This window comes from Podarcis bocagei (assembly GCF_964188305.1).
Source record: "Podarcis bocagei genome assembly, chromosome: W".
Lineage (NCBI taxonomy): Eukaryota > Metazoa > Chordata > Lepidosauria > Squamata > Lacertidae > Podarcis > Podarcis bocagei.
This window is the reverse complement of record NC_138131.1, coordinates 56672171-56743996: the sequence shown is the minus strand read 5'-3', so window position 1 is coordinate 56743996 and position 71826 is coordinate 56672171. Positions and strand designations below refer to the sequence as shown.

The 71826-nt window shown below is 47.2% G+C and overlaps 1 protein-coding gene across 1 annotated transcript; it reads left to right on the top strand.

Moving 5' to 3' along the window:
- Positions 1-18537: 18537 nt before the first annotated feature.
- Positions 18538-63732, top strand: LOC308578112 (inositol polyphosphate 5-phosphatase OCRL-like; the record flags this gene model as incomplete). The annotated part of the gene is made up of 12 exons (XM_081178381.1): positions 18538-18690; positions 28149-28256; positions 30745-30844; positions 30952-31202; positions 32605-32658; positions 35837-35940; positions 42104-42239; positions 42735-42845; positions 43240-43410; positions 47012-47215; positions 47601-47630; positions 63664-63732. 12 exons carry the CDS (start codon positions 18538-18540, stop codon positions 63730-63732), a joined length of 1491 nt encoding a protein of 496 aa, XP_081034507.1.
- Between the last annotated feature and the right edge of the window lie 8094 nt (positions 63733-71826).

Below are 71826 nucleotides of genomic sequence, written 5' to 3'. Positions count from 1 at the left end.
CAAAAGTTAAATTATGTTACCAACCTAGAGGTTGAAGGGAAAAACATTCAGAAACCGGGAGAAATTAGAAAGTGTTTCCAGAAGTACTTCAAAAAATTGTATACCCAAGGGCCCGAGGAAGTGTCTGAGATGGACCAGTTTTTAAAAGACAATGGCCTATCAGAATTGCCTCAGGAGAAGAGATCAATCTTGAATTACAAAATAACACAACAGGAAATCGAGGATGCCATTCAGAACATGCAGTTAGGCAAATCTCCAGGCCCCGATGGACTTACCTCCAAGTACTATAGGACGCTAAAAGATTATTTGATACAACCATTAATGGAGGTTTGCAACCAGATTATGGGGGGAGGGAGGGCACCAGAAACGTGGAAAGAGGCATTCATCACATTGATACCCAAAGTGGAAACTGAAAAGACTCAACTTAAGAACTACCGTCCCATCTCACTCCTAAACGTGGATTACAAAATATTTGCAGACATTTTGGCAAGTAGATTTAAAAAGGTACTAAATGAAGTAATTCACAAGGACCAAGCAGGCTTTCTCCCAGGCAGGCATTTGTTTGACAACACTAGGAATATTGTTGATATCCTGGAACTTTTGCAAACAAATATTAACACTAAAGCAGTGTTGATCTTTATTGATGCAGAGAAGGCCTTTGACAATATTTCTTGGAAGTTTATGAAGAAAAACTTGGAAGGGATGGGAGTGGGACGGGGGTTTGAAAATGGTATAGAAGCAATTTATTCAGAACAAAAAGCTAAGCTGATAGTGAACAATGTGGTGACAGAAGAGTTTCATATTGAAAAAGGAACACGGCAGGGGTGCTCCCTTTCCCCCTTACTATTTATCTCAGTCCTGGAGGTGTTGCTGAATATGATTAGGAAGGACCGGCAGGTTCAAGGAATACGGGTCGGAGCGAAACAATATAAACTGAAAGCTTTTGCAGATGACTTGGTTTTAACATTACAGGAGCCAGAATCTAGTACAAAAAGAGTTTTAGAACTGATTCAAGAATTTGGTCGGGTGGCGGGATTTAAGCTGAATAAACAAAAAACTAAGGTATTGGGAAAGAATTTGACATCTTCAGAAACAGATGGGTTTCAGAGGGAAACAGAATTAAATGTGGTTAAAAAAGTGAAATACCTGGGGGTCAACTTGTCTTCCAAAAATTTGAATTTATTTAAAGACAACTATGAAAAATGTTGGTCAGAAGTTAAAAAAGATCTAGAAATTTGGTCAAGACTGAAACTTTCCTTGTTAGGCCGAATCGCAGCTATAAAGATGAACGTATTGCCAAAAATGTTGTTTTTGTTTCAAACCTTACAGATCGTGGACAGAGTGGAATGTTTTGGAAAGTGGCAGAAGGATATTTCAAAATTTGTTTGGCAGGGCAAAAAGCCCCGAATAAAGTTTAAAATACTAACTGATGCAAAAGAAAGAGGGGGGTTTGCCCTGCCAGACTTAAGGTTATATTATGAAGCTGCAGCCTTCTGCTGGATGAAAGATTGGATTTTGCTAGAGAACACTGATGTCCTAGATCTGGAAGGTTTTAATAATTCGTTAGGATGGCATGCGTTTTTGTGGTATGACAAGGTAAAAACACACAAAATGTTTAAAAACCATATTGTCAGGAAAGCAATATTTATGGTCTGGACAAAGTATAAAGACTTACTTGAAAGTAAGACTCCGAGGTGGTTATCACCAGTGGAGGCCAAGGCCCGGAAAAAACCCAATTATTGGAAATAATTGGAGGTTGCAGAGCTATGAAAAATTAAAGGATAAGGTGCAAGACTGGTTTCATTATGCCCAAATTAATGAGGTTTTTAAGTTGGATAAAAAAACAGGATTCCAGGTGGAAAAATCGAAACTTGAGACAGAGCTGTTAGAACCAAAGACCAAGGTATTATCGAGAATGTATAACTTGCTGCTTAAATGGAACACTCAGGATGAGACAGTTAAATCAGCCATGATAAAGTGGGCTCAAGACATTGGTTACAACATTATGTTTGAAGACTGGGAAAGGTTATGGACCACCGGTATGAAATTTATGGCATGTAATGCCCTGAAAGAAAACATTATGAAAATGATATACAGGTGGTACATGACCCCAGTCAAGCTTGCTAAGATATACCATTTGTCTGATAATAAATGCTGGAAGTGTAAGGAGGCTGAAGGGACATTCTTTCACCTTTGGTGGACTTGTCCAAGAGTGAAGGCCTTCTGGGAAATGATCTACAATGAGTTTAAAAAGGTGTTTAAGTACACCTTTCCTAAGAAACCGGAGGCCTTCCTTTTGGGCATTGTGGGCCAAAAGGTGTTAAAGAAGGATAGAACGTTTTTTATGTATGCAACCACAGCAGCAAGAATTCTTATCGCTAAACACTGGAAAACTCAAGATTTGCCCACACTGGAAGAGTGGCAAACGCAACTGATGGACTACATGGAGTTGGCCGAGATGACTGCCAGGATTCGAGATTTGGGAGAAGAAGCAATGGAGGAGGACTGGAAAAAATGTAAGGACTATTTGCAAAAAATTTATAAGTTATATGAATTATAGGATTTCGCATGATTCGGAAGGTTAGCTCCAGCAATAAGAGTGGAATATATATGAAATTAGATAATATTAATGAAAGAACCAATGTTTAAATGTTTAAAAAGGATAATATATGTGTTTAAACGGATAATAAGTAATTTAAACTTAAAATGCAATTGAAAGTACAAAAGAAACAAATTTATTATTAAGATTGCATTGTGCGGGAGATGTGGGGAAGTTCGATGGAAGATTGAAACAAGCTTTGGAAATAATCAGTTTTTCTTTCTTTTCTTTTCTTGTTTTCTTTGTTTTTCTGTGCTGTTTATCTCTATCTGGAAAAAATGTAATAAAAATATTTTTTTAAAAAAATAAAATAAAAGCATGTAGGGCACATGCAGAAATTACAGGAAAATATTCCCGAGACAATTGACTCTGCAGGTCCATGGTGGCAAACTGTCCCTCACCAGCCAAATGGTCCTGCCGCATGTAAATTTGCTTGGTGTTCAGCAGCCTGCCGATATTCGCTAAACCAAATTACATATTGGCCTGGATTTAAGATCATTTTCATCAGGGCTTTCCAATCATATGGAATAAGTGCAAAGCCTGATGAGAGACCTTCTATGAGCCGTTTCACATAGGTGCTGGTGAAACCAAATTCATTTATGGCTTTCTTAATTTCTCTTATTGTTGAATATAGCAAACTGTCCCAATGACTAATTTGGATTCCCTGGGCATCTGGTGCCCATGTGACTGGACAGACCGCAGTGAGGTCGGCAAGTTCCTCTGCAGTTAAATGTGGTGATGCATTTGCCTCTTTAACCATTCGCTGGACAGCAGAGAGGGTTTTTCCCCCTGTCCTTTCTGACTCAGAGGGTCCCAGGGACTTAAAGGGATTATTACTGGAAATGTTTGGGCTTCCAGTGAAGGCGGTGAAGGTCCTGTGTGAGTGCCTGGAGGCGGTTGGAGGATGGATGGCGGCTAACAGATTGAGGTTGAATCCTGACAAGACAGTGTTACGATATTGAAGCAATGCAGCCGCGAGCTGCTAGCTTGAAAACAGCACATGATGGAATGTTAGGACTGTTCCGTGGGAAACAGAGGGACAGTCAATTCACAGTGCAGAGGGCACCGGAATTAGCTCAGAGTGTAATATGAGCTGTACAGCAAGTACAGGGGGAGTGTTTTTTTTCTCTCTCGACTGCTGGAGCTTGAAGAGAGCAGTCATGATTTTTGTAACGCTGCAAAGACAGAAATAAAGGCATGTAAATACGTTTCTGTCTATCTCTTTCCCCTGCCTGGGGGGGGGCAGGAAAGAGGGGGGGGTGTTCTTCTCACGCTGAGAAGGATTGCCTACCGCGACCTAGCCTGTGTCCTGCTGGGGAATGCAGACAGGGAGGTCAACAGGAGATCAAGCCAGGTGCCTGGAGAGTGGCCAGTTTCTCCTGATAAAGGCTTGATTTCCGACAGACAGAAGTACTGTTTTTGGGGGACAGGGGGCGGGCAGGTGTGGGGGATTCCCTGGTCCTGAATGGGGTAACTGTGCCCCTGAAGGACCAGGTGTGCAGCCTGGGAGTCATTTTGGACTCACAGCTGTCCATGGAGGCACAGGTCAGTTCTGTGTCCAGGGCTGTCTATCAGCTCCACCTGGTACACAGGCTAAGACCCTACCTGCCCGCAGACTGTCTCGCCAGAGTGGTGCATGCTCTAGTTATCTCCCGCTTGGACTACTGCAATGCGTGGGGCTACCTTTGAAGGTGACCCGGAAACTGCAATTAATCCAGAATGCGGCAGCTAGACTGGTGACTGGGAGTGGCCGCTGGGACCACATAACACCGGTCCTGAGAGATCTGCATTGGCTCCCAATATGTTTCCAAGCACAATTCAAAGTGTTGGTGCTGACCTTTAAAGCCCTAAACGGCCTCGGTCCTGTATACCTGAAGGAGCGTCTCCAACCCCATCATTCAGCCCGGACACTGAGATCCAGTGCCGAGGGCCTTCTGACGGTTCCCTCATTGCGAGAAGTCAGGTTACAGGGAACCAGACAGAGGTCCTTCTCGGTAGTGGCGCCCACCATGTGGAACACCCTCCCTTCAGATGTGAAGGAAATAATCAGCTATCCTATCTTTAAAAGACATCTGAAGGCAGCTCTGTTTAGGGAAGTTTTTAATATTTAATGCCGCACTGTTTTTAACACTTGATTGGGAGCCGCCCAGAGTGGCTGGGGAAACTCAGCCAGATGGGCGGGGTATAAATAAATTATTATTATTAATTATTATTATTATTATTATTATTATTATTATTATTATTATTATTATTATGGTTTGCCTGTGGAGGGAAATGGCAGCACAGAATGGATCGCCCGCTTAAGTAACGATTGTTACCGGGCGATTTGGACGTTAGGGGAGTGTGCCAGGGTTAGACACACCCTTTAAAAAGCTCCACGGATGAGCAGGGTCTCGAGGGGACCAGCTGAGCGAAAGGAAAACTTGCCGCGCTCATGGAGCCTCGCCACTGCATTGGCAGCGAGGGGATGGGGGTGAGAGAAGCGACTTGAGTTCACTCACGGCTATATCGCGGTTCAAAAAGCCAAAAGCACAATCCACCACCTGAAGCAGCAGACTTTCCAAGACACGGTATTTATTACCAAATTTTCTGACTTTATAATCAATCAATTTGGACTTTAATTTGGTGAGGACGGAATTTAAAAAGGAAGTCAACTTCAGTTTTCTGAAAGACAGATCCTGCAGCGTGGAACTGTGAATGAGATCAAAGAATATTTGGAAACACATCAGTCTTTTGTTACTTTTTATACTGCACCAAATACTAGCAAACCATCTCTTTATTGGATACAAAGAGTTGGACTCTAAACTGTTGCCCTTCTGAACTTTAAGTGGAGCCTTTATGAATGGAGTGGAGTTCTTTCTTTTTTTATGAATGGCAAGGCTACTTTTTATGAATGAAGGTGGTCTAAAGAATGGAAAATAAAATAAAAAGGACCCTGGATCTTTGCAATTCCTACCAAAGTTTGGCAGGAGAACACTTTGCTGTAACTGGGAGAAATCTCAGGGAGGCAAAGTGCCTGGAAGAGTGGGAGTAGGAACAGAAAAGGGAATCTTGAAGGAGCAGGGCCACATATTGGAATTACAATTGATGAAAATATCACATATTGGATTACAAATATTATATGGATTATAAATACAATTTGAATTGCAACTGCTTTCCTTTGTTTGGAGAATTTTGGATTATAAACTACATTCAGAACATTTAAAAAGACTGGGACAGAATTGGAGAATTGGAAAGTACTGTAAGGAAATAAAAAGTTGCAACACCTGAAGATAAAACCACCATGAAGAGAAGCCATGCAACCTCCTATTAATGACTGTGGTAATTTACCAAGGTTCTTAAAAATAAAAGGAACAAAAACTGTATTTAGAAACCTTTAGAAACCTTTATATTCTATTTGACTATAGTATTGCTAGCTTAAATAACCAAAGAAAGTTTGACTGCTGATACTTTGAAAGTTTTTGGATATTGTTTTTATATTTTCCTCTTTTTTATTGTCTTAGAGAGAATCTGTTTGTATGTATCTGTATATAACTGAGTGATAAAGACAGGGCCTGGAGTGGAATTTTCTACATACAAGCCACAAGAGAGAAAGAGAGATAAGACCGAACATTGACCTTGAGCTAGAAGTGTTTTGAAGTAATTGTTTTGAGAACAGACATGTCAGAAAAACCCAAACAGGAGTTAGCAAGGCAGAAAGCAGCTGAAAAGAGGAGAGCGTCACAGCACAAGATGATTAGGAAAGAATGGAAGAATCTATGAATAAACAATTTATGGAAGTGAGGTCGGACATAGAGAATAGTAAGGAGGTTTTATCACAGAAATTTGACAAAAGGGATGAAAAGGTAAATGCCCTAGAAGTGAAAGTTGCGAAACTGGAAAAAACAGCAGAGTTGGTTGAAGGTATAAGGGAGGATCATGGGGCTTTGGCTGGAGCAGTAGGAGGCCTGATGGAGAAACAAAATGAACTGGAAGAGCAGAATTTGCTTCTTCAACTACGGTTGAACGCAAACACAGTTCAATTAAGGATGTTGCCGGAAAAGGAACAAGAACAAGGGCTTGTTAGCTATGTGGGTGGGATATTGGTGGAATGGATGGGGGCCAAGGAGGGGATGGAATAATTTATTGAGAATGTTTACAGAGTCAGAACAACAACAACAACAACAATAATAATTTATTATTTGTACCCCGCCCATCTGGCTGGGTTTCCCCAGCCACTCTGGGCGGCTTCCACAGAAACCAAAAAACACTAAAATATCATACATTAAAAGCTTCCCTGAATAGGGCCGCCTTAAGATGTCTTCTGAATGTCAGGTAGTTGTCCATCACCTTGACATCCGATGGGAGGGCATTCCACAGGGCGGGCGCCACCACCGAAAAGGCCCTCTGCCTGGTTCCCTGTAGCTTCGCTTCTCGCAATGAGGGAACTGCCAGAAGGCCCTCGGCGCTGGACCTCAGTGTCCGGGCAGAACGATGGGGGTGGAGACGCTCCTTCAGGTATACTGGGCCGAAGCTGTTTAGGGCTTTAAAGGTCAACACCAGCACTTTGAATTGTGCTCGGAAACGTACTGGGAGCCAATGTAGGTCTTTCAAGACCGGTGTTATGTGGTCTCGGCGGCCGCCCCCAGTCACCAGTCTAGCTGCCGCATTCTGGATTAGCTGTAGTTTCCGAGTCACCTTCAAAGGTAGCCCCACGTAGAGCGCATTGCAGTAGTCCAAGCGGGAGATAACTAGAGCATGCACCACTCTGGCCAGACAGTCCGCGGGCAGGTAGGGTCTCAGCCTGCGTACCAGGTGGAGTTGGTAGACAGCTGCCCTGGATACAGAATTGACCTGCGCCTCCATGGACAGCTGTGAGTCCAAAATGACTCCCAGGCTATGCACCTGGTCCTTCAGGGGCACAGTTACCCTATTCAGGACCAGGGAGTCCTCCACACCAGCCCGCCCCCTGTCCCCCAAAAACAGTACTTCTGTCTTGTCAGGATTCAACTTCAATCCATTAGCCGCCATCCATCCTCCAACCACCTCCAGACACTCACACAGGACCTTCACCGCCTTCACTGGTTCTGATTTGAAAGAAAGGTAGAGCTGGGTATCATCTGCATATTGATGGACACCCAGTCCAAACCCCCTGATGATCTCTCCCAGCGGCTTCATATAGATGTTAAAAAGCATGGGGGAGAGGACAGAACCCTGAGGCACCCCACAAGTGAGGGCCCAAGGGTCTGAACACTCATCCCCCACCACCACTTTCTGAACACGGCCCAGGAGGAAGGAGCGAAACCACTGTATAACAGTGCCCCCAGCTCCCAACCCCTCTAGACGGTCCAGAAGGATGTTATGGTCAATTGTATCAAAGGCCGCTGAGAGATCCAGCAGAGCTAGGAAACAACTCTCACCTTTGTCCCTAGCTCGCCGGAGGTCATCAACCAGTGCGACCAAGGCAGTTTCAGTCCCATGATGAGGCCTGTGTTGGGATACTGCCAGGGAGATAACGTCCATCATGGCCCCCAAGCCGGAGTTCTGGACGATCATCGGCCTCCCGTAGTCACGCAGATCCAGCAATTAGCGACACGAAGCCTCTGGAAATTCCTAGCCACATTCCAGGGCTTGTGCACACTGTTTATCAGCAGATAAAAGCACAGCCAAAAGTTGCACCGCAGAAGAGCATAATTTACAGACTTTATTTAGCGTAGAATAGAACAAAAGAAAACACGTCCATTCTCAGTCAGCGTCTCTGACCAACTGGCAAAAACGAAAGGAACATCAGCAGAACATAAACATCCTGTGACTAGGACATGCGCAGACTCTGTGACTTACAAAGCCTGCTCCCTTTTAAGGTGGAACGGAAATATCCTAACAGCCTGAACCCTGATTGGAAGGGATCCAAATGGTCCGCATCCTCCAGGCGTGCCTGGAGTTGTTCAGCAACCACACGCTCAATCACCTTGCCCAAGAATGGAAGATTTGAGACTGGGCGATAGTTGGCCATACTGGCCGTGTCTAAAGATGGTTTTTTAAGAAGCGGTTTAATGACCGCCTCTTTCAGCGGATCTGGGAATGTTCCCTCATTCACCACCCCGCAGAGCCCATCGCCCAGCCCTTCCCGGCTTGCTTTTATTAGCCAGGATGGGCAAGGATCAAGAAGACAGGTGGTTGGTTTCACGCGTCCAAGCAGCCTGTCCACATCCTCGGGGGTAACGGATTGAAATTGATTCCATGCAACTTGACCAGACAGGGCTCTAGCACTCTCCCGCCCCGGCCCTGCTCCCACGGTGGTGTCTAGCTCCTTCCGAATATGAGTGATTTTATCTGCAAAAACTTTGCAAAATCGTTGCAGGAGATCTTGGGGTCTTTACAAGGCCCCGGTGCTAAAGGTGGTTCCGTTGAATTGCGGACCACCTGAAAGAGTCTCCTGCTACTATTTTCTGCAGATGCAATAGAGGCGGTGAAGAAACTTGGTAGGCTCGACGTTGAGCTCTAACCTGTGTCCGGTCAGATTCGGAGTGAGTTTTCTGCCACCGACGCTCTAGCCGTCTCAGCGATTGTTTCATCACCCTCAGCTCCGAAGAAAACCACGGGGCTGTCCGGGCTCCATGCAATCGGAGAGGGCGCTTCGGAGCCAGACAGTCGATAGCCCTGGTTAACTCCGCATTCCAGCGGGCCACCAGGGAATCAGCTGAAAGGCCATCAACATGGGATAAAGCATCCCCTACCACTCTCTGGAAACCATTTGGATCCATTAAGTGGCGGGGGCGGACCATCCGAATTGGTCCCACCTCCCTGCAGAGGGGAAGGGTCGCGGAGAAGTCCAGTTGCACCAGGAAGTGATCTGACCATGGCACTTCTTTGGTTTCACTTTTACTTAGTGTCAGATCACCCACGTCACTAGAGGTGAATACCAGGTCTAAGGCATGTCCATGACTATGAGTTGGGCCCAACTTATTCAGGGACAGCCCCATGGAGGCCATGCTTTCCACGAAGTCCCGAGCGGCCCCTTGTAAGGTCGTGTTGGCGTGGATGTTAAAATCCCCTAGGACAACCAAACTAGGTGTCTCCAGGAGAACATCCGCCATGACCTGAAGCAGCTCGGACAGGGAATCCTTGGTGCAGCGGGGAGGTCGGTACACCAAAAGGAATCCTGTACTGCCCCTATTGCCCAACTTCCAGAACATGCACTCAGAAAACTGGGTCTTCCCAGTAGGACGCCTGATGCAAACTAATGACTTCCTAAAAATCACTGCAACCCCCCTCCCCGCCCACATGACCTGGGTTGCTGTGCGTAAGAGAAACCTGGTGGGCAAGCGGCAGCAAGGACAGGCCCATCTGCCTCACTCAACCAGGTCTCTGTCACACAAGCCAGGTCAAATCCTCCATCCACAATCAGGTCGTGGATGGCAGTGGTTTTATTCATCATTGACCTGGCATTACACAGCAACACCTTCAGGTTATGTGGGTTTCCCCTGTTGATTCCAGTATCCATCTGGTCAAGGCCAGACACGGAGGCAGGGATAGTCTTCAAACAACGACTAAACCTGCCTCCTCAGTAATGACATGGTCTGGTCTTAGCGTAACTCCGCCTCCTGCCCATGATCACCGAGATTGGATGTCCCAGTGCTTCCCCCCCTGTGGAACTTGTCCCAGCCATCGTGTTGGCTGGGGCCTCACTCCCAGGCAGCCCTGATCCCGCCCCTTAAAACAAAACACAAACTATACAGAACCAATAAAACAACAGAAAACAAAAACAGAACAATTATACTAAAATTAATCCCCAACCAAATATCCATTACACCCACCCACCCCCAGCAAGAGAAAAAAGGAAAAAAAAGAAATACAAATTTAAATTGCCACCGACTGCTTGAGGACATTTTAAAACACATTGGAACAGGGAAGCAATTGCAGAACACTTCCCAGCTTCCCCAAAAGTTTGTTTCAAATAAGGGCCTGGGCCACGCCCCCTGGGCCAGTTGGAGAAGGCCCTGGAAGGGAGCAGGCCCTGCAGTCCTCACCCAGCCCATGGTCCGAGGCTTCCCTGCAGCAGGAGTCTCTTTATAGCTGGGAGAGAGGGCCTGGGCCACGCCCCCTGGGCCAGTTGGAGAAGGCCCTGGAAGGGAGCAGGCCCTGCAGTCCTCACCCAGCCGATGGTCCGAGGCTTCCCTGCAACCGGAGTCCCTTTATAGCTGGGAGAGAGGGCCTGGGCCACGCCCCCTGGGCCAGTTGGAAAAGGCCCTGGAAGGGAGCAGGCCCTGCAGTCCTCACCCAGCCGATGGTCCACCAAGAGAAAAAAGACAACCAACAGATGTACTTCTGACTTTTGTAACAAAAGAAGTCAAAGATGCAATAATGCAAAAAAGTTATGAGGTAGGTCTGGTAGTTGAAGGACAGAAAGTTGACATTTTTAAAGAAATTCCATTTAAATTGAGAATCAGAAGAAGGAAATATGGAAACTTGACAACAACTCTTAGAGGAGTGGGGGGGAAAAACTACAAATGGGAATTTCCAGAAGGAATCTCCTTTACTTACAGAAAGAAGAGATATAGATTAGTGACAGAGAGTCAGGCACAGGAGTTTTTGGAGAAACACAGTAAATACCCAGAGTTTCAAAATTTGGGAAGAGACTTTAGAACTCCCTATGAGATGCAAAGAGATGCACTGGAAAAAAACAAAAGGAGCAGCAGGAGGAAGGAAAGGTTTTTAAAGTAAAATAGACAATGGCAAATTATTAACTTGGAATGTGAATGGATTGAACAGCAAAATAAAAAGAAATATGGTGGAGCATGTAATCCTAAAACAAAATCTTGATATACGGTAATTTGTCTCCAAGAGACCCATGTTGCGAGAAAGCATGACAAAATTTTGATTAATAAGAGATTAGGGATGGAATTTATTGCAGCAGATATTGTTTAAAAATGGAGTGGTCTGCACTTGAACCACAATTAATTCAAAAAGATGAGAAAGGGAGAAAATTGGTGGTACAAATTAAAGTACAGGGAGAAAGAATAACTTTGGTGGGTATTTATGCACCAAATAAAAATAAATCAAAATTCTTCCAAGATTTAGAAACAGAACTGCTAAATTTCGCAGATGAGAAAGTAATAGTGATGGGGGACCTTAATGGAGTCCCATCACTAGAGATGGATAGAATGATTAGGAAAAAAAACATGAACGAAGGTAGGCTTCCCAAAACTTTTTTTGATGTGACAGAAACAGTAACATTGGTAGATATTTGGAGAGTAAAACATATGTTTGATAAACAGTTCACTTTTTTCTCTCATGTTCATGGAAGCAGTGCTAGGCTGGATGCAGTTTGGGTTTCTAAAGAATTGGAGTAAAGAATTAAAAAAAAAATGAAATAGATCCAAGAACATTGTCAGACCACAATTCTATAATTATGAAGATCATCAGAGAGCCTCCCCTTCGCCTCTCGCTCTGATGTCAGTTCCCTGACAATTCCAAAAGACAGTCCACTTTTAGCTGGAGACTGAAGAAATTTTGGATGATAAAGTATTTTTAGAAAAGACAAAAAAGAAAGTAAGAGAATATTTTTAACAAAATTTGAATAATGAGACCAAACTCCAAGCAGTCTGGGACACTAGCAAGGCGGTCATGAGAGGCCTGTTTATTCAACAAAATTCAATTAAAAAGAAGGCAAGAGAGAAAAGAAAGAAGGAAATTTTAAATAAAATAGCAGAGAAAGAAAATGAATTAATAAAAGCACCAAATAAAGAAACAACAAAACAGGCGATAAAATTAGTACAGTGGTACCTCGGGTTAATAACTTCATTCATTCTGGAGGTCCATTCTTAACCTGAAACTGTTCTTAACTCGAGGTACCACTTTAGCTAATGGGGCCTCCTGCCGCCGCCACACGATTTCTGTTCTCATTCTGAAGCAAAGTTCTCAACCTAAGGTACTATTTCTGGGTTAGAGGAGTCTGTAACCTGAAACATCTGTAACCTTAAGCGTCTGTAACCCGAGGTACCACTGTATTATTTGTTAATTAATGAGGAAATAGCATGGAAAATTAAGATGACAAAACAGATTTTTTTTGAAAATGCCAACAAGCCAGGAAAACTTTTGGCATGGCAATTGAGAAAATGTGAACAAAATAATTATGTAAATAGGATAAAACTTAACGGTAGAACAACTGAGAAAACAAAAGAAATAAGGGAAGCCTTTGTAAAATATTTTTCTGATCTCTACAAAAAGGGACCAGAGACGACGACACTGATAGAAGACTATGTTAAAAACAGCAATCTTCCAAAGATGACAGAGGTACAAATAATAGAAGCAATAAACCAAGCAAAGTCAGGGAAGTCCCCATGACCAGATGGAATAACAGCAAAACAGGTGAAGTTCCAGAAACATGGAAAGAGGCCTACATAACTTTGATACCAAAACAAGATTCAGATGCAACATTGGTAAAAAAAATTATAGGCCTATATCATTATTAAATAATGATTATAAATTGTTTGCATTTGTTTTGGCATATAGATTGAAAAAAATCTTAAAAGACTTTATTCATCATGATCAATCTGGATTCCTTCCAGGTAGACAAACTAAAGATAATATTATAAATGTATTGAATATTATAGAATACCTGGAAGTGAGAAATGAGAAAAAAGCAACACTGGTGTTTATAGATGCAGAGAAAACATTTGATAATGTTTCTTGAAACTTCATGAAGAGGGTGATAGAGGAGATGGGATTTGGAGTAAACTTCAATAGGGGAATGCAGGCTGTTTACTCTGAACAGAATGCGAAAATAATTGTAAATCATGTGATAATGAACAAATGTCATATACAAAAGGGAACAAGACAAGGATGCCCGTTTGTCACCGCTGTTGTTCATTCTGGTGCTGGAAGTATTGACAAGAAGAATAAGAGAAGATACAGAAGTATTAGGAATAAAAGTAAAGAAAAGTGAGCATTGGTTGAAAGCATTTGCAGATGATTTGGTAATCACTGTGGAAGATCCGAAAAACTCTCTCCCAAAAGTAATGAATATAATACAAGAGTTTGGACAAGTGGCAGGATTTAAATTAAATAAAAGTAAGACCAAACTGTTATTAAAAAACCTTAAAGAACCTGAAAGGAAGGAAATAATAGAAATGACAGGGATAGAAGCACATAAAAAGGTAAAATATTTGGGTGTATGGATTACAGCAAGAAATATAAATATCTATAAAGACAATTATGAAAAAATTGGCATGAAGTTAAAAGAAATTTGGAAATATGGAATAGGATGAACCTTTTTTTATTGGGAAGAATTGCAGCAATAAAAATGAATGTACTTCCAAGGATATTATTCATCTTCCAGACTATTCCAGTAATAACAAGGAATGCATGCTTCAAAGAATGGCAAAGAGAGATTTCAAGATTTATCTGGAATGGGAAAAGGCCAAGGATAAAAATCAAGATATGTAGACGTGAAAGAAAGAGGCGGATTCTCACTTCCAGATTGAAAATTGTATTATGAAGCTGCATCCCTAAATATGGATCCGGGATTGGATCAAGTTAGATAAGGAGGAAATAACAGAACTGGAAGGACAGGACAACAGGTTTGGATGGCATGCTTATTTATGCTATGGAAAGGCAAAAATACACAGAGGGTTTCATAAGCACATAATAAGGAGATCACTGATTAAAGTGTGGGAAAAATATAAAGAATTAGTAGACTCTAAGACACCTTGGTGGTTAGCATTGTCCCTTAAAACATTGGAAAAAAGGGAGAATGGCCAACATGTAGATAATTAATGGTAGAACAGGAGGGAAAACATTTAGGAGTGAGATGGGACGGTAGTTCTTAAGTTGAGTCTTTTCAGATTCCAATTTAGGTATCAATGTGATGAAAGCTTCTTTCCACGATTCCGGCGCCTTCTTCCCCTCCATAATCTGATTACAAACCTCCAATAATGGTTGTATCAAAAATTCTTTCAATATCTTATAATACTTGGAGGCAAGTCCATCTGGTCCTGGAGATTTGCCTAGTTGCATATTCTGAATGGCACCCTCAATTTCTTGTTGTGTTATTTTATAATTCAGGAATGTTCTCTTTTCCTGGGATAGTGTTGGTAATCCATTAATTTTTAAGAATTGATCTATCTCGGTCTCTTCCTGCGGCCCTTGCGTATAAAGTTTTTAAAAATATCTCTGGAAACACTTTCTAATTTCCTCGGGTTTCTGGATATTTCTCCCTTCAATTTCTAGGTTGGTGACCGTATTCAATTTTTGTCTCTTTTTCAACTGCCATGCTAGCAGTTTCCCACACTTGTTCGCTGATTCAAATGGTCTTTGTTTCATCTGTTTAATTTTCCACTCAACTTCTTGATTTATCAATTTAGCATATTGTGCTTGATAAAATTTAATTTCCCTCAGAACCTCCTGTGATTTTGGTTTTGATCTCAGTTTTTTCTCACCATCTCTTATCTTCTCTAAAATCGTGTCCTTTTTTCCATTCCAAAGTCTTTTCTTTATTGTGTTCTGTTGTATCAAAAACCCTCTCATGACTGCTTTACTTGTGTCCCAGATTGTTCTTTTTTTCCACCGTAGTGTTCAAATTTATTTCAAAATAATCTTTTAGAGTTTTTTGGGCCTTCTTCACAATCTCCTGATCTCTTAGTAGGGTGTCATTCATTTTCCATCTGAAGGAGCCGATTGGAGTAAGTCTCATTTCCACTTTCATAGCGTTATGGTCGGAGCAGGTTTTTGGGCAGATTTCCACTTTTCTAGTCTTAGGTGCCAGCCCTCTAGTTATCCATATTTGGTCGATTCTTGTCCATGACAGATGGGCTTCAGAAAAGAAAGTTCCTTCTTTACCTAAGGGGTTCTTTGTCCTCCATATATCAATCAAGTCCATATTGTCAGTTAGTTCGAAGAAAGTTTTAGGTAATCTGCCGTCTTTTGTTAGATTTTGATTTTGTGACTTATCCATATTTGTAGAGACCACCCCATTCATATCTCCCATCATAATGATGTTGGTATAGTCTAGATAGTCCAGCATTGTCTCATGCAGCTTCCTATAAAATTCTGATTTCCCCTCATTCGGCGCATAGATTCCTAATATTAAAAATTTTTCTCCTTGCGTCTGTATTTCGATTGCCAAAATTCTTCCTTGCTCATCTTTAAATAAAAATTTTGGTGACAGGCTCTCCTTTGCATAGATCACCACTCCTCTCTTCTTGACTCTGTCCGATGAGATAAATTCTTGGCCTAATCTTTTATTGATTAATACTTTCCTGTGGAGCCTAGTCACATGTGTTTCCTGCAAGCAAATAATGTCCAATTGTTCTTTTTTCAATATATGAAAGATTCTTCTTCTTTTTTCGGGGGATTCCCGCCATTAATGTTCCAACTAAGAAGCTGCAGAGACTTCCTGGGTCAATCTGTTAGTCCTGTGGTGGCGTCTCTTTCTTTTGATCCTCTAGTCCCGAGGGTGCGGGTGTCGGTACAGGTGCAGGCGGAGGTGGTGGCCAAGATCCTGCTGCTCCCTTCTGAAGGTCCTCTTCGTGGTCGTTCAAGAACTTTTGTTGATCTTCTGCTGTTCTAATTTTAACTTTCTTTCCTTTGAAGTTGAAAGATAATCCTTGAGGGAACTCCCACCTGTAAGGAATTGAGTTGCCTCTCAATAATCTTGCTAGTTCTGTATACGTAGCTCTAAGGTCCAAGAGTTGTTTCGGAATGTCCCTGTAAATTTCTGCTTTGTTGCCTTGGATATCAAGTGATTTTCCAAAGTGAAGGCCTAATATTTTGTCTCTCTCTTGCTTGGATCTCAAGATAATCAAACAGTCTCTGGATCTGTCCTTCCTCACCACTCTTCCCAGTCTGAAAGCACTTACAATTTTAAAATCCTTATCTTCTTCTATACCCCAGAACTTTGAAAATTCTGATGTCAAAAATCCAATCAAATCTCCCTGTTCAAGTTCTGGGATAGCTCTTAACCTGAGATTATTTTCCCTATTTCTCAGTTCAACCATAGACAGGTAGGCCTGCTGTTCAATGACCTGTTTATGCAAAGGCTTCACCTCCACTTTTATTGCCTCAGCCTTCTGATTGGCTTCCCCAGCTTTTTGAATAGATTCCTCAGCCAATTTGCGATTTTCTGTAGTTGCGTCCTGGAGATTTCCAATTGCCTGTGTATGTTGAGCAACTTGATCAGTCAATTTGCTAATCGTGGCTGTGGCTTGGTCAATTTTGGACGAATGGTCATCCGCCTTTTTATTTAAAATTGCCAGTTGTTCCAAAATTTGATTTAAGACTGTTTCAGATCCTCCTGCAGCCATATCCTCTGGTGGTGCCTGCTCAACTCCCCCTTCTTGTGTCCCTAAAACAGCTGGGACAGATGATCTGCGTGGCTGAGAAGTCAAAGTTGTTTGAACCAATTGTTTTGCTTTCGTTTTAGCCAGTCTTACTTTCCCAGTGCCACTCATTCCAATCCTGTCTACGTGCCAAGGTCAAGTTGTCTACAGTCCCGTGGGAAAGACAGTTCCAGAGAATAAACAACAAGGCAGCAAAGAATCAAAACAATGTACAGTTCCCAGACAATTGTAAATCCAAAGTCCTCTAGGGGGAGTACAACTGTGCTTCAGAAGAAAGAAAGGGATTTTTCCGCCATTAAAGTCCCCGCAGTCTGAAACAAATTAAAAAGGAACCTTCAACTTCCTTTTAGCATGTAGAGCTCTTCCCCAAGTTAAAGCAAAGTCTCAACAAAGGTGCAAGAAACAGTTTCCCTGTTTGTATCCAAACTGTAACGCTCGCATGTAGCACTTTCAATATTGAATACAGTTTCAGCAATTTGACAGTTCTTTTTTAGCCTGGCAGTCCGGGGCTTTAGGTTTCTTAATCATTTATAAATCCACAAGGGAGAGGAAAATTCCGACCAAAGTCCAATAAAATTAAAACAAAATTATCTCTTTTTGTTTCTTAAGGACAAGTTCAATTGTTACACGATAATCCACACTTTTTACAGTCCTTTTTAAAGCGCTTCCGGCTTGTCAAAATTTTTGCTTTGATCTCTTAAGCACGATCGGGAGACGGACTTCCTGGTTGCGTCTCCCGTTTTCAGCCGAATTTAATGACTTTAGTCCCGAAAATTTTAAAGTCCCTACTCACGGGTTTGTAGTTTAGAATCTGATGTTCCAAGAAGAAAGGTCAGCGCTCATCAGCAGCAGCCACGCGGCTTCGCTTCCACAGAAAGAGCGATGAACTCACAGCACCGCTCCCCCTTCCACGTTCCGGAGCCCCTTAAGGGGTTCCTTCTTCGTTTCTGGGGGGGCTTCAGGTGCCCGCCGAGTCCCACGGCCACAGGATCACTCTGCCTGTGGTTTTTCTTAGTGGGTCGCCGCTTTGCCGCAGCTGACGACCCTTTCCTGCGGAGCTCCTCTTCACAGCGTGAAGAGGACCGCCATTGCTGTTTCGCGCCGCCTCCGGAAGTGAAAAATAATAATATTGCAATTGTGGTGGACCAACTACATGTCATTTTGCTTTGCAAGTTGTTCTGTGATGCGTCCCCTGTGCTACTCTATTATTATCAACCAGAGGGGCCCTCTTGAGCTATAAAGTGCAACTTAAGTGGGACAAATCCCCCCCATAACATTTAGATGGATTTAGGGGAGTGCAACTGGTTTGGTCACACTGGCGTGAAGCATTGCGGAATTTGAGATGCCATGGTTCACCACTGAAGAACATTTGTGGTATGAAAAAGGTACCTGGTTTCAGCTGGAAGTTAGGGGGCACTGGTTGGAAGGGTCGGAGTATGTCTGTCCCGAAAGTTTTGCAGGCACGAACAGTACTGAATACAGTCTTGCTTATAACTGCCCTCCTACTGTCATGAATAGAAACAATCATGAATCGAAAAAAATGGGCATCTGGAAGGAACCACTATGCCAACAGGATGTCGGACTGAATGGGACTTGGCCTGACCCAGCAAGGCTCTTCAAATGCGCTTATGTTCCACTGACTTTGGGGATGCCTTGCAGGAGTCTCACCCGTCTCATGGCTATTCTTCTAGTGTGGACCAGTTCGACAAGCTCTCCCCCGAAAGCAGGTGCACCATCCAGAACATGCTGGCGCTGTACCTGAAGAAGAAAGCTGTCAGAGCTGCTTCCAGATCCTAGCTCACAGAGGATCACGCTAGCCAGCGTTCACTTTATAAAAGTCTTTATTGATTTACAGTTTCCATTTCCAAGCTGGCGCTTGCAGCCCTACGTCTTATAAGCTAGACCGGCGAAGCTCCGTCTGAGTCCCCGCCTCCTGTACACCAACTTAATACCCTCGCCTTACTCCACCTTTTCCGCCTTTCCCTCCTTCTCTGGGTCCCTCTGCCCCCCGTGGTCTCTTCCTTCCTGGACTCTTCTGACGCTGACCCCCCGGACCCTTCTGTCTCCTTGCGGCGGGCTTTAGGACCTGGCTCCCTTTCCGGGCTGCTTACTCTGCCGCCTTCCTGTGCATTTGAACTTGGCGCACGCGCCCAACCTCCCACTTTCCGCTTGACCGTTTCTTCGCTCCCCGATGGAGGTGTGGTCACTCCTGACTCATGCCCTCCCCCCTGCGGCGAGCCGCCGGATCCCGATACCTGGCGCCCTTCCTCCCCACTGCGCTCTGTTGGGGACGTTGGCCCCGATTTCCAACTGCTGCTCTCTGAACCCCCTTTTGTCCCTTTTTCCTGGGGTGTCCCCCTAATCTCCCCCCTTGCTCTGGCCACTGGCGCTCCTTTCTGTGAATCTTCCGATTCACTGGAAAGACTCGGAGATCTCGGGTCGTCGTCATCGCTCATCTTTCCTTCGGACTCCTCCCCCTCGCTCTCTGTTTCCTCCCTTGCCCTCGCCTCTGCTCCTGAACCCCTGACATCCATCCCCCCCTCGAAGCCCCCCCCTCCCCTCCTTCAGGTGTTGGTGCTGGTTGCTCCATCGTCATGGGGACGAATGCCGGATACAGTTCGCTTCCCATGGCTGGCATCCAACTGAAGACTTCCGGTTCTTCCTCCCTGCGCTCGTCACCGACGGTCACCTCCTCTTCCATCTCTGTGCCGCCGTGCTCGAACCCAAGGTCCTCCCCGAACACGTCCATGTCCGTTTCTCCCTCGGTTCCTTCTGGGGACGTTGCTCGTCCGGGACCATCCAGCCACTTCCTGCGCCACTGCTCCTCTGGTCGATCATCCCACCAATACGAGGGTTCTGAGGCAGATCCCGAGGGTGACCCCTCCTGGGAACGTGTGTTCAGTGTCGGTTCCTCGTCCGAGTCGAACCCCCGGAACGTGCTGGCTGAAAGCGTGGGCGTGAAAAGCCAGTCGTCGAAAAACTCGGCTGGCATGGGCCTGTGTGGAAAGAGGGCATGAAACTCGTCTTTTAGTAGCGGTTCCTCCAAAGCGTAGCCCGGCACCCAGCTGTTGGCACTGGCTGGAGTGCCCTCTCTGGCGAGAAGGTATTCTACTCCCTCTTCCCCCCATCTAGAGTCCAAAATCTCTGTGACCTCATTGATGGGCTCCTCCTGTGGCACTCCCCCCTGCTCGGTCCCCTCCCGGAGCGGACTCGGTGCCGTTCCTGGCTCCTGAAATCTGTGAGGTGCCTTGTAGGGAGTGAGCACCGATCTGTGGAACACCGGATGCATCCTGGATCCCTCCGGAAGTGTCAGCCGGAAGGCCACCGGGTTGACCTGTGCCTCGACTTGGTAGGGCCCCAGTTGCTTATGCCCTAGCTTCTTCGCTAACGATCTGGCCGGCACTGCGTGGGCTGCCAACCAGACCCAGTCGCCCACTTGGATCTCTTCGCCAACCCTCCTGTGTTTGTCCGCTTGTACCTTGTATGCGTGTTTAGCCAGCTCCAGGTGCCGCCGAAGCTGATGGTGGACCTCCTGCAACTCTGACGCGAACGCGTCCGCTGCTTGCGGCTCCCCCTCCCCCATTCTTTCCAGTCCCGGGAAGGTTCTGGGGTGCCTTCCATTGTTGGCGAAGAACGGCGTCACCCCTGTGGACACGCGCTTCGTGTTGTTGTAGGCGAACTCGGCGAGTGGCAGGTAATCCACCCACGTTGCAGGCTGTTGATTTGCATAACATCTCAGGTACTGCTGCATGAAGGCATTGACTCGCTCCGCTTGCCCGTTGGTCTGTGGGTGTCTCGCCGACGCCAGGTTGATCTTGACGTTCAGGAAGCCCATCAGCTTCTGCCAGAAGTTCGAGATGAACTGTCGCCCCCGGTCGGACAGTATAGACCGCGGCAGACCGTGAACCTTGAACACGTGATCTATGAACAGTTTGGCGGTTTGTTCCGCCGTGGCCACCTTCGCACACGGAATGAAATGGGCCATCTTGGTGAACAAGTCCACCACCACTAGCACTGCTGTCTTGCCCCTCGAGCTGGGTAGATCCGTGACAAAGTCCAGGGCCACTCTCTCCCATGGTTCGAACGGGGTTTGCAGCGGTTCCAGCAGTCCCGCCGGCGGTCTGTGCACTGGCTTGGCCCTCTGGCAGGTGTCGCACCTCGCCACGTAGTCTGCGACTTCCCCTCTCATTCTGGGCCACCAGAAGTCTCTAGCGACTAATTCCATCGTCTTCTCCGTGCCAAAGTGCCCGGCAGTGGGCGCGTCGTGCAACTGCTGCAGTACCTTGGCGCGAAGTTCGTCTCCCGGCACGTAGATGGCCCCTTTACGGATGAGCAACCCATCGCGTTCCTGGAACTCGCCAGTCGTCGCCGTGCCCCTGTGTACCTCTGCCAATTTTGCTTGCGCGAAGGAGTCGTCCTGCAACGCTCGCCGTACTGCATCCAGGTCAACTGTTGCCGAAGCGCACGCCCACGCTGTCGGTGCGAAGATGTGCATGGCCGTCGCTGGCGTCGCCTCCTCCAGGTATTGCGGTTTACGGGATAGGGCATCCGCCATGACGTTGGTGTCTCCTGGGACATACTCTATTCGGAAGTCGAAGTCCGCAAAGAACTCTGCCCAACGTATCTGCCTCTGGTTGAGGAACTGCGCTGTGCGCCAGTGCTCTAGATTCTTGTGGTCCGTGCAGACCTGCACTGTGTGCTTGGCGCCGATCAGGAAGTGTCTCCACGCCTTGAATGCTGCATGAATGGCGAGCAACTCCCTGTCCCAGATGGTGTAGTTCTGTTCCGACTTGCTGAGCTTCCTGGAGTAGAACGCTCCCGGCCTCCAAACCCCCTGCTGGTCTTGCTGCAATAGGACTGCTCCCACGGCTCTGTCTGAAGCGTCCGTCTCTACCCTCATCGGTCTGCTGGGGTCGACATGTAGTAGCTGCTCTTCCGACGCGAAGAGACGCTTGAGTGCCTGAAAGGACTGCTCCGCCTGCTCCGTCCAGATGAACTTCTTTTTCTTGGAGCTGAGCGTGTCTGTGATGGCCGCCGTCTGCATTGCAAATCCCTTGATAAACTTGCGATAGAAGTTCGCAAAGCCGATAAACCGCTGGACCTCCTTCCGGTTGCGTGGGCTTTTCCAATCCAACACGGTGCGAACCTTGGCGCTGTCCATGGCGAGCCCCTTGTCTGACAACTTGTAGCCCAGGAAATCCACCTCCGACACGTCGAACTGGCACTTTTCCAGCTTGGCGTACAGCCTATGCTGCTGTAGTCTGCTCAGCACTTCCTTGACGTCTCTGTCGTGGGCCTGCTGCGATTCCGAAAATATCAGGATGTCATCCAGGAAGCAGACACACTTCTTGTAGAGGAGCCCCGCTAACACGCGATGCATGAAAGCTTGAAAACAGTGGGAGCCATTTTGCAGTCCAAACGGCATAACTCTGTATTCGTAGGTGCCCAGGGGCGTGAACATGGCCGTCTTCCACTCATCGCCTTCCCGCACGCGAATGAGGTTGTACGCCCCGCGCAGGTCCAACTTGGTGAACACACGTCCTTTGCGCACCGTCGCGAGGAGGTCGTCGATCCTGGGCATGGGGAAATCCGATGGCTTGGTCATGCTGTTTAAGGTCCGATAGTCCACTACGAGCCTTTTTTGGGGCGTGTCTTTCTTCTTGACAAAGAATACAGGACTGCCCCCCACTGCCCTGGACTCCCGGATGAAACCGCGCTCCAAATTATGATCTATGAACTCTTTGAGTTCCTGTAGTTCGTCCTCAGACATACAATACAGTTTCCCTTTTGGCAGCGCCGCCCCTGGCAGGAGGTCAATCTTGCAGTCATATGGTCTGTGGGGGGGGTAGCTTGTCCGCCTCCTTCTCGCAGAAAACCTCCAAAAATCCTGCGTATTTGTGGGGGACTGCTTGCAGCGTCCCCAGCTGCAGCTGTGACTCCTCTTCCTCTCCCTCCTGCCTGGGCAGGATGCAATGTTCAGCACAATAGGAAGAGCCGAAGACCAGCTGCCGCTGGTACCAAGCCAGCGTCGGGCTGTGCCTGTCCAGCCAACTCATGCCCAATACAATAGGCGTGTCCGACAGTTGGGTGACATTAAAACTGATGATTTCCCTGTGATTTCCAAGTCGCATCACCATTGGCGGCATTTGCTTCACCACCTGCCCCCCGAGCAGCTCCCTGCCATCCACCGTGACAACCTGCAGGGGCAGCGTGGCAGGCAGCAACTGTATAGCGTGCTGATCGACGAAGTCTTGCCCTATAAAGTCCGCGTTGCTGCCAGAGTCAACGGTCATTGGCACGTCCATTGTGAGTCCATTGGGTAGCTGGAGCGATGTGGTGAGCTGCACTACTGGTTTGGGCGGGAGGGGGTCTGTGGGCTGCAAAATCTCTGGGGACTGCTTCACTAACTCGTCTGGCTGGGCCCCAGTGCCTCTGTCTCCAGCCAGACTCCGTCGTTTCCCTGCTGTGGTTCTCTGTGCTGAGTAGCTGCAGTTACCGTTGCAGAGGCTGCAGTGTGTTTGTGGATCCTCTGGGGACACTCTTTCGCCATGTGCTGAGGACTGTCGCAGATGTAGCACTTCCGGTTCCCTCTAGGAGGCTTCGCCTTGACTGCTCCTGGCGCTAGGGCTCTGGTAGCTGACTGAGCCCTGGCACCTCCAACCTCCATAGGTTCCGCTCCCCCTCCTGGCGGAGGTGTAGATTGCGCACGCGCTGCTTCCCTGGGGACGAAGGAAAAACCTCTCGCTGGTTCGCGCCCTCCGCGCCCTTCGTCCCTGCTCCACGGACGTTCTTCCAGACGCACCCCAACCGTCAGCGCCCTCTGAACGACCTCCTGCGTGCTCCGGGGTCTCTCCCCCCTCGCAATTTCGTCTTTAACAGCGCCGCTCAAGCCTTCCCAAAAAAGGTCTCTGACTGGAGCCGAATCTCTGTCCCATTCCAGGGCACTGACCAGTGCAAAAAAGCGGGCATGATACTGCCTTACACTGGCCCTCCCCTGCTTCAGTCCGTGTATCTCTTTCCGGGCAAGATCCACGTCTATGCTTGATAAAAAGCACCCATCCATTGCTTTAATGAAGGCATCTGCACTTTGGAGCGCCGGATCCTTATCTCTCCACAAATTGCGCAGCCATGCTTTAGCATCTCCATGCAAATGGGACAGGATAAACCCCACCTTCTCTTGCTCATCTCTAAAGTCCTTGTCCAGCAGTTGCAGCGCACACTGTACATCTGCTCGGAAGTTGGGGTACTGTAGTAAATTCCCATCGAAGTGAGATACTAGACCGCCTGCTCTTCTCCCCAACCCAATTCCCTCCGGTTTGGGTGTCAGTTGCCCTTGCTTAGTAAGCATATCCAACCTGACCTGGAGATCCTTGTAGGCGGCGGCTGCTTCCCCCTCTCTCTTCCTGGATGCGAGTATCTCGGCATTCAGTTGTGTCACTGCTTCTCGCAGATCCGCTATCTGCTGTTCGGCAGTCATCTTGTCTGCCGTTCGTGAGCTCGCGAGTAGGCACCAGTCTTCACCCCTCTCTGCGAGGCTTTAGGTGCCAAAACGTGTGACGGAGCTTACTGTCAGAGCTGCTTCCAGACCCTAGCTCACAAAGGATCACGCTAGCCAGCATTCACTTTATAAAAGTCTTTATTGATTTACAGTTTCCATTTCCAAGCTGGCGCTTGCAGCCCTACGTCTTATAAGCTAGACCGGCGAAGCTCCGTCTGAGTCCCCGCCTCCTGTACACCAACTTAATACCTTCGCCTTACTCCACCTTTTCCGCCTTTCCCTCCTTCTCTGGGTCCCTCTGCCCCCCGTGGTCTCTTCCTTCCTGGACTCTTCTGACGCTGACCCCCCGGACCCTTCTGTCTCCTTGCGGCGGGCTTTAGGACCTGGCTCCCTTTCCGGGCTGCTTACTCTGCCGCCTTCCTGTGCATTTGAACTTGGCGCGCGCGCCCAACCTCCCACTTTCCGCTTGACCGTTTCTTCGCTCCCCGATGGAGGTGTGGTCACTCCTGACTCATGCCCTCCCCCCTGCGGCGAGCCGCCGGATCCCGATACCTGGCGCCCTTCCTCCCCACTGCGCTCTGTTGGGGACGTTGGCCCCGATTTCCAACTGCTGCTCTCTGAACCCCCTTTTGTCCCTTTTTCCTGGGGTGTCCCCCTAATCTCCCCCCTTGCTCTGGCCACTGGCGCTCCTTTCTGTGAATCTTCCGATTCACTGGAAAGACTCGGAGATCTCGGGTCGTCGTCATCGCTCATCTTTCCTTCGGACTCCTCCCCCTCGCTCTCTGTTTCCTCCCTTGCCTTCGCCTCTGCTCCTGAACCCCTGACAAAAGCGAACACAGACCAGGAAGCAGGGACTTCTAGGGGAAGCGAGGCCTTCATGCGGGAAGCCTTGACTCCTCAGGTGCTCCCCGGGATCAGCTTCGACCCCACCACCCAGTCTTCTGCTGGTGTCACTCTTCCACCTGGCCCAGAACAGGAGGCTCCTTCCCAATATGCAGAAAGGCTTGCACGTGATCGATGGGCCTGTGGTCACTGTGACATAGGCAGGGCCGGATTTATGTATAGGCTAAGCAGGCTGAAGCCTAGGGCCTCTAGAGGTGTACTGTGCCCTCCCGCCTCCTTGCTTTTAAGGACTACTTGAGTTCCGTTCTCATCTCCCTGAGGCGTATCCGTGACAAGGAGAGCATGAGCAAGAAGCAACCCCAATGACCCACACTATGCGCCAGCTCTTTGTGCCTTCCACACATACACAGTCCGGACAGAGAGAGGGACTCATCCAGCACGTCCTCGCCAAGAGAGAGAAGGAATATGTCAACACCCAGAATTTCAGGTCAGATCATGCAAAAGTGCAAAGACCAGTGGAACCTGTATCAGAGTTGGGGCTGGAGAAAGCGACATCTACATGCCAGCTTTATTGCTGGGTGCCAGGCAAAGTCTGTCCTGTTCACTCAGGCCACATGGGTGGGTAATTGAAAGTATTAGTTGTGGTGGGCAATTTTCCTTGGTGCCACATACTGAACCGTGGCTTCATATTATGAGCAGGATGGCAGCCTCTCCTCCAGGTTTGCACACCTCTCCCCCACCCCAAGCCTATTGGGAAGCTTCCACTTGGATTTTAAATTAACCACAGTTTGGTGTGTCCAGATCCTATGGTGGTTCATTTTACCAGCTTTGTAAACCCACGTGTCAGGGGTTCAGGAGCAGAGGCAAGGGCAAGGGAGGAAACAGAGAGCGAGGGGGAGGAGGCAGAAGAAAAGATGAGTGATGACGACGACCCGAGATCTCCGAGTCTTTCCAGTGAATCAGAAGATTCACAGAAAGGAGCACCAGTGGCCAGGGCAAGGGGGGAGCCTAGGGGGACACCCCAGGAAGATAGAGCCAGAGGGGACTCAGAGGGGAGCAGTTGGAAATCGGGACCAGCGTCACCGCCAGAGAGCAGGGAAGAGGAAGGGCGCCAGGGATCAAGCGCTGGCAGCTCACAACAGGAGGGAGGGCACGAGTCAGGAGTGGCCACACCTCCATCGGGGAGCGAAGAAACGGTCAGACGGAAAGTGGAAGGTTGGGCGCGCGCGCCAAGTTCAAATGCACAGGAAAGTGACGCAGTAGGCAGCCCGGAGAGGGAGCCAGGTCCTAAAGCCCGGCGCAAGGAGACAGGAGGGTCCGGGGGGTCGGCGTCAGAGGAATCCCGGAGGGAAGAGACCCCGGGGGCAGAGGGACCCAGAAGAGAACAGTCAGGCGGAAAAGGTGGAGCAGGGCTAGGATATTAAGTTGGTGCACAAGGGGCGGAGACTCAGACGGAGCTTCGCCGATCTAACCATAAGACGTAGAGTTGCACGCAGCAGCTTGAGAATGGAAACTGTAACTCAATAAAGACTTTTACTTAATGATCGCTGGCTAGCGTGATCCTCTGTGAGCTAGGATCGGGGAGCAGCTCTGACACCACGATTGGAAGTTGGCTTGTTTCAATGAGCCATGGTTCAAATGAAGCAGTTTGTGCAGCTTCAGACATTGTGACAAGATGCAGTTAATCCAAAACTGAAGCAAAACCTTTGGAACTCCTCCTAAAAGCTGTGCTGGAGGACAGGGAGGTGTGACCCCCCCCCCAACACTTGGTGTGGGTCATCCTTATAATGCTAAGCTTACTACTTCAAACAAAGTTTTTGCTTTGGTTATTTCCTCGTACTGTTAGTAGTAAGGTAAATGTAAAGGGTCCCCTGACCATTAGGTCCAGTCGTGGCTGACTCTGGGGTTGCGGCGCTCATCTCACTTTACTGGCTGAGGGAGCCGGTGTACAGTTTCCGGGTCATGTGGCCAGCATGACTAAGCCGCTTCTGGCGAACCAGAGCAGCACACGGAAACGCCGTTTACCTTCCCACCAGAGCGGTACCTATTGATCTACTTGCGCTTGGACGTCCTTTCGAACTGCTAGGTTGGCAGGAGCAGGGACCGAGCAACGGGAGCTCACCCCGTCGTGGGGATTCGAACCGCCGACCTTGTGATCTGCAAGTCCTAGGCTCTGTGGTTTAACCCACCGCGCCACCCGTGTCCCACTGTTAGTAGTACCCAGTGGCCATTTGTTTTTCATGTCTGCTTTTATGATATGTTTATCAGTATGTGGTTAGCAGCTTCAGATCCTACTGTTTTACAGAGGCTGTTTAGCTTGCTCTTTTTACCCCTTTACTAGACAGGCTGTATTTCTGTGCTGTTTTCAGAGTCGGGAATGCCCATTCCTTCATGGCCAGCATGGAAACACAGAAGGCTAGCCATCTAGGAGGTTTGCAAAGAGGACAAGGGTGTTACGGGGTAATCTTCTAGCAAACAAGCTTGGCACAGCAGATCTGAGAGGTGGTTTTCTGCTCCCGGAAAGCCAGCCTGGAAACCAGGTTGCCAGGTGAAGGAAGAATGCAGAGATCAACCAACTCACTTGCCTTCAAAGAATTTCTGGTTGCCTGTAGCTACTGGGATAGTGCTTAGATATCAGGCTGGCTGACACATCTTAAAAAATAGAAGGAAAAAGCTTTTTTTCTTTCATTAGCAAAGCTCCTTTGGGGCCACAAATAGCTAAGCTGAGGAAGAAGTGGCTGGTCTTACTTGTTTGTTCTTGGTCCTGATCTTGCCTGCCCTTGCACACTCCTGTTGTCTTTGCATATTTAACCAGCACCTCTGTTCCGATTGGAGTCCTATTCCTGCAGTTCCACATCCTTCTCTTTGGCACTTGGGCATTCGGTTCCAGGAGCTGGACCTGAGCACAGAGGCTTTCTTCTACTTGGACTCGACAAAGGAGCAAGAGTGGCTCACAGCTGTGGAAAAGGCTTTGCGTTCCAAATCCAAGTACAAGAAAGTAAGCCCAACCCCACCCATTTCTTCAGCAGCCAGACAGCTGTCAGGAGGAGGAAGAGGAGGAGGAGGAGGTCAGCAAGAAAAAACACCTGGTGTCAGTGGTGTTTTATTCAAAAGAAGCCAACATTCTTTATTCAAAGAAACCCAAACCGTGCAGGCCTCGTGATCACAGAAACCTTTCCCAACAGCTCTTGCCCCAGTGAGGTAGTTGTGAAGGCTGAAGGTTGCTACCCTCCCACCACTCTCTGAAGTCTCCTCCTCCCCCTGGTCCTTCCCAAGCAACCTGAGACTCTGACACCTTGCCTGTCTTTGCTCCCTCCTCTTAATTTCTCTGTGTTCTGGGAGACCAGCAGGGAGGGGAGCTGATCGCAGCAGGATGGGGAGACCCCCTGGCTACTTCAGCAGCCTGCATGATCTCTGCCTCTTGACCCCCGCCTCCAGCCTCCAGCCTCCACCTCTGCCTCGGATTCTGGACTGCTGTTTGCCACATAATCTTCCTGCCCTCCTGCCTCTTCAGTTTCCAACACCTCCTCTTGCTCACAGTCTGCTCCCTCTTCTCCCTCGGACGACCCCCCACCAGTTCCCTGGCTCTGAGCCTTCTTCCCTTGGGGGATCCCCAGTTGGTGCCACCTGCCACTCCTATCTGCATCCAGCCGGCCCAGGACAGCAAGCAATGAACAGAGCTGGTAGACATCCCAGTACCTGGCATCTTCTAAGTGCAGCTCGTGCTCATCTTTGTCTTTTTTTTGAAAAGATATTTATTAAAGATTTTAAGCTATAACAATGAAAAAAAATAAAAAATAAAAAGAAACAAAATACAACATAAAAACAGTTAAAAAACAAATAATTTTCCATAACATATCTTCCATACGCTTATTTCCCCAGACCTCCTCATACCTCCCTTCTTTGTATTCCACTTCAATTTGTTAGTTCAGCAAATCCTTACCATTAAGCTTTTACCCATTTATAAACCTTTTTTTTTTTTTTTTGGTATCTCCTAAAGCATTACAGCTGGAAACCCCTTAGTTTCTATCCAATATCCTTCTAACATTCATTAATTTTACAATATTTCTGTAAATAGTCTTTAAATTTCTTCCAGTCTTCTTTCACCAACTCTTCTCCCTGGTCCCGGACTCTGCCAGTCATTTCTGCCAATTCCATGTAGTCGATCACCTTCATCTGCCATTCTTCCAGGGTGGGTAAATCTCGTGTCTTCCAATACTTTGCAATGAGTATTCTTGCTGCTGTTGTAGCATACATAAAAAAAGTTCTGTCCTTCTTTGGCACCAATTGGCCGACCATGCCCAGGAGAAAGGCCTCTGGTTTCTTCAGGAAGGTATATTTAAATACCTTTTTCAGTTCATTATATATTATTTCCCAGAAAGCCTTAATCTTTTGACACGTCCACCAAAGGTGAAAGAATGTACCTTCAGCTTCTTTACATTTCCAACATTTGTTATCGGGCAAATGATAGATTTTTGCAAGCTTGACTGGGGTCATGTACCACCTGTATATCATTTTCATAATATTCTCTCTTAAGGCATTACATGCCGTAAGCTTCATACCTGTGGTCCATAACTGTTCCCAGTCAGCAAACATAATATTATGTCCAACATCTTGTGCCCATTTAATCATAGCAGATTTCACCGTTTCAGCCTGAGTATTCCATTTCAACAGCAAGTTATACATTCTTTACAGATTCTTAGTTTTGGGTTCTAACAGTTCTGTTTCTAATTTTGACTTTTCCACCTGGAAGCCGATTTTCTTGTCCAAATTATATGCCTCCATTATCTGATAATAATGAAGCCAATCTCTCACTTTGTTTTTTAATTTTTCGAAACTCTGCAATTTCAATTTGTCTCCTTCTTGTTCCAAAATTTCCCAATATGTCGGCCATTTGGCCTCCATATTGAGCCTTTTCTGAGTTTTTGCTTCCATTGGTGACAACCACCTTGGGGTTTTATTTTCCAATAAGTCTTTATATCTTACCCAGACATTAAACAATGCTTTCCTGACAATATGGTTTTTGAATGCTTTATGTGCTTTGACCTTATCATACCATAAATATGCATGCCATCCAAATACATTGTTAAAACCTTCTAAGTCTAAAATGTCTGTGTTTTCAAGAAGTAGCCATTCTTTCAACCAGCAAAAGGCTGCTGATTCATAGTAAAGTTTAAGGTCTGGCAGGGCAAATCCACTCCTTTCCTTTGCATCTGTTAATATCTTAAATTTTATTCTGGGCTTCTTGCCCTGCCAGACAAATCTAGAGATATCTCTCTGCCACTTCTTGAAGCAATCCATTTTGTCCACAATTTGCAATGTCTGAAATAAAAACAACATTCTCGGCAATACATTCATTTTTATCACAGCAATTCGGCCCAACAGTGAAAGCTTCAAGTTTGACCACTCCTATCTGCATCCAGCCGGCCCAGGACAGTAAGCAATGAACAGAGCTGGTAGACATCCCAGTACCTTGCATCTTCTAGGTGCAGCTGGTGCTCATCTTTGTCAGGAAGGACCAGCTCAGCCACATCAAGGAAGTGATGAGGGAGACAGTGGGCACAGGCATCATGGGGAAGATGGGGAGTAGACCCTGACAGCGGAATTCCCTACGTCTATCTTTCTGTCTGTCTATCTGTTTTTCTAATCTCTGCCAACCAGTTTCCCCCTCTTTCCTGCTTGCTCACTAACAGCCATCTTTGCTCCGCCCCTGCAGGGTAACAAGGGGTGTGTGGCCGTGAGGCTTGTCTTCAACAATACCAGCTTCTGCATGGTCAATTCCCACCTTGCTGCCCACGTGGAAGACTTTGAGTGCCGAAACCAGGATTACAAGGATATCTGTGCCCAAATGAGCTTCCTGCCCCCTGACCAGGGTCTGCCGCAGCTGAGAATCATGAAACACGAGTGCGTTTTGAGGGCTTGGAGGGAGAGAGCCTTGGCTGATGTAACTTGTTGGTCTCCGCTATCTGGAGAAGCAAATTGAGTCACGTTTCTGTAACTTTCCTGCCTGTGTGTAGCTCAGGGTAGGCAGCATAGTGCCCTTCAAATGTTGATAGACCAAAATTCCCATAATTGCTAAGAACTGGCCTTGCTGACTGGGGTTCATGAGAGTTCCACTTCAGCAACACCAGGAGGGTGCAGTGTCAGCGATCCCTGCTGCTGCAGCTGCACCACTAAGGTTTCTACTAGAGGAGCCAGTAGAGAGCAACATAAACTGAGTGGCAGAGATGTATTAGATTAGATTATAGCAAATGTGGGCAACTTCTCCAGTGATCGGGGTGGGAGTTGCAGTTTGTTAAGGGCAGTAACGCGAAAGCAGAGTGGCCATTTTGCATGGAGAAGGTTCCAGGCTCAGTCACCAGTGTGTGCAGATCGGGCTGGGCATGATCTCTGCCTGAAAGCTGCTGCCAGATGACTGGCAGAATCCGTGATCAGGGAAAGGAGACGGCGGAAGAAGAATGGAAGAAATTTAAAATCTATCTTAAGGACTATTATAAACTTGATGAATGTTAGAATGTCGAGGTTTTGAGAAAGAAAGGGTTACAGCGATATGAGATTAGACTGAAGGAAAGATTAAGAGGACAGAGGCTTGACAGAAATATTTAGAAGTTGCTAAAAAATTTTGGACATTGGGATGCAGAAAGGGGAGGTATGGGGGAGTCTGAGAAACAAGGTTTATGAAAAAAAAGGTTATGAAACTATACGTGTTTGCATGTCTTTTTATATGTTTGTATTGTTTTAAAAATTTTGTAAAACCAATAAAAAAATTAATAAAAAAAAGAAAGCTGCTGCCAGTCCATGTAGTCCGTCCTGAGCTTGATGGGTCAATGGTCTGCCTCAATATAAGGTAGCTTCCTATGTTCCTGTGTACTACAGCAGGGTTTGGAGGGCCACAAGCGCCCTGCCCATGAATTCAAGAACCAGGGGAAATTCTAAAAGTCTTTGCTGAAAGGACATCAAAGCAGGGGCCAGGTGAACCTCTTTGGGAGATTATTCTGAAAGGTCGGGTGCCATGACTGAAAAGGCCCTGCCATACTTGAAAGAGCAGGAATTCCCTGGGAAAGGGATTCTAGTCAGTGGAGAGGCAGTGCAAACATAAGTGGGCCTTCTTCTGGTACCCTTTTCCCAAACCTTGAAACACTTGAAAGGCCAAATGGGATGCTCTGAATTGGGCCTGGAAGAAGTTCAAGAGCCAGTCTAGTTCACAGAGCACTAGCCTAATATGATCATACTGCCCAATCCTAGTTATCAGTCTTACTACATATTGCAGGAAGTGGCAGCAGGCTGCCCCCCGCCCCCTACCCCGTGAGCAAGCCTGTAGCTGTGGTTGCTTTGCTTTTTTCCAGCATTGTCATCTGCTCACTAAAAATGAGCTTCAGAGACTTCTGACCTACGACCAGGTGAGAGACATCTTTGTGTTATATGTGGTGGTTTAGGATATTGCCCTGTTTATTTCCTTTGTCTGGGATACCCCAGCCTAGGCTAGAGAAACCACTTTCAGGCAGTTAGGAGCAAAGAACATAGGATGACTGCGACTTTGTAACTGGCTGACTGACCGAACCCAAAGGGTGCTCATCAATGGTTCATCTTCATCCTGGAGAAGAGTGACTAGTGGGGTGCCACAGGGTTCTGTCTTGGGCCCGGTCTTATTCAACATCTTTATCAACGACTTGGATGATGGACTCAAGGGCATCCTGATCAAATTTGCAGATGACACCAAATTGGGAGGGGTGGCTAACACCCCAGAGGACAGGATCACACTTCAAAACGACCTTGACAGATTAGAGAACTGGGCAAAAACAAACAAGATGGATTTTAACAGGGAGAAATGTAAAGTATTGCACTTGGGCAAAAAAAAATGAGAGGCACAAATACAAGATGGGTGACACCTGGCTTGAGAGCAGTACATGTGAAAAGGATCTAGGAGTCTTGGTTGACCACAAACTTGACATGAGCCAACAGTGTGACGCGGCAGCTAAAAAAGCCAATGCAATTCTGGGCTGCATCAATAGGAGTATAGCATCTAGATCAAGGGAAGTAATAGTGCCACTGTATTCTGCTCTGGTCAGACCTCACCTGGAGTACTGTGTCCAGTTCTGGGCACCACAGTTCAAGAAGGACACTGACAAACTGGAACATGTCCAGAGGAGGGCAACCAAAATGGTCAAAGGCCTGCAACCGATGCCTTATGAGGAACGGCTAAGGGAGCTGGGCATGTTTAGCCTGGAGAAGAGGAGGTTAAGGGGTGATATGATAGCCATGTTCAAATATATAAAAGGATGTCACATAGAGGAGGGACAAAGGTTGTTTTCTGCTGCTCCAGAGAAGCGGACACGGAGCAATGGATCCAAACTACAAGAAAGAAGATTCCACCTAAACATTAGGAAGAACTTCCTGACAGTAAGAGCTGTTCGACAGTGGAATTTGCTGCCAAGGAGTGTGGTGGAGTCTCCTTCTTTGGAGGTCTTTAAGCAGAGGCTTGACAACCATATGTCAGGAGTGCTCTGATGGTGTTTCCTGCTTGGCAGGTGGTTGGACTCGATGGCCCTTGTGGTCACTTCCAACTCTATGATTCTATGATTCTATGATTCTACAATTCTACAAATGCTTTTTAAGGTTGCAGGTTTGTGCAACCTGAATTAGAAGCAAGTCCCAATTAAGTTGGAGGGTTGCCTTGGAATAAGTAGGACTGCTCTGCAATTTCCCAGTTTTCTTTCCTAGCTCAGCACACGCTCCAGATGTTGTTGGACTCCCATCAGCCCCAGCATAGCTGCTGTCCAGCAATATCTAAAGGTCTAAGGTTTCCTGCTCTAGGTTTTGCATCGATCTGGAAAATCTGCGTTGCTCACATGTTCTTATCAGCAGATACTTCCATTAAGTCCAATTAAATTGCTGATGCTTTTTGTTTTACATTTTTCTCTCCAAGGTTTGTGTGTTCATCATGTTGACGACCTTTCTCCCACTTGGCATAAGGATCATTGGTATTTTGTGTTGAAACAGAGGCCTGATTGCTGCACCTTATGGTGGATTTAAACTCTGTGAGCGTAGTCATGCCTTAGCCCTTTGAGAAGGATGCTGCAAGGAAGGCAAGGGGGGCAGCCTCAGACTTCCAACATATGCAAAACCATCAGAAAACATTAAAAACTTCCCTAAAGGCTGTATAGTTACTTATCTCCTTGACATCTGACGGGAGGGTGTCCCACAGGGCAGGTGCCACTACTCAGAAGGCCCTCTGCCTGGTTCCCTGTGACTTCGCTTCTCACAGTGAGGAAACAGCCAGAAGGCCCTCGGTGCTGGACCCTGATGCCTGGGCTGAACAATGGGGATGGAGATGTAGCACGTGAAAGGGTACACGGATGTTTGTAGGGCAAAGGTCGGTTCCTAACTTTGCTGTTCCAAGCAGTTTGCAGTTAGCTAAAGCACAGCTTCCCTTTGATTCAAAATGGATTATAAGTACTGTAATCCTTGATTCGTGTAAGCATATATGAATATATATTGAATATATTGATTACTGATAACTGATTATATGGATAGCATAGGGGTAGCACTTCCTCCTTGCCTCAGAGACACTCTTTCAGGGCTGAGGCCATTTAGGGCTTTAAAGGTTGGCACCAACACTCAGAATTGTGCTCAGAAACGTCCTGGGAGCCAACGTAGGATGCAAAAGGATGGTTTTGCAGTTGCTCATAGTGTCGGGGTGTATTCTGGTGGTTGTTAACAGTTTGTATGAATTATTGGTACATATAGCATTGCATATTGTAGGTATGGCTAACCTGTGTTCTGCCAGATGTTACTGAGCTGCAGTTCCTGTTGGCTCCAGCCTTCATGGCCAGTAATCAGAGATGATGGGAATTGTAGTTCTGCAGCATTGTGAGGGCCACGTGTCTGCTGCTCCTGAGTTAGAGGATTTTCCTCTCATGTGATGCAGCAAAGCAATTTAAGATGACATGGGGCAAAAATGCACAAGCATCCTGTACCTTTAATAATTGGGTATAAGATAGGATTTCAGCAGGTATACCCCTTTTTTTGCAAGGGTGAGCTCCCCTTGCTCTGTCCGTGCTCCTGCCAACCTAGCAGTTCGAAAGCACGTCCAAGTGCAAGTAGATCAATAGGTACCGCTCCGGCGGGAAGGTAAATGCCGTTTCTGTGTGCTGCTCTGGTTCCCCAGAAGCGGCTTAGTCATGCTGGCCACATGACCTGGAAGCTGTACGCCGGCTCCCTTGGCCAATAAAGCGAGATGAGCGCCGCAACCCCAGAGTCGGTCACAACTGGACCTAATGGTCAGGGGTCCCTTTGTTGTTGTTGTTGTTTAGTCGTGTCCGCTTCTTCGTGACCCCCTGGACCAGAGCACGCCAGGCCCTTCTGTCTTCCACTGCCTCCCACAGTTTGGTCAGACTCATGTTTGTAGCTTCGAGAACACTGTCCAACCAGGGGTCCCTTTACCTTTACCTTTACCTTTAACCTACTAGTACTTCACTTTGGTCTTCCAGCACAACAGTGGCTGTTAATAGACTCCATTGTCAGGCAACAGGTGGTCTTTTGCTTCTCTGCTGCTTAGCGATTTCTTTTTGGCTTTAGCTAAACATTCAGCGTACCCAAAAGACAGCTTTTGCTGATTTCACAGAGGGAGAGATCAAGTTCATCCCGACGTACAAATTCGACTCTAAAACAGATCCTGCTTGATAGTTGAGCCTTTGTAAGTAAGTCCTCTCAATCATTCTTCTGTTGTAATTGCAGAGTCCTGTGCACAACGGAATGATGAGCAGTACGTGCCACATGCTTAATGTTGCTTTATTTTCAGTTCAATGTTGAGAAATTACAAACATGCATCTTGCCTCTGCGGGAGCAGAGAAGCAACCGTCCTTCTCCTCGGAACGAAGAACACCGAGAGAGCAGTGAAAAACAGGAAACCAGTGTACGTCACATCCAGTCTCCCATTCCCGTGGGAAAACCCAACAGTACTCTGACTGTGGAATGTAAACATTGTCTCGTGACAAGCACTTCGCTGCACAGTGAAGAGAGCAGAAACCAACATCCTCCCCCTTTCTGTGAATATCACTGGGCAGCGTGTTCGTACAATATGAGTACAAACCCAACTTCTGTACATAGGTACAGTGTTGATCCCTTGATACAATCTTGGACAATACATCAGCAGGAATTTCATTACCTGGCATATAGGACACCGTTACGAGTCCCTTCTGAATATATTCCCTAGCATGTTGCAACTTCAATTGCAAGTGCTTTGTGCTTTGCTTACAACCTTCCGAATTCAGCAAAGCCAAACATGCTTTGTTGTCCTGGTAAACCTGGATTGGACATTTGACAGGAATTTTCATGTCTTTGCACAATTGTAACAACCATTCACAATCCTTAAGTGAATAAGACAGTGCATTCAGTTCAGCTTCACAAGTACTTAAGCTAATTGTTGTTTGCTTCTTGCATGGCCAATCAAATAGACCCTGATTGTACATGTAGCAAACTCCAGACGTACTTTTCCTGTCTGTTGTGTCACTTCCAAAACTTGCATCTGCAAAAATCTCAAGACCACCAGACTTCTGATTGTTAAATCTCAGTCTGTAATGCATAGTGCCTTTCAAATAGCATGCTATGCGTTTTAGAGCTTTCCAATCCTTAACAGTAGGATTGTTAACTTGTCTGCTTAGCAAATTACAGCTAACAGCAATGTCAGGTCTTGAACATCTGGCAATGAAGTTTAGCTTGCCTAGCACACTTCTGTACAGTGTAGTGTCAGAAAATGCTTCTTCAGTGTCTTCTACCTGATAACCTGTTGTCATCGGTGTGTCTACAGGGTTAGCATCCATCAGGTTCAGTTTGCTTAACACATCAGCAATTTTCCGTGACTGGTGTACTAGAATGTTACCACTTTGATCTTTCTCTATTTCCAGAGATAGGTAGTTGTTTACCTCACCAAGATCTTTCATGTCAAAGTGCTCTTTCAGTTGAGCTAGGGCGTTATTGTACATTGTGACATCTTTCCAAAAGAATAAAATATCATCAACATAAATCAAACAATACAGCTTCTTTTGCCCCTCCTCTTTGACAAGCACACATGGATCAGCTTTCCCTTGCTGAAAACCTAGAGAAAACAATGCTTCAGTGAGTTTTGTGTGCCAGCACCGTGCACTTTGTTTGAGACCATAAAGGGACTTTTTCAGAGCACAAACAAATCCCTGTTTTACCTGTACGCCATCAGGTGGAAGCATATAAAGTGATTCACCTAGAGATCCGTACAAAAATGCTGTATTCACATTGTGGTGACTAATGTGTAGATTCTCCTCTGCAGCTAGCTTGAGCATAAGCCTAATGCTCTCATACCTCACAGTGGGTGAGTAGGTCTCGTGATAGTCTTCACCTGGTACCTGTGCAAAACCTCTGGCTACCAATCTGGCTTTGTGTCTGACTATCTTGCCATTTTGATCTGTCTTCGCTTTGAAGACCCATTTGCTTCCAAGCAGTTTCATTCCTGGAACTACTGGAACTAGCTCCCAAGTTTTGTTCCTTTCTAAGGAATCAAGCTCAGCCTTCATAGCATTTAACCATGGCTCAGCATCCTTTGAATCCAAATCCTGGATTTCTTGGAAACTTGAAGGTTCAAATACCTTCTTGGAGCTTTTAACAGCTGCTACTGCTGTCTTAGCAAATTCATCAGCAAATCTCTTTGGAGGTCTGCCTTTTGTGGCTCTTTGTGACCTGCGAATCAGCCTTAAGTCTTCAACACTTTCCTCTTCCTTCTTAGGAGAAAAGTGGCCTATTGTGAACAATGGTTCTTCCAATTCTTGATCAGAGCTTTCAGAGGGTCGCATAGAGGCTTTCGCACTCTTGAAATCCTCTGAATTATCCGATTCAGTTTCAGACTCAGAATCAGAACCTTCATCTGTGGGTGTGGGTTGTTGCGGCTGCTTTTGCTGTTGCTTATCCTCAGTCTCATCACTGTCATCAGGATAACATTGGAAAATTCCCATATTCTCCCCCCACTTGGCATTGTACTCAACACTTCTTGTGAGCTTAATTGTCTTAGAGTCAGTCATCATTATTCTGTAAGAACCTTTCTGATAACCTAGAAAGATACCATGCAATCCACGTTTGCCTAACTTGGAGCTTTGTGGTGAGTGAACCCACATGTCAGAACCAAAAATTTTCATGTGTTTGATGTATGGTTTCTTGCCAAACATCTTTTCATAGGGGGTACAACCAATCGCTGAAGATAACCTGTGATTGTAACTGTAAACAAAACACGAGAGAGATTCGGCCCAATAACTCTCTGGAAGATTGGCATCATGCAGCAAGGTTTTTAACCCTTGAAGCAATGTCTGATTTGCCCTTTCGCAAAGTCCATTCTGCCATGGCGAGCGAGGACTGGACAAATCGTGTTGAATTCCTTTCTCAGTCAGAAAAGCTTCAAACTGCTGAGAAGTGAATTCTCCCCCGCGATCAGTGAAAAGAGTTTTTATCTTCTTACCATGCACATTTTCCAACCAAGCACAGAATTCCTTGAACCTTGGAAAAGCCTCTGATTTCTGCTTGAGATTGTACACATAAATATACCTGGAAAATGCATCAATGAGAACCATGAAGAACCTATTGCCACCCAAAGAGGGCGATAGTGGACCAACTAAATCAGCATGAACAATCTGGTATGGTTCTGTAGCTTGCCTACTAGACACCTTACCTTTCGCAGCCATTTTCACCTTGTTTGCTGCGCATGCCTTGCACTTCATGTGGTACCTGCAGGGTTTAATAGTCATACCTTCAACCAAGGCAGGCATTTTAGATACTGCCTCAAAATGCAAATGACCAAATTTCCTGTGAAAATCGTGAATACATCCTGCATGCAAACTTTTGTTAGAACCTGCAATGCAACAAGTCTCATTCTGCACAACATCATCATAATACAAAACAAACAAACGATCAACATTCTCAGCATGCAATTCATAATCGTCTTTCTTTGTGATGGTGCATTTCTTGTTCTTGAAGGAAATGTCAATGTTTCGTTCATTCAGCTGCATCACACTGAGTAGATTGTGTGTGGCATCTGGAACGTACAGTACATCCTGTATCGATAAGTCCAAACTGTGAAGTACAACAGTTCCGTAGCCTTGACTGGGGATCGTGTGGTCATCCGCCTGGTGAATCGCACCTTCCTGTGGTGTGAAAGACACGAACAGTCACTTATCGTTGCACATGTGGTGGGTAGCTGCTGAATCAACAACGAAGAAAGATCTAGACGTCTTCTGGACCTTTGCGACGTTTGGAGTGAAGCGTGAGACCATTGCCTTGTGCTGCGTTGTCCTGGACACTGGACCTTTGCCTTTGCTTTGGCCTTTTCCACGCAATGAGCTTCCGCTGCGCTGCTCTGTCTTGGCCCTGGGAGATCTGCATTCCCTCTTCATATGGCCTAGACGTCCACACGAGTAGCATTTCACTGCCTTCAAAGCTTTGGCGCCCTCTGGTGGTTCCACTGCACTCTGGGATGACGTCTGTGAAGACTCCCCCTTACCCATGCAGCTAGCACCCCGGCGATCTGCTTCATTCTGGATCACGGCAGTAACATAAGCTACTGTGAGCTGAGCAGTTGGCTGAACAGCAATCTGAGTGGCAACGGACTCCCAACTTGGACCCAAAGAATGTAGTATCATAAAGGAATACACAGCCTCTGGAAAGTTGAGTCCTCTCTGTTGCAGCTCGTGTCTCAGATTCTGCATCTCCATCAGATGTTTACGCACATCTCCACCTTCAGCAAGAGCCATACCATGCAGCTTGGCATAGTAGTACATTGAGGAACCAGCTTCTGTCCTCAAGTGAGCCTCTCTTTCTCTTAAAGTGTCCCAAATTTCTCTGGCTGTGGTCTTTCCACGCAACAGACAGAGCTCTTCTGGGGATACTATCAATGTAAGTGTTCCCCTTGCTTTGGAATCCTTAGTAGCCCATTCATCTGTAATTGGAGCTGGGGGGTTGTCTGTAATAACATTAAACAGACCCTCTTTCCGCAGAATTGCCTCTGCATAGAGTACCCAGTCCATGTAGTTTTTCTTATTGAGCTTAGGAATCCCAAAAGCATCAGCCAGCTTTGCATTAGCCATCATTGCTGCTTTAAACAAGCTGCGTCACTGCTGCTTTCAAACCTCATTCCAAAAGCACTTGTAAAAAGTACTTTCGCTTTCCCAGCCTCCAAGCCTGTGCCTTAGAGCCTTTGCCTGTACCTCGGCAGAACGGCTTTGAAAGTTCAAAGTCCAGCCATAAAGCCATAAACTAGAAGCTGGCAGGCTGCCCGGAGCATGAGCACATACCTCTCATCAATCAAACTCGACGTGCAGAGCAGATAACGCCGATCCGTTTCTCTGTTCCTCTGCCGGCATTCCATATTTCAGTTTGATTGCGTCTTTCTGGGCCCGGAACCAAAAATGTTGTAATTGCAGAGTCCTGTGCACAACGGAATGATGAGCAGTACGTGCCACATGCTTAATGTTGCTTTATTTTCAGTTCAATGTTGAGAAATTACAAACATGCATCTTGCCTCTGCGGGAGCAGAGAAGCAACCGTCCTTCTCCTCGGAACGAAGAACACCGAGAGAGCAGTGAAAAACAGGAAACCAGTGTACGTCACATCCAGTCTCCCATTCCCGTGGGAAAACCCAACAGTACTCTGACTGTGGAATGTAAACATTGTCTCGTGACAAGCACTTCGCTGCACAGTGAAGAGAGCAGAAACCAACATCTTCTGCACGGCTTGTTTGTTTTTCCTAGTCTGCCGAGATGCTAGTAGTGTCCTGCCTTTCCATCCTCCTGAGCAGGCTAGTAAAACATATATTTTAAACATGGCTTTCTGCTAAGCAAGCTGTTGGAGGAGGGCTAGAGTTGAGGGCTGGACGGACTTCCTTTCCTCTGCAGCCAGAATGGAGACCAAGCCACGGAGGAAGAGAGAGATCCAGCTCTCCTTCACCTGCTCACTTTGCTTGCATGGAATTCCGGGTTGCCAAAGGCTGCTAGGCGAGTTGTGAAATGCAAGGCTGTGGTATGTTGTCTTCCTCAAGCCATCCCTGCTCTGGAAATGTTTTGGCCAATAAAGCGAGATGAGATACTGCTTCTCTTGGTGGAGTATGTTCTGTGGCCATTATGGCTAGTAGCCATTGAGCCTCACCATCCAGGATTTGGCATATTCTTGTGGTTCTTGACAACTGTCAGAAGCCACCTAGGCCTGCTAGTTTCATTGCTCTTGCTGTGGTAATGGAGAAATCAAAAGGACAGACGGAACATGTAGTGACGAAGCCGGAAAACGGCAGGCTCCTTTGGGCAGCATTTCAGGTGCCAGAAAGGGTCTTTTGGATCACTGAAAAAATAGTGTCTGAACAAGAATAACGGGGCCCCTTGCTTTGGGGAAGGATCATCATTTGGTGGTGTGCCATATGCTTTGTATGCAGAGTCTCAAGTTGAAAGGCACCTCCACCTGAAAAAGGATTGGGCCACAGAGAGCTGCTGCCAGCCAGAGTAGACTTAAAAAATGAATTGTGGGGTTGGAAGGGATCACAAGGGTCATCTAGTCCAACCCCCTGCAATGTAGGAATCCAAACTGGGGGAGGTCAGAAATTCATTCTGACCTGGTAGAAGGCAGCTTTTGATTTCCTAACAACTCTCTCCATGAGGCAAAATGCCTGCACACCTGCAAGGTCCGCCCCTTCAGAAGTTGGACTCCCAAGCCCCATCATCTCCAGCTGTTGACCGTGGTCAAGATCACAGGCCGTGTGTGGGGCCAAAGTTTGACTGTGTGAGCCTTGTGTGTTGCCTCAGCCAGTCCAACAGTCCTGGTGTCTCTCCTGTCTCCTTGCAGTGGGAAGTGCCATGTGCCAGCATGGTGTGAGCCAATCCTCTGGAGAGGACACAGCATGAATCAGCTCAGCTACCGAAGCCACATGGAATTGAAAAGGAGCGACCACAAGCCTGTCAGCTCCCTCTTCCTCACAGGGGTAACACCTGCCCTGGCCAGGGCTATCGTCTATTCAGGGTTTTTAGTTGCCTGCTATGTGGCACCTCCTCGAATCTGGGCAGGCCCTGACCAACAACCAGGCCCCTTTCCACAGAGCTCCTCCTTGGCCAATGACTTCCGGTGCAAGGAGTGGGCAGGTTTTGGCTCTGTTAAATCCCTAGGCTTCCATTCTCCACTGTTCTGAGTACACGCTGCTGCTGCAGGCATGGCAGACCACATGGGCTGAACTGTGTACCTTAACCATTGGCTTCATTCATGCAATGGAGCTTCTGTGGTACTTGGCTTGGAGCATTTGGCTTCAGCCCATTGGCTCTGGAAGTCACAGCCGCTGCCATCCTGGGGAAGCTCTCAGAGTTACAGTACTTGCCTCTTTCAGGGCTGGGAACAGGGGGGTGCATCAGGCCTTTCTGCTCTTAACTCATGCCCCCCCTTTAGTCCATAGCCCCAACAAATGTGCTCTGCCCCCCCCCCATAGGTGAAGGTTGTGGCTGACCGACGGTACCGGAAAGTGTATGAGGATATTGTTCAGTTGATGGACAGGATGGAGAACGAATTCCTTCCCTCCCTGGAGGGAGGTAAAAACGAATAGGATCCTGTCCAACCCCTTAAAGAGTGTTTCCTGCAAAAAGACCAGGGGGAAAAGAAGCCCTTGGAGATGCTGGGGGTAGAACCTGGGACCTTTGCATGCAAGGCAGATGCCCTTCCACTGAGCGGCAGCCTCTTCCTCTTCCTCGCAGGCAAAGACTCCAGGGGTAGCCAGCGTGGTGCCCTCCAGATGCTGGACTACAACTCCCATCATCCCCAGCCAACATGGCCAGTGGCAAGTGCAGCAATATCTGGAGAGGCCCACGTGGACCTGTTGCATGTGCAGTCCCCTAAATGAGAGCCCGGGGCCAAGGACAAACTTCCCCCTGGAGCACGTTTCCTTGCCTCTGCTGAAGGCAAGCACTCTCTCTCCCCCCCCCCCTTTTGCTCTGCAGTTTCCGTTTGAGAATGTGAAGTTCCGGAAGCTGCAGAAGGAGAAGTTCCAGATCACAAACAACGGGCAGGTCACCCTCCACTTCTCCTTTATCCCCAAGCTCAGTGACAGCCAGTATTGGAAGCCATGGCTTCGCGCTGAGCCCTGCGAGGGATACTTGGAGCCCAGCGCGTCTCTCTCTGGAATCGTAGAACTGTAGAGTTGGAAAGGGACCCCAAGGCTCATCTAGGGAAGGCCTTGGTTTCCTTTTCACCCCCCCCCCATTACCCCTCCTCTTCCCAACCCTCCTCCCTCAAACCTTGGGAGTTTTTATGGTATGATAAGGTCAAAGCTCATAAAGCATTTAAAAATCATATTGTCAGGAAAGCTTTGTTTAATGTTTGGATAAGATATAAGGACTTGTTGGAAAATAAAACCCCAAGGTGGCTGTCACCAATGGAAGCAAAAGCTTTGAAAAAGCTCAATATGGAGGCCAAATGGCCAAAATATTGGGAAATTTTGGAACAAGACGGAGATAGATTGAAATTGCAGAGTTTTGAAAAATTAAAAAACAAAGTGAGAGACTGGCTTCATTATTATCAGATAATGGAGACATATAATTTGGATAAGAAAATTGGCTTCCAGGTGGAAAAGTCAAAATTAGAAACAGAACTGTTAGAACCCAAAACTAAGAATTTGTCAAGAATGTATAACTTGCTGTTGAAATGGAATACTCAGGATGAAACGGTGAAATCTGTTATGATTAAATGGGCACAGGATGTTGGACATAATATTATGTTTGCTGACTGGGAACAGTTATGGACCACAGGTATGAAGTTTACGGCATGTAATGCCTTAAGAGAGAATATTATGAAAATGATATACAGGTGGTACATGACCCCAGTCAAGCTTGCAAAAATCTATCATTTGCCCGATAATAAATGCTGGAAATGTAAAGAAACTGAAGGTACATTCTTTCACCTTTGGTGGACGTCCCCAAAGATAAAGGCCTTCTGGGAAATGATATATAATGAATTGAAAAAGGTACTTAAATGTACTTTTCCTAAGAAACCAGAGGCCTTTCTCCTGGGCATTGTCGGCCAATTGGTGCCAAAGAAGGACAGAACTTTTTAAATGTATGCAACAACAGCAGCAAGAATACTTATTGCAAAGTATTGGAAGACACAAGATCTACCCACCCTGGAAGAATGGCAGATGAAGGTGATTGACTACACGGAATTGGCAGAAATGACTGGCAGAATCCGAGACCAGGGAGAAGAGTTGGTGAAAGAAGACTGGAAGAAATTCAAAGACTACTTACAGAAACTATTTACAGAAAGAGCACACCGTCCCCACCAAGGAGGAGACAGGGGACTCCCCTGAGAAGGAGGCTAGTTCACCAACACAGGAGCCAGATATATGGAGAAACGTGACTCAAAGAAGTAGAAGGCCCAGGGTTCACTCTGATTGTTTAGAAATACACAATCGCTTTGAGGTCCTCTCCCCTAGCATGGAAGACGAAGAGCAGACTCCATTTGAGGATCTCTCCCTCATTACAGTCAATCAGGTATATGAAGACAAGCAGCAAAGTCAGTCCTCAGGGAATGTGCAGGTGACCTTGGAACGGACAGCTCACGGAAGAACCCCAACCAAACCCAAGAGGAGGCGTGTAGTGGTGATAGGGGATTCCCTACTGAGGGGAACAGAAGCAGTGATCTGTGGGCCTGACAAGATGTCTCGGGAAGTGTGCTGTCTCCCCGGGGCTAAGATCCAAGATGTAACTGAACGACTGCAAGGAATCATAAAACCCACTGACAAATACCCCTTCCTCTTGGTTCATGTGGGAACCAATGACACTGCAAGCAATAGCCTCCAGAAGATCAAAAGAGACTACGAGGCTCTCGGCAGGAAATTGAAGCAACTAAATGCACAAATTGTCATCTCGTCTGTCCTCCCAGTTGAACGACGTGGCCCAGGGAGAGAGGGGAAAATAGTGGAAGTGAACAGCTGGCTTCGCAAATGGTGTAAACAGGAACGGTTTGGATTCTTAGATCACGGACTGCAGTTTCTTGAAGATGGACTTCTGGCAAGTGATGGGCTGCACCTCACAACGGTTGGGAGAAAGGTTTTTGCCAAAAATCTCAGAAACCTCATCAGGAGGGCTTTAAACTGACTAATGTGGGGGACGGAGACAGTGCTCCTGAAGGTAGGAGTCTATCAATTAATGTATTCTGCTCTGGTCAGACCACACCTGGAGTACTGTGTCTAGTTCTGGGCACCACAATTCAAGAAGGACACTGACAAACTGGAACGTGTCCAGAGGAGGGCAACCAAAATGGTCAAAGGCCTGGAAACGATGCCTTATGAGGAACGGCTAAGGGAGCTGGGCATGTTTAGCCTGGAGAAGAGGAGGTTAAGGGGTGATATGATAGCCATGTTCAAATATATAAAAGGATGTCACATAGAGGAGGGAGAAAGGTTGTTTTCTGCTGCTCCAGAGAAGCGGACACGGAGCAATGGATCCAAACTACAAGAAAGAAGATTCCACCTAAACATTAGGAAGAACTTCCTGACAGTAAGAGCTGTTTGACAGTGGAATTTGCTGCCAAGGAGTGTGGTGGAGTCTCCTTCTTTGGAGGTCTTTAAGCAGAGGCTTGACAACCATATGTCAGGAGTGCTCTGATGGTGTTTCCTGCTTGGCAGGGGGTTGGACTCGATGGCCCTTGTGGTCTCTTCCAACTCTATGATTCTATGATTCTATGATTCTAAACATTGTAAAATTAATGAATGTTAGAAGGATGTTGGATAGAAACTAAGCGGTTTCCAGCTGTAATGCTTTAAGAGATATGAAAAAAAGAGGTTTCACAAATGGGTAAAAGTTTAATGGTAAGGATTTGCTGAACTAACAAATCAAACTGGAATACAAAGAAGGGAGGTATGAGGAGGTCCGAGGAAATAAGTGTATGGAAGTTATGTTATTGAAAATTAATGTGTGTTTTTAACTGTTTTTTATTTTGTATGTTTATTTTTCTTTTTTCTTGTTATATCTTAAAAACTTTTAATAAATATCTTTTTAAAAAAAAAACAAACCTTGGGAGTTTGGTAGAGCAGGGGAGGCTTAACATTTGTGGGCTGCATTGCCCCATGCTCAAGCCTCCAAGGGCCACACGTCAAAGCAGCTGAGCCCAAAGTGTAAAAGTGTGTGTGACCAGCTTTAAACACACACACACAAATGAATTGAAGCTAAACAATGCTGGAGGGTCCCAAAACACCTTTTGGCATTGCAGGGAACCAGTGAGAGCAGTCCGTCCAAAAATTACTTTTTTAAAAAAGAAAGCGTATTTTTATGTTGTGGAGGCACAAAAATATCTTGGGGATCATATAGAACTAGCCAAACTTTTAAAAACTCAATGAAATGTAAACTAAAAAAGAAAGTTACATTGGGGGCGCAAAAATCCCTTCCCTTTTTATATTCTTTTGTTAGGACCACTTTCTCTCACCCCCCAGTATCCTGTCACCATCTTCTGTGCAGCTGCTGCTTTGGAGGACTAGAGAGGAAAGTGGGGTGGGGGTGGGAACTGAGTCGCTTCTTCTCCTAATTCTTGAAGTTAAGGTTTCCCCCATAGACCTGTGAGAACAGGATGCTGCACTACATGGGCCATTGGCCTGATCCAGCAGCCTCCTAGTGTGTCCTTCTGTTCAATTCTTCACTGTCTTCACTTTTAATTTACAGACAAGCCAACTTGGCTGTGCCAAAGAGTGTATCTACCTGACCTCCTCCTGTTTTAGGTGAGACGGGGGACATTTCCCTGGATGTGTACGTCAGCAAGGAAGACCAGACTGAGGCTATCTTTCTCCTTCACCTTGACCGTGGCAAGGACTATTTCCTCACCATCAGTGGGAGCTACCTACCAAGCTGCTTTGGGACCTCCTTGGAAGCCTTGTGCTGGATGAGGCAGCCGCTTGGCGAAGTTCCCGTCACCAGACTTATTGACCTGGTAGGGAAAGGGGTTGATTTACCTGGCAGGTTCATGTGCTGGATGTCTACCCTTCCCACTCTGCTTGCCTGCTTGAAAAACAGCTGCTCTTCCACTCAGAAATGTGGGGGCTGGGGGTCCTCCGCTGCATTCAGCTTCAGCTTCAGCTTCTGTAGCTGTGCATCCGCTTCCTGTGTGCTGTTCATGCCCTTTGTTTGCCTTGACTGAGTCATCCCAGGTTCTGGTCCTCCCACCTGCCCTTTCGCAGGGCCACTGAACCGTGTGCATTTCCCTGCCATCTGCCCAGATACTGTTCAGCCAACGGGCTGTTTCTTTCTCTTCTCAGGGCCTGTGCCATTAACACCCTTGGTTGTCTTTTGCTCTTGCCTTCCTCCTCTGATCTCAGGGAGAAGACAGCTTCCTAGAAAAGGTCACAGTTGGTTTGCTATCCTCTAGGTGTTCTTGTAGCGGGCTCAAATCAGGTACAGGCAACGCCCCATTTACACGGGGGTTGCGTTCCGAGGTACCGTGCGTTTGAATGAAATTGCGTATATTGGGGACAGCATTGGAAAAGCCTGCAAACACCCTCTAAACTTCCGGAAGCCCTTTTGAAAGGCCTTTTGAAAACCAGCAGCCTCCCTGCAAAACTCCTTGCTCCAACTCTCCACAGGCCTGAGAGGTCGGTGCCAAAGCTCCTGGGAGGGAGTCGAGATGCTGTTTCCATGCCACTTTGCCGCTTTTGTGCTCTTGGGGGGGGGGGACATTTTTGCCCCTTCAAGTGCCCCTTCCAGCTTTGCGGCAGTGTGCGTGTGCCTCGAAGGCACGTAAATGGAGTTGCCCTTGTCAACGATCAGCAGCTGCTCCATGCAGTGGCAGCTGGTCCCTTAGGGCAAACCAGGCACTACCCCACCAACCTGACTTTCCTCTCAGGCAACCTGCACCTGCCTGCCTTCTGACTCAAATCCAGTCCAGGTGGTGGCTCTAGCTCTCTGCTTTGGTCTCTTCCCTAGTCTCAACGTGGCCCTTGTAGAACTCGGCAGAGGAGAACGGAGACGAAACCAGAATTTGCCAGCACTGCTTGTCACTGATTTTGCGCTGCTTGACTCTGGGTCCGCTTGCGATTGGCAGCACGGGAGGCAGAAAGCCCAGTCTCATGATGCAGGCGCCAGCCCCCTCTGGCCCCAAGAGCCAGTTTTCTCCTTGTCTCTGTGCGCAGCAACTGCTGCACAGGCTATGCCACTCTGGCTTACTCTTACCACCTGAGCACTGGCATTTGGGAAGCGGTAGTGGCTGCTTTGGGGTGGCTCAGGGAAATGTCACTCCTCTCAAAATCAGATCTACTTGGGTGTATTATCCTAGCCACAAGGAGACAGTGGTGACTGTCAATTTGGACAGCTGTAGACATTTAGAACCATGGAGGATATGTGCCGTGAGTTTGTGGGGAGGACCGCTCCCCCTTGAAGCCCTTTTTCCACCTTGGGCCTGGGGGCGGGCCCCATACTCACCTCCGCAGCTTATGGGGCTCCAGGGAGGCCTCGGGTGTGTGGGGTGGGGTAGGTATTTAGTTGGGTGGGGGAATTTGTTTAATTTAATTATGTTGTGTTTGTAACTTTGTGTTTTGTTTTTATAGTTTTATTGTTCTGTTAGTTTGTTTTTTGTATAGGCTTTAATTTGATTTTAACGGGAGGGGTCAGGGCTGCCTGGGAGTGGGTCCCAGCAAACAAAATGGCTGGGGCAGGTTCCACAGGGGGGGATGCACTCGGACAACCAATCTCAGTGATCATGGGTAGGAGGAGGAGTTAAGCTAAGACCAGACCATGTCATTACCGAGGAAGCAGGCTTAGTCGTTGTCTGAGGACTATCCCTGACCGGAAGGATACTGGAATCAACAAGGCAAACCCACATGACCTGAAAGTGTTGCTGTGCAATGCCAGGTCAATGATGAATAAAACCACTGCAATCCACGACCTGATTGTGGGTGGAGGATTTGACCTGGCATGTGTGACAGAGACCTGGTTGGATGAAGCAGATGGGCCTGTCCTTGCCGCTGCATGTCCACCAGGTTTCTCTTACTCACAGCAACCCAGGCCTTGTGGGCGGGGAGGGGGGGTTGCAGTGATTTTTAGGAAGTCATTAGTTTGCACAAGGCGTCCTTTTGGAAAGACCCAGTTCTCTGAGTGCATGTTCTGGAAGTTGGGCAATACAGTTGGGCAGTACAGGATTCCTATTGGTGTACCGACCTCCCCGCTGCACCAAGGATTCCCTGCCCGAGCTGCTTCAGGTCGTGGCGGATGTCCTCCTGGAGACACCTAGTTTGGTTGTCCTAGGGGATTTTAACATCCATGCCGACACGACCTTACAAGGGGCCGCTCAGGACTTCGTGGAAAGCATGGCCTCCATGGGGCTGTCCCTGAATAAGTCTGGCCCAACCCATAGCCGCGGAAATGCCTTAGACCTGGTTTCACCTCTATGGATGTTGGTGATCTGACACTAAGTAAAAGCGAAACCAAAGAAGTGCCATGGTCAGATCACTTCCTGGTGCAACTGGACTTCTCCACGACCCTTCCCCTCTGCAGGGAGGCGGGACCGATTCAGATGGTCCGCCCCCGCCACTTAATGGATCCAAATGGTTTCCAGAGAGTGGTAGGGGATGTTTTATCCCACGTTGATGGCCTTTCAGCTGATTCCCTGGTGGCCCGCTGGAATGCGGAGTTAACCAGGGCTATTGACTGTTTGGCTCCAAAGCGCCCTCTCCGATTGCATGGAGCCCGGACAGCCCCGTGGTTTTCCACGGATCTGAGGGCAATGAAACAATCGTTGAGACGGCTAGAGCGCCGGTGGCGGATAACCCATTCTGAATCTGACCGGACACAGGTTAGAGCTCAATGTCAAGCCTATCAAGTGGCGATAGCGACGGCGAAGAAGACTATCTTCACCGCCTCTATTGCATCTGCAGAAAACAGCAGCAGGAGACTCTTTCAGGCGGTTCGCAATTTAGCGGAACCACCTGCTCCATCAGGGCCCAGTAGGGGCAACATGATCTCCTGCAATGACTTTGCAAAGTTTTTTGCAGATAAAGTCGCTCAGATTCGAGAAGAGGTAGACTTCACCATGGGAGCAGGGCCGGGGCGGGAAAGTGCTAGAGTCCTGTCTAGTCAAGTTGTGTGGGATCAATTCCAATCTGTTACCCCCGAGGATGTGGACAGGCTGCTGGGACGAGTAAAACCAACCACTTGTCTCCTTGATCCTTGCGCATCCTGGCTTATAAAAGCTAGCCGGGAAGGACTGGGCGGTGGGCTTCGTGGGGTGGTGAATGCTTCCCTCCGTGAGGGAGCCTTCCCAGACTCGCTGAAAGAGGCAGTTATTAAACCGCTTCTTAAAAAAACATCTTTAGATGCGGCCACGATGGCCAACTATCGCCCAGTCTCAAATCTTCCATTCTTGGGTCAAGGTGATTGAGCGAGTGGTTGCTGAACAACTCCAGGCACGCCTGGAAGAAGCGGACCATTTGAATCCCTTCCAGTCGGGATTCAGGCCTCATCATGGGACTGAAACTGCCTTGGTCGCACTGGTTGATGATCTCCGGCGGGCTAGGGACAAAGGTGAGAGCTGTTTCCTAGTTCTGCTGGATCTCTCAGCGGCGTTTGATACCATCGACCATAACATCCTTCTGGACCGTCTTGAGGGGCTGGGAGCTGGGGGCACTGTTATACAGTGGTTCCGCTCCTTCCTCCTGGGCCGTGTTCAGAAAGTGGTGGTGGGAGATGAGTGTTCAGACCCCTGGGCTCTCACTTGTGGGGTGCCTCAGGGTTCTGTCCCCTCCCTCATGCTTTTCAACATCTACATGAAGCCACTGGGAGAGATCATCAGGGGATTTGGACTGGGTGTTCATCAGTATGCGGATGATACCCAGCTCTACCTCTCTTTCAAATCAGAACCAGTGAAGGCGGTGAAGGTCCTGCGTGAGTGTCTGGAGGCGGTTGGAAGATGGATGGCGGCTAACAGATTGATGTTGAATCCTGACAAGACAGAAGTACTGTTTTGGGGGGACAGGAGGCGGGCAGGTGTGGAGGATTCCCTGGTCCTGAATGGGGTAACTGTGCCCCTGAAGGACCAGGTGCGCAGCCTGGGAGTCATTTTGGACTCACAGCTGTCCATGGAGGCACAGGTCAAATCTGTGTCCAGGGCAGCTGTTTACCAGCTCCATCTGGTACGTAGGCTGAGACCCTATCTGCCTGTGGACTGTCTCGCCAGAGTGGTGCATGCTCTGGTTATCTCCCGCTTGGACTACTGCAATGCGCTCTACGTGGGGCTACCTTTGAAGGTGACTCGGAAACTACAACTAATCCAGAATGCGGCAGCTAGACTGGTGACTGGGGGCGGCCGCCGGGACCATATAACACCGGTCTTGAAAGACCTACATTGGCTCCCAGTACGTTTCCGAGCACAATTCAAAGTGTTGGTGCTGACCTTTAAAGCCCGAAACGGCCTCGGTCCAGTATACCTGAAGGAGCGTCTCCACCCCCATCATTCTGCCCGGACGCTGAGGTCCAGCGCCGAGGGCCTTCTGGCGGTTCCCTCATTGCGAGAAGCAAAGCTACAGGGAACCAGGCAGAGGGCCTTCTCGGTAGTGGCGCCCGCCCTGTGGAACGCCCTTCCAGCAGATGTCAAAGCGATAAACAACTACCTGACATTCAGAAGACAGCTTAAGGCAGCCCTGTTCAGGGAAGTTTTTAACATGTGATATTTTACTGTATTTTTGGTTTTTATGGAAGCCGCCCAGAGTGGCTGGGGAGGCCCAGCCAGATGGGCGGGGTATAAATAATAAATTATTATTATTATTATTATTATTATTATTATTATTATTATTATTATTATTATTATTATTATTATTATTTATTTATTTATTATTATTATTATTATTATTATTATTACTATTATTATTATTATTCTGTCGAAATGGCTAATTTAAAGGGGAATAGCATGGTGCCTTCCACAGAGTCAGACCATTGAGCCGCCTAACTCCTTAAGGGAGGACCAGAGCTCGCTGGTGATGCAGGTCCCAGAACAGTCTCCAGCATCTCCAGGTGAAACTGAAAACATCACCTGCCTGGAACCTTGTACAGCCACTGCCAATCAGTACAGACAGTGCTGAGTTAGGTAGCTAGGATCCATCCACCATCACCCTTTGCCCGAAGCAAAGGCACATCGCTGGTCCAAATCTTTGAAAGACTTTCCCTGCTCACCAAGCCACCTGCCCTCCTTTATGCATTGCCGATGGCTTATCAAAGGGATCCTCACTGCAAGTCTCATCAAGGCAGACAGCTTCATGAAATCTTGGTGCCCTTTCTTTCAAAATGCTAACAGGGACAATGGCACCAGTGGCCCTCTGAACTCACAGGGTGCAGCTTACTTGGGAGCCATCTATTGTACACATTTGGAATGGCCCTTGAGAAATGATGGTCTGCCTATATTCAGCAGCTTACCACCTTGTTGTTTGTTAAAAACTTGAATAAAAAGCATGCTTAAAATAAAACTGGAAAAATGAAATTTTGCTGGCTTCTTGAGAAAAGAAAAATGCCTCATTATTTGTATCTGCTTTTAAATGTTGTTTCTCTTCTCTTTGTAATGAGTTTTACTGGGTCTGTGGTCATTTTAAGTTGCTTACCTTCACTAAAATATATAAATCTACTCGACTGGAAACTTTTATTATCCAAATTCAAACCCACTTTGGATAGCAAAATTCCTGGAGTGGGGAGGAGGGTTCAATGTTCTAATAGATTAGATATGGACAGTCCTTCAGTACAGCAAAACTTGACACTTTGAAAGCTTTGAGTCCTTTCCAAAAGGACTTCACCCACTATTTAGGGGGGAAGTATGTACTGATTCCACATTCTTGTAAAATTAATGAATTTTAAAGGGACGTTGGATTGAAAATAAGCGGTATTGGTAAAAAGATTAACAAGAATATGTAAATACGGATTGACAATGGTTGGAAATATATAGCTATAAATAGGTTAAGATATTAAGTAAAGATAAATGATAGAGGGTAAGGATTTGCTGAATTAACTATTTGTTTTTGTTTTTTAATAATATTTTATTAGAATTTTAAAGACAATAAAAAGTTACAAAATTTAAACATACAAGATAAAAACAAAGAATAGCCATAGTAGAAAAAAGGTTACAAAAATTCCAAAAACAAAACACACAAAAAGTGAAAACCAGTTTTAAAAAAAAGAAAAATCAGTATTTCATATCTTATAGTTCATTTACTTGGTTCCTGACTTCCTCGCACCTCCCCTTTTGTATTCCCGTTTAAAATTCCTTTCAGCAAATCCTTACCCTCTATCATTTATCTTTACTCAATATCTTAACCTATTATAACTATGTATTTTCAACCGTTGTCAATCCATATTTACATATTCTTAATAATCTTTTTGCCAATACCACTTATTTTCCATTCCAACATCATTTTAACATTCATTAATTTTACAGTATTTCTGCAAGTAGTCTTTAAATTTCTTCCAATCCTCTTCCACCACTTCTTCTCCCTGATCTCGGATTCTGCCGGTCATTTCTGCCAGTTCCATGTAGTCCATCACCTTCAACTGCCATTCTTCCAGTGTGGGTAAATCTTGTGTCTTCCAATACTTTGCAATCAATATTCTTGCTGCTGTTGTTAAGATTAAGGTCCTTTTAAAATTCCTCGCCGGTATTTGGCTTAGATAGTCTTTGCTTTGTTCTTTCTACAAACCGGAAGGTGGACTTCCTCTTTGCACCTTTCCGCTTTCAGCCGAATTTAACTTTACTTTCTTTCAAATTCCAATCAAAAAGCTTGTCTTACTCACGGGCTGTTGTTTTTGACAGCCGAATTGTCTGAGGAAGAAAGGTCAGCGCTCTCCGGCAACAGCTGCGCGGCTTCACTCCACAGAAGTAGCGATTAACTCTCAGTGCCACACCACCCCCTTCCCGCTCCGGAACCCCTCACGGGGTCCCTTTACCAGTTGGGGGGGGCGCTTTTGGCACCCGCCGAGTCCCACGGCCGCAGGCTTTTTCCGCCTGCAGTTTTTGAAAGGGTCTCCGCTGCGCCGTAGCGGACAGACCCGATTCCTGCAGAGCTTCCCCTTCCGAGCTCAGAAGGAGACCGCCATTGCCGTTGGCGCCGCCTCCGGAAGTTGCTGAAGTAACTATTTGAACTGGAATACAAAAAGGGAGGTGTGAGGAGGTCGTGGAAATTAGTGAAGCAATGATAAGATATTGAAATTGGACTGTGTTTTAAATGGTTTTTGTTTTGTTTTGTTAGTTGTATGTGTTGGGATACTGCCAGGGAGATATAGTCCAGCATGGCCCCAAGCCAGCTGCCGGACGCTCCATCGATCCCTGTAGTCATGCAGCATGAGCTTTTAGCGACACAAGTTTTCTGGAATACCTTGCCACATTCCAGGGCTCGTGCACACTCTTTATCAGCAGAAGCACAGCCAGAAAGTTGCACAGCAGGAGAGCATTTTTTCAGACTTTATTTAGCGTTGATCAGAACAAAGAAAAAACATGAACGTTCTGAGTCAGAGTCTCCGACCAACTGAGAAATCGAAAGGAATAGCAAACATAAACATCCTGTGAACAGGACATGCGCAGACTCTGTGAATCACAAAGCCTGCTCCCTTTTAAGGTGGAACGGAAATATCCTAACAGTATGTTAGTGTTTTGCAGTTTTTTTTCTTTTTTCTTTTTCCTTTGTTGTATTGTATTGTATTGTATTATTGTATGTTTTTTTCTTTTTTGGCTTTTTGTAGTGTTGTGTTCAATTTGTTGGAAAACTAATAAATATTATTATAAAAAATATGAAATTAACAAAGGCGATTCCTTTTATCCACATGTATTACGGTACATGCTCAAAGCGCCCCTCAGGAGAAATTCTGTAAGCAAAGGTAGCAGATACAAAAGGACACATTGCTAAAAGAAACAAAGGGATTTGGAGGGACCATGAGTGAACAGGTAGTACCAGAATGTACAGAATTGTACCTAGAAAAAGGTTACAACTGGATTACCTTTTTGTAAACAACAACAACAACCCCCAAAATAAAACTCGGAAGCAGCAGGACTCCTTAGGAACTCTTCAAAAAACAAAACACAAAACTGCATATCCCTACCTAGTCACCAAATGTGAGGGGAAACGTAAACCAGCGTCTTACACTGCTTTAAATGATAGCTAGTGTCAGGGCTGCCACTCAGTCCCAGCTCACATAGGACCACGCTAGCCAGCGTTCAGGTTAAAAGAGTCTTTATTGGATTACAGGTTCCATTTCCAAACTGCAATGTGCAGCCCTACTTCTTCTAGGTCAGACCGGCGAAGACCCGTCTGAGTCTCCGCCTCTAGCACACCAGCTTAATACCCTAGCCTTGCTCCACCTCCTGCGCCTTTCCTTCCGTCTCTGGGTCCTTCTGCCCCCCGGGGTCTCTTCTTTCCTACTCTCTTCTGACGCGGACCCCCCTGACCCTTCCGCCTCCTTGCGGCGGGCTTTGGGACCTGGCTCACTCTCTGGGCTGCTTACTGCGCCAGCTTCCGCTACATTTGAACTTGGTGCGCGCGCCCAACTCTCCACCTTCCTCTTGATCGTTTCGTCGCTCCCCGAGGTGGGCGTGACTAATCCTGACTCATGCCCTCCCTCCTTCTGAAAGCCTCCGGAACCCGATATCTGGTCCCCTTCCTCCCCGCTGCTCCCGGCTGGGTACGTGGGTCCCGATCTCCAACTGCTGCTCTCTGATCCCTCTCTGGACCCTTCTTCCTGGGGTGTCCCCCTGTTTTCCCCCCTTGCTCTGACCGCTGGCGCTCCCTTCTGGGAATCCTCGGACTCACTGGATAAGCTCGGCGATCTCGGTTCGTCATCCCCACTCATCTTTCCTTCGTATTCCTCCCCCTCGCTCTCTGTCTCCTCCCTTCTCTGCGTCTCTGCTCCTGAACCGCTGACAGCTAGATTCTGCAATTTTTTACCACACCAGAAGTAAAAGCACGGGGCATTAATAAGTTTTTGAAAAATCATGCACTTCATTTGTAGGCAAGGGAAAGCTTTCTGAAATGTACAAAACCTTACTAAGACACACAATCTGTTGAAATGACCAAGCAGCGGACGTGATTCGGGGACAGTGGTGTGCCGCCTGGGGAAATGTTCCTTTCCATTCACCTTAAGCAAAGATGTGGTGACCTTGTGCATCCATAAATAACTTCCAGAAATGTATTTCATTACTTCCCAAAGCTTCTCAATGGGCTACCAAATGGCATTTCTTTCGATTTGGGATGAAACTGGGGGAGCAGCTTTAGAAGAAGGGGTTTCTGACATTCACTGGCCTGGAAAACACCTGATGCCAACATGATGGCAAATTGTGGGTGGTGCATTGATGGAGAAACTAAGGCAACAAATGGGGACATGACGCCACCGGTGTTCTAAAGATACATTTCATGTAAAGATTATGATGGGCTTCTTCAAATGCCCATAGCCTCTTACACGCAGAGGTTTTAGATCAATTTTCTGTAAACCTCTGTCATAAATAGTTGCTTATAGCTCAAATGCATGGATCATGCAGCTGCAAAGAGGTCTACCCAGCCGCTCCCACAGGCAACATGGAATTCTTCTGTGCAATTTACTGTGTTGTTGCTGTTGTTGTTAAAGATGTAAGACAAGCCTATATTGCACTTCATTTAAAATGCCAGGTCACTTCACAACAATGTACTGATGGACTCAGTAGAATCAGCAATCAGTACTGGGGCAGGGGCCTTGGCTGGCACCCTGAAATGCACGGCCCCTGCGCCAGTCCTGAGGAGGCTCAGCAACCTTTTTCAGCCGTGGGCTGGTCCACCGTCCCTCACAGCATGTGGGGGGCCGGACTATATTTTGGAGAGAGAAAATGAACGAATTCCTATGCCCCACCAAGAACCCAGAGATGCATTTTAAATGAAAGGACACATTCTACTCATGGAAAAACACATTGATTCCCGGACTCTCCGTGGGCCGGATTGAGAAGACGATTGGGCCGCATCCGGCCCCCGGGCCTTCGGTTGCCTACCCCTGCTCAAGGCAATCACTTCCTGCACTTCACGTTAACGCAGAAGACGGCCCAGTTGTGCTCAGATGCTCAAAATTCCCTTTTCACCTTTGAATCTTTGGAGGGTCTGTTTCAGTTGGCATCGGGACAGCTCACCTAGCAGTGCAGCTGCCTTTATTGAGAGGCAGGAAGTTCCCTTCCTTTCATATTCAGGATTTCTGTACTCACATAGAAATAACAAAATGGTTTCTGCTGTTTGTTAAAAGTCATGAATGAACTCTCACAACTCGTTGATAAGGTAGCTTGCTTGTGTTTCGAGAAATCGTATAAAAGGAGCATTCATAGGAAGTTGCACTTGACAGAGTCAGTCTAGCCCAGCACTGCCTACACTGACTGGCAGCAGCGCTGCAGGGTTTTCAAACAGGGGACAGTCCCAGCCCTGTCTGGTGGAGATCCTGGACTGAACCTGGGATCTCCTGCATGCAAAGCAAGGCCTCCCTCAACTCGGGAGGTGTGAGTTCTCTACTGTATTTCAGCAAATGCTTTCACTTTATCATTTCATTTTCATCTGTATATTTTGTGCACATATTTTCCTGTATATTTTAGACAGAGAGGAGTAGCAGTACGGTTAGAGGCAAGGTTCAGAGTTAGTGTTGTGTGAGCATTTTAAAGCAGTTGAGTTTAAACAGGAGGGGGTTTCACCTGAAGAGATGGCCAGCATCGTGAATCTGTAAGTAGGATTTTGTCTGCTTCTTTTTTGTAATCTTCTGGGGTGAGGGCTTGGGGTCCCCCACACGGCCAGCATCCCCATGGAATTCAACCCCTTCCTGAACAGCTTAACTTCTCTTCCCACCCACCTTCCCATTCTCCCTCAAATCTCATTGCAGCTCAGCTGGTTAGAGGGAGCTGCAGATAGCACCAAGGTTGCAGGCCCGATTCCCATAAGGTACAGCTGCATATTCCTGCATTGCAGGGGGTTGGACTAGGGTACCTTCCATGATCATTATTTGGGGATGCTTTTTATTACATTCATAGCCCACTTTTCATCCAAGCAGTTCAAGGTGGCATTTATGCTTCCCTTATCTTTCCTTTGCTGGGGGTGGGGGTGGGGGGAGTGTTGGAATCCCCTCCCCCTTCAATACATGAGATGCACCACTGTGTTCCTGTGGAGAGCAGTTTGGGGTCTGTGGGTGCATAAAAAAACAAAAAGAGCCCTACTGCGTGGCGAGTTCCCGCCCCCCCCCCAAAGTGGAAATAAAGACACATGACACAATTATTTCAGGTTAACAGGCTAAATATGGCCACAACTTTATTGGTTACAGGTGATGAGTGGAATTGGCTTAGGCATTGGTCCTAACTGACTATCCGGCTTCAGCCCGTCCGCTTGAAGTCCGGGAAGGGTTAACCACCAGTAGGGGGAGTCCTGCTGATGCACATCAACTCGCAACCTCCCCCCCCCCCCAGGTAGGCGAAAAACCAAGTCCGGCAAAAGAGGGAGATCCCCGGCCGCGCCAGCGATAAATAGGGCTGGTCACGCCCCCTGAGCCAGCCGATTCCCTCAGTCGCACTTTCCAGACTAAGGAGAGCCCACTCAGTAGCTGCAGCATCCTTGCTTGAGGCAGACCTCCTGGGTCATGTGGCTGTGAAATCCTGCCACAGCACCAACATGGCCAAACTGCAGGCTTGGAAGGAGTCGTTGCCACCAAAGACAGGATCCATAAAGCCTCCTTGTAAATAGGGTGGAATGGGGGCCAGGTCAATTTGGTGAATCAGTAAATGTGGCAGAAATTCATCTCTCTTCTCTTCTCCTTCATTCTCTTCCAGATGACATAAGACTTGATGTCAGTTTCGATTATGGGGATAAGACACACGTTTCAAGGCTCAGCGATGATGGAGTGGCAAGTTTTGCTTGCTGTTTCATTGTGTCTTGTTGCTAATTGTGATCATTGCTGTTGTTTTAGAATTCTTTCCTATGCAATATTACTTTTTTATTGCTTTTAAATTGTTGCTTTTTAAGTTGTCCTTGTAAAGGAAAGTGTCCTGCTAATGTTGATTGTATTCTGAATTGCTTCAAGAAGCCTCATAGCAATGAATAATATTAAGAGTAATAATTACTTTACCTGCCTTAATTATAATAAAGCATTGACATGCATATTTTAAATTAGTGGTTAAGGTCTTAAACTACACATTTTAATAGTTTCACATCTGTAGTATTTACTGTGTTCTAGCTTATAGATTTTGATTTTAACCTACATATATATGAGAGCCAGTGTTTGGTAGTGGTTAAGAGCGGTAGTCTTGTAATCTGGGGAACCGGGTTCGCGTCTCCGCTCCTCCACATGCAGCTGCTGGGTGACCTTGGGCCAGTCACACTTCTCTGAAGTCTCTCAGCCCCACTCACCTCACAGAGTGTTTGTTGGGGGGGGGGAGGGAAAGGAGAATGTTAGCCGCTTTGAGACTCCTTAGGGTAGTGATAAAGCGGGATATCAAATCCAAACTCTTTTTCTTCTTCTACATGTTCTCTATCTCTGTATAAGTCCATATTCTGGTTTGTGGCTGTAATAAATTGATTCGTTCATTCAATAAAGCTTCAGTGGTTTTGAAATTCAGTAAATTGTCTCTGCCTCCATTTTTTGGTATTGAGGGAAACGTTCTATAAAATAATCAGAAAACATCAGGGTTGTAGTCAACATCAGTCCTTTCCACAGCAGACCTATTTAAATTGATGGGCACAAATTACATGGCTGTGTTGATTTTCACGCATCTCTTCTGAGTAAAACTCAGTTGACTACTGTAGGGATAATCGCGGAGTGGGCAGTGGGGTCCGGAGGGAGCACACTCCCCACCAGCAGGCAGCCACAGTCTGCCTGCACGCGTGACCCTGGGGTGCGTAGCATACTCCCCCTCACAGACAAAGTCATGGCTGTCTGGAACATTGTTCCCTCTCTCGGACCTTTTGCGGTCTCAGCAGTCTGCGGTGTCCTGTCTGTAACCTTTGTCCCTGAGACCTTTTGTCTCCTTCGTCATACACTGTGCAAGGGGAAAATGACGTGGTGGAAACAGGTACCAAAATAACTTTGTACCACCCCACGATCTCAGGAACAAAGGTGTGTAAAGGTCACAGCCCAAAATGTATCTGCCTAGCTTGCATATTTGTCTCAATAAAAGGAGGCTCCACAGGACTGGTCAACAGCTCGCTTCAGCCCACCTGTGAGCAGCTCACATGATGATCAACTCCTGTCTTGTGCCTTCACTTCAGACTACTCCTCACAGGATATCATGGAATTGTAGAGTTGGAAGGGACCACAAGAGTCATCTAGTCCACCCCCTGCAATGCAGGAATATTTTGCCCAACGTGGGGCTCCAACCCACGACCCTGAGATGCAGAGTCTCACACTCTACTGACTGAGCTATGGGCAGATATCTTGTTTGAGAAATGTGTCCCTTGGAAACATTTTGGTTTTATCCTCTCTGCAGGAGTTGCTATGCCTGATCATTCCATCTAGTTCTGTTGAAAGAGAGGTGGGGGTTGTTTTCTGATTTCTTAATTGTGAATATTTGGGGGGGAGGGGAGGCATAGGTGGAAAGGAGATACTCAGATGGACCAGAGTGAAATGGGGGCTTCGGGATGGCTTGGGGAAGTCTAAAAGTGTCACATCCAAACCAAAACTCTTGGTTGTTGGATGCCCCTGCCTTCTGTCATCATTTGAGCTTTCCTCTGCTTCCCTTTCAAGCTGCTGTCTGGAAGGAGGCCAAAGCCCACTTAAACATAAGAATGATTATAAGAAAGCATTCATTCAACAGCCAGAGTTGAATGAAGACGATGTGCTAGGAGGAGAATGAGCTAATTAAACCATTCTGCAACACACACACACACACTGCAATCCGAACCCCAGTGCTGTTATGAGGACAATGGTCACAACCACACATTTCAAGAAGCATTGCACTAAGAGTCACAGATTCACCCAACACATCCTGGGAACCTCTGTTTGCTACAGATCTAACATCTCTCAGCACCCTTGGCAAACTACAGTTCCCAGGATTCTTGAGGGAAAGCCTGGACTCTTTCAAGTGGTGTAAGAGCTTTAAATGTGTGGTGTGGAATTCCTCCAAAATAATTGGGGAACTGTGCAACCCTCTCTCTCTCAGGCTACGGTCCTGCCCCAGGCTCAGGAGGAGGAGGGCTCTTTATTAGATTAGGTTTGTATCCTGCCTTTCTATTTTCATGCTCAAGGCAGCTAAACCGTCAGAACTACAGAAATCAATTATAATAATCAATACAATAAGAATAGCAATAAGAGTTATTTACCAAATCTAAATAATCTGATAGAAAATTGAGGGAGGGGTGATCTCTCCATCAGCTGCACTCTTTGGACACAACATTTCAATGAACATTATTATTATTATTATTATTATTATTATTATTATTATTATTAATTATTATTAATTTCCTTTCTATACCACTTTATATTTTCAAGAAAAAATTCAAAGCAGTTTACAGCATATTAAAACATAAACAAAACAATCTGAAGAATGTCAAATATAGAGTATACAGTTAAAGCAACATAGTTAACCAAAAACTGAAATATTAAAGATTTCAAAATAAAACATTACAAAGGAAGTCAACTACAGAATACATATTTAACAGAAAGTTAACAAAAACAAAACAAAACAAAACAACTTAAGCATTCCCCCCAAAAAAACCAACATTGCTAAGTAAAGTCAAATAGAAAATGCACATTTAAAACAGCAGAATTCCCAAGAAAATAAAATGTGATCATATGCATTGGGGGGAGGTGATGGCGCTTCCTTCCCCCCCTCCATTTGTCTAACCATTGCCCCATGCCAATGCCTAACCGCCACACGAGCAAAGCTCGCCGCCAATACCTTCAAACTCGCAACCAATCCCTAATCCCTGCACTGATGTCCCCCAACCACATATCGTTTCCTGCATCTGACAGATGCACGCCATCCCATCTGTAGAGGGCCTCATTGTTGAACTGGATGCCAGGGTGACCTATGACACACCCACCCAGATCCGCCACTCTACGCTCCACAGCCCGCTCCAAGACCTTTCTGGCATTATTGATTCCCGCGGGGCTCACACAATCCCTCCAAATCCTCCTCTCAAGCAGCGAGGACCATAAAATGGTAATATTTGGGTAAACCGCCTTTAAATGCGCCAAATCATCGAAAATGTGCCATCTCAAATCGATAGCCTTGCGGTATGCCAAGTCATTTTCCCCTAATTGAATTAACAAAGCGTCGGGAGGCCCCTCGGCGGTTGCCCTCGTAAACACCGCCGGTTTGAATTCACTCCAGCGCATCCCTCTACGCGCAATCCAAGTCAGCTCAACATTTGAAGGCAGGCTCAAATTATGCCCCATACCAGAACTCACAGCACAGTTCTTGGCCCAGTAGACTATACTGTGGCCCACCAACCAGATGCGCACTTTCTTGGCTTCTGCAAGGGAAACAAACGGAAAAGGCAAGGTCAGGACTACCACGGCAAGTCATAGGTTCTTTCTCACATAAGTTTTGAATGCATTAGATTTCCACCTCCCCAAGTCCTTGATCCTCTCCGTGGAGAGCCCTAAGTGTATTGCGGTGGTGGCGGGCCCGATGCAGAAGGAGTGGGCTGAAAATTCCTCGGCTGGAAATCCGCAAGCTGCAAGTGCAGCCCGCAGCACACGCGTGAACTGGTGTCTAGACAAGCATGACCCATCTGCATGCACAAGAAATGGGCCAGGGCCACTGCGTCTCAAATAAAGAAAGCGTCGTGTGTCTCTTACGGGACAGGGGCCACTACCCTGCACGGCAGATAGTCGTAGGAGAGCACCCTTACAGAGCTGGTCTGTCGTAGAACTCCGCACCTGGACAATCAGCTCGGACTCGGACAGGGACAGATCACTTAATAGTAAGCCTCACTGAGAATGGGCCAACCCGCGCTCACAGACTAGCTCCCCAGTGTGCAGGGCACCAAAGAATGCAATGGAATAGGCGGCAGAGAACAGGCGCGCCTCATATTTTGACCAGCATATAGAGCGTAACTTTTTGTGAATCTGGGTCAAAGAGTCAAACGTTATGGGCCTCCTCCTGTCTAAGCTGGGAGGGTGCTGCCGACGCCATCCCTCAAGAGTCTTACGGACGATAAAAGCTGAACATGGGTCAGCGGCAAAAAAGGCCTTACAAAAGTATGAAATTCCTGCGGACTGAATATTAAGAGTTTTAGGGGCCCTTCCCAACTCCCTTAGGTGAGCCAAATAGCGGAGAACCTCCCTCGTTGAGGGAATGGCATAAGGCCCCGTGCAAGGCCTGCTGCTGCGAAATTTTAAGAAGTCGGCCCAGGCCTTCCTGTATGATCTCATTGTGGAAGGGGCCACGGCACCGATTAAACCTTTCATCACTTCTTGCTCCCAATGCTCCAGAGATGCTCCAGGAAAGGCATCGATGATTGCTCGACATCCGGCGCTAACAAGCGGAAGCGCTCCATCTGAAAGCGATGTCATTGTTAATGCCGGGTACAAATTTATGTTGTGCTCTAAACAAAGAAGGACAAAGACCGGAGGAGGTTCCCAACCCTGGTAGAACACGCAGACTGATTAGAGAGAACCGCTACTACCGCTTGATTATCCGTATTGAAGCAAACCCTGTGATTGCGGAACTGTTCTACCCAAAAATGCACTGCTACTACGATGGGGAAGAATTCCAAGAATGTGAGATCCCGTGTGATGGGTTGGCCCTGCCACTCCGGAGGCCACCTTTTGGCGCACCATTGACCCCGGAAATACACCCCAAAACCCAGCGATCCGGCGGCGTCTGACTGTACTTGAAAGTCGGCCGTTAGGGACATGGAATCTTGCCATAATGATATGCTATTGTACTTGTCGAGGAATTGCAACCACATGCCCATATCCGCCTTAACTTCCTTGGATAGCCGGACTCTATGTTGAGGAGCCCTGAGTCCTGCGGACAATCTAGCTAAACGGCTGCAAAAGGGGCGACCTGGCGCCACCACTCTACAAGCACAGTTTAGGTGACCTAGCAAGGGCTGGATTTGTCTCAGAGTGATTTTCTTAAGGGGCAGCAGCTGCTGGATCAGCGCTTTAAGGGCGGACAGCTACTCCACGGGCAGCCGAGACGTCTGCGCCACTGTATCCAATTCGATGCCTAAATAGACCAAGGAAGTGGTTGGACCCTCCGTTTTTTCGGCAGCCAGGGGAACCCCTAGTTCCTCTGACAGGGCTGTGAAGGCCCCCAGGAGGGCGGAGCAGCCCTGTATACTATCAGACACCAGGATAAAGTCAACGAGGTAATGGGACACGCCCACAGACCTTGATCTGAAGCGGAGGGCCCATTCAAGAAAAGTACTAAATGACTCGAATGCTGCACAGGCTACGGAGCAGCCCATAGGCATCGCTTTGTCGACGAAATACTCCCCTTGAAATTTAAAGCCCAACCAGCGAAAGTCAGCTGGGTGGACTGGGAGGAGTTGAAACGCTGACTCAATATCACATTTTGCTAGCAGCGCACCCCTCCCAAATTGCCGAATCATCTTAACTGCTTGGTCAAAAGAGGCATACTTGACCGTGCAGAATTCCTGGGGAATAGCATCGTTGACAGAGCCCCCTTTCGGGTAAGACAGGTTATGGATCATACAAAATTCCCCCGGGGTCTTTTTAGGGACGATGCCCAGCGGGGACAAGTGAAGCCCTTCAAATGGAGGCGCGGAGAAGGGGCCAGCCACCCTACCGGCTTTAATTTCTTTCTCTATCTTTTTCCTGGCTATATCAGGCCTTTCCCTAACAGACTTTTGATTTTCCGGTTCCCTGGGGGTAGGGGGAACTGTCACGGGGATTCTGAAGCCCTTAGAGAAACCCTCCCAGAGGTATCGCGCGGCTTTTCGGTCTGGATATAACTCTAGTAGGGTTTTTAGGGGCTGTAGACGGATAGGGGTATAGGCCAACGGAAGCTCGTGATTACTGGCGGTTACTGGGTCCTTGATGAGAGGGACCGGGGGCACCCCTGGCGTTGCCGTGGAAGTACCCCCTGCCCCCCGAAAGGGCTGCTGTTTATTCTTAAAGCACGCTGTAGCGGGGTGGTTACCCCAACACCGCTCGCATTCGTGGGAATACTTACAAAAGGGGCGAGAACAGACACCCCGATTGAACTCCCAGCACTGGCGGCGCCTTTTTGCTTCAGTCTTACCATTTTTGGCCGGGTCCTGATTTTTCTTTTCTATGTAGGGATTGACGTCCACGCCCCAATAATTAGGATCGGTCAGGTCCCAATGGGTGGACGGCAGGAGAGATGCATTCCTGAATCATCCTCTGTTTCCGATTGCTTGTTCCGTTTCCTCTTGGCCGACGTATGTTTCTTCTTAGCTTTCCTCTTACCCCCTTGCGCCTCGCCGGTTGGTGTGCTCCTGCAGGCTACCGGCTGTGCGCTTGAGGGGTCAAGCTGCTCCCCCTCTGAGCCGGAACACGCACTGTCCTCTGTTGAGCTGTGCTGAGGTTGTTGTTCCTGAAAGACACTAGGGATATCTATGGCCCGTGAGAGTGTGCTGCTGTTGTTTCCCTTAGTGGGGGCCTTCCCCGGCGCCTTCCCTTTGCCTGCACTATGACTTGCCTTCCTAGCTGTGGCCGATTGGGCACGAGTGATGGGGCGGCTTGGAACTGAATGCCTGGGGTGCGAACTGCTCCCCAAGTCCGCCTCGGCATCCTGCTGACCTTGGTTATATGGGGGAGTGTCAGGTATCATATCTTGTGATGGCTCGGGAGCAGGGGGCGCCGGCGCTCCTCTAGATTTGCATTTTTTGTAAAAGGTTTCAAAGGCCATAAAAAACTGGGCAAAAGCCTGGGGATCACATGGCATGGCCGGTAACTGTGCACCACCCGACATATTGGACGCGGACTGGGTACCAGAGGTGGTTGGTTGCTGGTCCCCACCTGAAGCCATTCTAGAATCAAAGGTAAAAGCACCGCCCAAAGTACCGAAATACAGAAGGGTATGGGCTCACTGACAGTAATTGTTTTTTTTTTAAAAAAAAATCACTACTTATTTATATATATTTTTAATTATTTATTTATCTATTTATTTGCTATATATTTATTTATTTATTTTATATATTTATTTATTTATCAATTCCTTTATCTATTTCTTTATTTAATTATCCTATTTTAATATTTTTATTTTCTTTACTTTATTTTAATATGCTATATCTGTGCTGAGGCTGCGCTGATAATAATTCCAAAAGGATCCGGCGGCCCCTACTACCGCGCGTCAGCCCTGGTATTGCTGTACTTAGAGCAGTACCCGCTAGTACACAACCGCAATCCCTATCAAGCGAAAGAACTAATTTATATTGAGGCATCTAATCATAGCCTGCATTTTTATCAAGGCTTATAGTTTGATTAGGGTCTGTATTTTAAAATGAGCTTAAAGATTTTCAAATGTTTTATGCCAGACCAGCTGCCTAAGTACTTTGGCAAGATGTTTATCCTCCTGGACAAGGGGGCCCCCTGATTTATAGCAGAAAACAATTCTCAAAGTCGTAAAAAGGGAATTACAGGCTGAGACCAAGGTTACACTGACCCTACATAATTAATAGTTGGTAAATAGTAAAATAAAACCATGTGCCTTGAACTTGAGCCATATCTTCCTAAGGTTAAAGGCCAAGAGTAAATGGAAAAGAAAGCAACTGGCTGAGAAGGGAAGTGTAAATAGAAGAAGAGGCTTTTATTTTGAGGCTGTAAACTGTTCCTTCCTTTTACTTTGAGAAGGTTTATTCTTCTAAAAGGCTATCTATGATAATGTATGAAATATACTGGCTTAAATGTAATTATGCAAAGGATCTAGAAAGAAAGAAATGTTAAATTCTTATTTCATAGAGTCATATTGCTGTAGGAGACCAGAGGGGCAAACGAGCCCAGCCCCCTGCCAGACAGGAGATGCCATCGAGCACTCCTGATATATGGTTGTCAGGCCTTTGTTTAAAGACCTCCAAAAAGGAGATATTTCATTGATGATGCATGAGAATGTGAACCCAAGATCTCTGACATCTGTCTAAGATAAAAATTTAAAACTATTAACCATCTGTTTTGGAGGGCAATAGGGCAAGGAGGGCAAGAGGTGAGCTGGTAATTAAGGTTCCTTGTTGAGACAAATGTAAGATATATGACTACTTATTTGTCATTTATAGATAGAAGAATATATAGCTTTTTGTATCCCATAAAAGGCAATAGGAAATGGGTGTATCTTTTAGGATTGGTTATAGCAATCAGCCAATAGGAAATTCAACCAGGCTGATTGGACAGAGGCAGCCAAAGGAGGAGCAAGGGGGCTGGACTGAGGGAATATAAGTGCTGGCCATAATGACAGGAGACCAGGCCAGAGCTTGGTAACCATATACCACTGTGCCTCTCATTTATTTGTCTGACAAATAAATTATTATTTTAATTTCTCTATTGCTGCGTTGAATATTTCATTCCAGCTAAGCGTTAACCACAAGCAGGGTGCTACAATATATCTATATAGCGCCCCTACTGAAACCTAAGAGTATATGAATTAATCAATCTCAACGCGTTACCATTCACGTCTACCTAATATCAGTTGAAGGCCAAAAGCCCAAACGCGAGAGACGGGCCGTTTGTCTTTTCAGCTGGCAAATTAATGCAGTTGCTAAGGGCAAGAGAAGGTAGAACCTTGCTAGTCCCTAGAACCCGCCCCTAGGGACTGCAGCGTCAGCCAATTGAACCAAATAATTTATAAGAGCAGCGCTAAATAATATGCAAGCTGCAGCGTTTGCTAATAATATGCAAGCTGCAGCGTTTGCTAATTGCACCAATTAATTTTGAAAGCAGCGCCAAATACTATGCAAGCTGCAGCGTTTGCTAATTGCACCAATTATTAATATTTTTAAAGCAGCGCTAAAATAATATGCAAGCTGCAGCGCCTCCCAATTGAACCAATTAATTTATAAAAGCAGCGCTAAATAATATGCAAGCTGCAGCGTTTGCTAATAATATGCAAGCTGCAGCGTTTGCTAATTGCACCAATTAATTTTAAGAGCAGCGCTAAATAATATGCAAGTTGCAGCGTTTGCTAATTGCACCAATTAATTTTTTGTATTTTTTATTTTTTAAAAGCAGTGCTTAATATGCACGCTGCAGTGTTTGCTAATTGCACCACTTAATTTTTTGAACCAATCAATTTTTTTTTATTATTATTATTTTAGAGCAGCGCTGAATACTATGCAAGCTGCAGCGTTTGCAAATTGTCCCAATTAATTTTGCAAGCTACCAGCACCTTAGAAACAGCATACAACACTTTTCCACTTTATACACTTTAGGTACTTGCTCCCAGCAGTTTGCAAAAGTAGCAATTCCCCTTGCAAAGCCCCAGTGTACTGACGCTAGCGACAGAATGACCTTAACAATGAAGTTACAAAGTAGCAGCCCCCAGTCACAGAAAAGCTCCGCCTGCGAGTTAGTAGGCAGTCAGAGTTACTTGTCAGACTGTGCAAACAAAGAGAGGCAGTTTTACTTGATTACACAACAATGTTGCCACCCCTTGCACATCGAAGACACAGCTTAATACTCAAGGAAAGGTTCTATATCTAAACGCACTTAACCTCACAGAGGGCAAATGCCTCACCTAAGATGGCGGGCGCCCCCTCAAGCCACGTGGTGCAGACAAAATGGCGGCCACTAGCTGAGGTAACCTAGGTAACCGGTAAACACTTTCACTCCACAGCTAGAAAAGCCCCGCGATCGCACGCCCTCAAAGAAGCAGCCGCTTCTCTACCTTTTATTTTAGTTAATTGTTTAATTATTCATTTTAGGAAAATGGCTCAAGCGCCCTGTTCTGCTCAATAAACAAGCCGCCCGCTATCAATGGAGCGCCAGCGATCCTGCGAACGCTCAGGCGCGCAAGAGTGAAGGGCGCAGGCTGCAGGAATTTAAACAAACGTCCCTGCCCTCGCTCAGCCGCCCAAGATGCACAGCCGGAAGAGTTTAAAAACAGAAGCCCAGTTCGGCGCCCTCCCCCCACAGTCACCAACCTCACGCAGTGCTGATGCCCTGCGTTATGAAGACAAAGCCTAGTCCCCTTAGTTGTGAAAAGAGCTGAAATCCACAGCCTTTGCGACCAAATAGGAGAGTGTGCTGTGGGGAAAAACAACCCCTGGTCCTGCTGCCCAGTGTTGGAAGAAAGCTGCAGGAGCCTCTGACGATGGGTAGACGAAGAGACCTAGCGGGAGGGAAAGAAAATCGAGCCGAGACCGGGGCGAAAAAACCGCTCTGCAGCTGGCGAGGGGGGGAAGAGGGCGGTCCCCGGGCGTGCCTGGCCCTAAATAGCCCGGGCCACGCCTCCCCCGCCCACCGATTGGTGGGCTGGGTGGCAGACCCGCCCGGGGATTCCCCCAAGTCTCGCGGGGGCAAGGGAAGCCCCCGCGGATGTGGGGGGAGGTTCCTGCCCGCAACACCCTCTCCGCTGCAGGGGCGGAAAGGGCTTTGTGATGAGAACTACTTACGGTACAGTGGTACCTCGCAAGACGAACGCCTCGCAAGACGGAAAACCCGCTAGACGAAAGGGTTTTCCGTTTTGGAGGCGCTTCGCAAGACAAATTTCCCTATGGGCTTGCTTCGCAAGACGACAGCCCATAGGGAAATATCCGGGACAGCGGGGAAGCGCAGCGCGTCTTCCCCACTGTCCTCGGACCTCCTCTGAAGCCGGGCGGTGGGGCGGGAACACCTGCCCCCGCAGCCCCGCTTCGGAACGCTGCTCCGAAGCCGGGCGGTGGGGCGGGAACACCTGCCCCCGCCGCCGCGCTTCGGAACGCTGCTCCGAAGCCGGGCGGGGGGGCGGGAACACCTGCCCCCGCCGCCCTGCTTCGGAACGCTGCTCCGAAGCGGGGCGGGGGGGCGGGAACACCTTCTGAAGGCGGGCGGGGGGCGAAAGTCTTTGTCCCCCCTGCCTGCCTTCCCAGGGGCTTTTACATCGCCCCGGACAGCGGAGAAGTCCTCTGCTGTCCCGGGGCGATTTTAAAATGCCGCCCGCCAGCATTTTAAGATCGCCCGGACAGCGGAGAAGTCCTCCGCTGTCCCGGGGTTTTTTAAAATGCTGGGGGTGGGAAGAAAAGCCCTTGTCCCCCCCCCCCCAGCCTTCAGAAGAGGTCCGGGGACAGACTGTCCCCGGACCTGGTCTGAAGGCGGTTTCCCTAGGAACGCATTAATTGATTTTCAATGCATTCCTATGGGAAACCGTGCATCGTAAGACGAAAAACTCGCAAGACGAAGAGACTTGCGGAACGAATTAATTTCGTCTTGCGAGGCACCACTGTATTTATGTATGTGTTTATATCTTAGACCTTCTCATTCTCCTAACACCAGGAATTGACCAGATGGTGCAGGATGCCCCCCCCCCCCAAGTATCTGTTGGAAGCAGATTTAGGAGTGGGGGGTGGAAGCAAGCATGGCTGCCTTTACTCTTCTCCAGACCAGTTAGTTGGACGAGAAACCTTTCCCATCCCAGTTCTGCAGTGGTTTTCAAGCAGTGTGCTGTGGCAGCTGGGGTGCCTTGAATGATGGTCAGGGGTGCCGCGGGAGACACTGGCCTCTCTCCCTCTTTCCTTCCCTCCCTCCTCGGATGCCATCTCTGCCTCCCCAAGGCTTGCCCAGCTGTTCTCCCCCAGAGAATGGTGCCTCTGGGGATGGCCAGGGGGTGTGGGCTGCCAGGAGCTGAGGCGGCCTCAGAGGAAGCAAGCCAACTGGCGAGAGGCCCTTGCTGTTGGGAATGGACAGGCAAATCCCAGGCCCCTTTAATATATCAATAACAAATCAACACAATGACGCTATAATGACACAATCTGAATCATTGCAGCAGTCAATGCAAATCTCCATGAGTCGCCTTTCAGCCAGAAGCTCTGCAGCACAGGTGGTTCTGATGATTCCCCTGTAAGGAAGGCTTACAATGTAGGAGGCTTTGGGGCTTTGCGAGAGGGGGGAAAGTGGGGACATCATAGAAGTATGCATGATGTGGGAAAGGTGCAGAGCGATGTTTCCTCCTCATAATATCAGAACCTGGATCTCTTTAAGAAAGCGGAATGATGGCAGATTAAGGCCAGACACAGAGTGCCTAGTGACACTGAAATTTCCTCCTTCCAGAGGCACTGACGGGGATGGCTTTAAGAAAGGATTCATCAAATTCATGGAGGGTTAGACCATGTTGCACCTCCAGCCGCAGAGGCAGTCTACCTTTGCCTACCCGTTGCGGGCGTCCCCAGTGGGGAGAGTGGGGCTGCATTTGGAGTCTGCTTGGGGCTTCCCTTGGACATCTGCTGGGCTGCTGAGAGCTGAACTAGATGGGCCTTGGCCTTGATACGGACCGGGGGGGGTGCCTCCTCCATCCCCCCTTCCTCTTGAACGTCCGAGGCGATGACCTCGAGGGTGCCACCGCACACTCACCCTCAACCCCCTCACCGTTGCACAAGCACCACACTTTTCCCAGACCCCCCCTTTCTTCTCCCTTCCGCGAGCGAAATAAGCTCGAATACCTATATATATATTCCCCTATCTTTTCCTATGCCTATC